The 72,089-nt window shown below is 35.2% G+C and overlaps 3 protein-coding genes across 5 annotated transcripts; all 3 read left to right on the top strand.

Annotated features, from left to right (window-relative positions):
- The first annotated feature begins 34,391 nt into the window (after positions 1 to 34,391).
- LOC112294990 (phosphopantetheine adenylyltransferase) lies at positions 34,392 to 36,770 on the top strand. 2 transcript variants are annotated; one of them, XM_024546035.3, is made up of 7 exons: positions 34,392 to 34,530; positions 34,899 to 35,041; positions 35,166 to 35,237; positions 35,645 to 35,704; positions 35,902 to 35,996; positions 36,110 to 36,179; positions 36,381 to 36,770. In XM_024546035.3, the coding sequence occupies exons 2-7, from the start codon at positions 34,943 to 34,945 to the stop codon at positions 36,477 to 36,479; spliced, it is 495 nt and encodes a 164-aa protein (XP_024401803.1). In that variant the 5' UTR covers positions 34,392 to 34,530; positions 34,899 to 34,942; the 3' UTR covers positions 36,480 to 36,770. The 2 variants fall into 2 exon arrangements, with proteins under 2 accessions (XP_024401803.1, XP_090100429.1); XM_090244303.1 differs by having other exon boundaries at positions 34,467 to 34,647.
- An 18,986-nt stretch (positions 36,771 to 55,756) lies between these two features.
- On the top strand, positions 55,757 to 57,922 carry LOC112295649 (uroporphyrinogen decarboxylase 1, chloroplastic). Of its 2 annotated transcripts, none has more exons than XM_024547495.3 (5): positions 55,757 to 55,996; positions 56,177 to 56,559; positions 56,706 to 56,990; positions 57,172 to 57,407; positions 57,620 to 57,922. In XM_024547495.3, the coding sequence occupies exons 1-5, from the start codon at positions 55,819 to 55,821 to the stop codon at positions 57,771 to 57,773; spliced, it is 1,236 nt and encodes a 411-aa protein (XP_024403263.1). In that variant the 5' UTR covers positions 55,757 to 55,818; the 3' UTR covers positions 57,774 to 57,922. The 2 variants fall into 2 exon arrangements, with proteins under 2 accessions (XP_024403263.1, XP_024403264.1); XM_024547496.3 differs by having other exon boundaries at positions 55,757 to 56,019.
- Positions 57,923 to 60,505: 2,583 nt separating this feature from the next.
- On the top strand, positions 60,506 to 65,047 carry LOC149987479 (ubiquitin receptor RAD23b-like). The gene is made up of 11 exons (XM_090244302.1): positions 60,506 to 60,773; positions 61,711 to 61,872; positions 62,123 to 62,179; positions 62,355 to 62,491; positions 62,913 to 63,090; positions 63,354 to 63,506; positions 63,726 to 63,794; positions 63,925 to 63,972; positions 64,146 to 64,261; positions 64,451 to 64,529; positions 64,687 to 65,047. Exons 1-11 carry the CDS (start codon positions 60,708 to 60,710, stop codon positions 64,804 to 64,806), a joined length of 1,185 nt encoding a protein of 394 aa, XP_090100428.1. The 5' UTR covers positions 60,506 to 60,707; the 3' UTR covers positions 64,807 to 65,047.
- Positions 65,048 to 72,089: the final 7,042 nt, after the last annotated feature.

Genomic DNA, 72,089 nt, shown 5'->3' with positions numbered 1-72,089 from the left:
AAAAACATCTTCTAATATTGGAGGTGAAGATTGCGTGTCCAACTATTAAATTTCTACTTATTTGAGCTTTAGTTTGTTTTTCTGACCAACAGATATAAGGTTTTTTACAGTTAAAGATAGGTTGGGTTGCTTAGATCTAGTGGAACAATGCATCTACATTATAGACATACCGTTCAACTTAGCGTAATTTTTAATCTACCCAATTTTTCAATAATTTAAATGTTTGACTCTTCTATTTGCAATTCACTTAAGTACCTTGCGACAAGGAAGGGAAACAAAATAGAAATAGCTAAAGGAGGAATTTTGGCTTAAGTATCACCCCAAGTAAGTCTATTTTTGACTTTAATTTCTATACAAAAACTACTGTTGTATAGGAGTGACCTTACGCAATCTTAGTTGTAAAAAAGAATTTTATACTAGAATGGCAAGGAGCTTAAGCTCTCCTTTTTTCTTACTTTTTCACAATAAGACAATTAAGGAATTACCTACCATAATAGTTAACAATAAAGGTTATGTTACAAAAATAATTCTTTGCAAAAAAATCACACCACATGGAAGAGGAACTCACCTAAGTGCATCTCTAGCTAATCTATCACTTGTTAACGAACTTGTGAGTGTAAATTTTACCCTTCTATCCAAATTACAAGATGGCCTCAATTAAGAATTGCTTGTAATAGGTAGTGTGAAGTAGAAGATGAAATGAACAAGAAAAAAAGAAAAAAACAACACAAACAAGTGAAAGAAATGTATACAAGCAAATACACACTCTAAAACTTAGTCACAGTCTGTTCATTGTATTTTCGCCTAATAAAAAATAAAAATAAAAAATAAAAATATATTTTTAAATAGGTAATTTTTTTATCTTTCTAATGGTATAAAAAACATATAAATCCGAATTACTATGAATAAGTTATGAAGGTTTGAAACAACAAGTAAATAAACAAAAAGTTAAGTAAAAATATTTTACCTCAAGGATAATTTGCTTATAGATCAAGGGTTCGAGCCTCACCAAGGCTCACATGTAGTCTATGTTGGGTTTCTAAAGAGGCCTTGAGGCCTTAGTCTTATCTTCCTACCTATACCCAAGGTGCTACAACCCATATGGGACTTATACACCTTCCCTCCTATAAGGACTAAACTAGCTGCTGGTCTTCTTATTTTCTACTAGTAAAACTCATTTTTTTGTATTTTTGACTTCTCTATGATGTTTAAAAACACCTTACTAGCTTGGAAACTTGATATGGCCTTCAAATCTTACTCCCTTTCTTCATAATGGCTTCCAAAGTGGTAAAACTCATTTTTATCAAGATCTTAAACATTGCTCTAAAAATTCCTAAAAAAATATAAATAAATTCTAAATAAATTCTAAAAAATCCTATAATATTTTTATAATGCTAATATCCATATAAGGCTATATTTTCCAATCTTGGTTATTTTTTATATTAATAAAAATCAATTCAAATCTACTATAAATCTTATTTTTTTTATACCAATAACTAAAATGACATGAGGTTCTTTCTCATGCTTCTTCTAACTACTAACACTTATAAGTAGTATATATAGATAGAAGACCAAACCCTAAAATCTTGTCTTAATAAATAATTCTTATTATTCAATAATGAATAAAAATACTAAACCAATATAGATAATTACCTCCAAGACTTACTAAGACTCCATTTCTACCACTAACATTCTAATTTTCTATTTTTCTAAGAATTTCTATACTACTTACTATATATTATGATTTAAATCATTCTAAATGCATATTTATATTCTAAAATAATAAGTAAGTCAATTTGATGATTCATAGAACTTTCAAAATACGTGACTCCTTTCCTAGTCAATCTCGAACTAAACGTTCTAAATAAGGCTTAAAGGCTTAAAGATAATAGATTAAAGGTTCTATCTACCTTCTCCCATCCACACCTATAAGAGAGATTGGAGACTTACCTTTTTCACGTTGTTGGGGTAGAGAGAGTTTGCCTCAAGAAAGCGCTGGGCTTCTAGCTGCCACTAAATACTCAATCAACTCTAAGATATAAAAATACCAAGTTTATACATATAATATTTTCTTTTTTTAGGAAATTATATCAAAACACAAGCCTAAGTACCAAGAAAACACCCAAATGTATGATAAAGATCTTAAAACCTTTTATATCCTTTTGAGAGATGTTTTCCAAACTTCAACAGCTCATATCTCACGATCGGACCGTCCAAAGAACTCGAAATTTTATATGAAGTACTGATATGCTTTCAAAAACTTTCACAAAAAAATTCAATTGAAAATTCGTTACGAAACTTGAGATATCGCCAAAACCCTAACATTAGCTTTAAACCCTAGCTTACTTACACCTGCATGCTAATTTCTTCATATCTCACAAAATCAGTACTTAAATACCATGAAACTTTAATCTATAGCTTCTTAACTTAATAATTCACCCAGAAACTCAAGATATGGCTCCAACTATTACTATCAACAAAATAACTCACTTACTGCCTTTGAATTACAAGTGCTGTCTTCAAATGTCTATAACTCCTTCATCTAGACTTGAAATTCATCAAAAAATATATGTAAAGTGTAGCCAAGAAAGTTTCCTCTCCAATTCTAATCGCCGATCTTTCATTGCTCTCCATAAGCATATGTTATGCTTCAAAGATAGACAGTAGGTACAAATTTGACACCTTAACTTTGAATACCTATATCTCCTTCACAAAAACTCGAGATTACACAAACTTTTCATCCAAATTATATCTAAAATCCTGAACTTTCTTACCCTAGCCTCAAAAGCTTGAATGAATTCGAAAGAGAAACTCTAATTCTTAATAAGGCCTCGGACAGCTTCCTTGAAGCCCATTGGGCATGGCATTCGACCAATAGGAATGAAGTTTCCCATTCTTTGCCTTCATCCAACCATATGTGAGTCATCAGATTCACTCACTAGTTGTTTTAGGACAAAAGAATGCATGTAGAGTGCCAAAATTACAATTATTAGGTAAAGATGTGCTTAAAAGATCTTAAAGAAAGAAGAATAGTATTAGTAGAGAAAAAATGGAGTCGTAGTAAGTCTTGCAAGTAATTATTTTAGTTTATTTAGTATTTTTACTTAATATTGAAAAGTAAGGATTAGTTACTAAAATCAATATTTATATTTATCTTAAATATTTATGTATTATTTATACAAAAACTATAAATTTTAGTTAGTAGTTAAAAGGAGCATGAGAAAGAACTTCATGTCTTTTTAGTTATTTATATAGAAAGTAGAATTTATATTAGATTTAAATTGATTCTATTACTATAAAAAATCAATAATATAAGAAATTATATCCTTAAATTGCTATTAGCATTATAAAAACATTATAGGAATTTTTAGAATTTATTTAGAAATTATTTAGAATTTTTAGTAGATTCAAATTGATTTTTATCACTATAAAAAATCATAAATATAGGAAATCATATCTTCAAATGGATATTAGAATTATAGAAATATTATAAGAATTTTTAGAATTTATTTAGAATTTTCTATGAATTTTTAGGATAATTTTTAAGATCTTATTAAAATTGAGTTTTACTACTTAGGGAGCCATTATGAAGAAATGGAGTAAGTTTTGAAGGCCACACAATGTTTCTAGGCTAATTGGATGTTTTTAAACACCATCGTGAAGTCAAAAATATAAAATATTGCACTTCTTTTACTTGTTTTGTGTTATTCTTCTTTAGTTTTTGTTGTTTGTTACTTCTACTTCACACCACCCATTATAAGCAACTCTTAATTGAGGCCATTTTGTAATTTAGGTTGAGGGGTGGAATTTTACACCCACACCATACCTTGCTTTCATTCCATGTAATAAGCCTCCTATTAGTTAAGATTTTCTTCTTTAGGCCCCAACCTTCTCTTAAGCTTTATACTAAATATCTAAATCCTACATAATATAAACACTATAATCAAAATAGATAAATCCCTAAATAAATTTCTTTGTATCAATTCTCTTTAAATTTATTTATTAACCGCTTTAATCTACATCAAGCCTTACAAACATATTATATGTTTTAATTAATTTTTACATACTATAAGTAATTATAATATGATATCCACTTCCTCCAAACTTGCACATCCTTCGGTATGTGCCACATGTTACTCCTCTTCATCCTCTTGAGATTTCTTTGAATTATTCATAGGTTCTTCTTCTTTTTCATCTTCTTTGTCCAAATATTGACGTAAGAATTCTTGAAGATCTTCTATTTGAAACAATCCATCTCTTTTCTTGAAAGTCTTCACCTTCTTCTCTACTATTGGAATCCGTATGATAGCTCTATCTAACTCACGTAAAGTATATGTGGTATTATCATGGACTGTAACCACTACATATGGTCCAAACCATTTTTTTACAAATTTCTTTGTAGTACTATGCTGATGCTCAAGGCTGCTATCATAAACTAAAACCTAATCTCCAATCTCTATAGGCTTAGGCCTCAACCTATGAGGCTTATCAAATCTTTTTTTATTTTATAATCTTGCTTTCTTTAACCTCTCAGCTATAATTTGTAGGTTTTCAGGTAATCTACCCAATTGTTAGATTTGAAGCTCCAATAATCTTTCTCTATTTATATCATCTTCCCATGATAAAAACATCCATGTAGGATAGGTTTTTTAAGGTGGCATCATAGATTTTTGTCCTAATATAAACTCTATGGGTATATAACCAATGCTAATATTGTTAGTTGTTCTATCAGTCCATAAAGCAAATGGAAGCAGTTTAGGCCATTGAATTGACTTATCCTTATATGCCTTAACCAATGCATAAATGATAGGAGGATGACCCTTCTTACTCTTTCCATTGGCTTCAGGATTATAAGAAGTAGTCAACTTCAATTGAACTCCGTACTTATTGAAAAATTCTCTTGCTTCAATGGCATTCAATTCTCTTCTATCAGCTCTCATCCTCTCAATGCTATCATATCTACTAAAGATGTCTTCCAATATAAATGTGCATATTGTCTTTATAGTCTTGGTTCTCAAAGCCCTCCCTTCAATATAATTTGATAGCTCTTCTCTTCCCAAAATCAAATATTTCATACCTCAAAGTCCTAATGGCATAGCTACCAAATCAATCATCCATTGAAAATGTAATAAAGATGAATAAGTAGGATGTAATCCATCTCTTTATCTAACTTTAGATTATAGTTGATATTTTGTACAGGAGCTCACAAAGTCATCTACATCCTTGTATAAATCCTTCCACCAATACCTTTTCTTGATCTTGGTATATGTAGCCCAAATTCCTTTGTGCCCTATCCAAAGTATATCATGATATTTTCTTAAAACCTTAAACTTAGTTTCAAGATCTCTTACTATCTTCAATGGGATTTTAACACCTCATTTTGGCCTCTTCTATAAGAATCCATTTCTAAGCAAATAACCATAGGATTGATGTCTAATATCTTTGAAGGTTTTATCCATCCATCCTTCTTGTTTCTTCATTGTACTTAAATAAATTCTAATATCCTTCAATCTGCCTTCATACAAACCTTCATAGAATTTTTGAATCTTATCACCAAAATCCATTCCACTAGTAGCAAATGAATTTCCATAACTCTTCTCTTCTTGATCTTCACCTCTTTCGGGTGTCATCATTTCCTCTTCAAAGGTATATCTAGCTCTAGACAACATATCCGCTACTAAGTTTTTTTTACCAATAACATATACTAAAACAAGATTCAATGTTCTTATGTATGCTATCCATCTTAGCATGACAATGTCTTGAGTAGTACAATTAATTATCATTCCAAGTAATGGCAAACAATCTGTTTCCAAAACCATATTTGCTCCAATCAAGTAATTCCTCTCAACCTTTAAAGTGGTGAGTACTCTCCAAAGCTCTCTTTTAACTTGTGGATAAGCCCTTTGTCTCTTTGTAAGAATCCTAACTCCAAACCTTATAGCAAACCTTCTCCTTTCTACATCATCTTGTCCAATAGCCCATCTAATTGCTAGAGGGCTTGTATCCACTGTTGCAACCACTGGTCTTCTATATTGATAATCCACTTGTCTAAGCACAAGTGGTGAACTCAACATCTTTTTTAGGTTTTTTATAGCTATTTTTTGTTCTTCTTCCTAAACAAATCTCTTATCCTTCCATAATAACTTATATAGTGGCTGTGAGATATGGGCAAAGTGAAGCACCCAAATGTGATAGAATACACATGCTCCTAAAAACCTTCTCACTTTTGTAACATTTTTACAAGCTTTCATTCTAGATATAGCATCAATTTTATCAAGGTTTGATTTCCTACCATACCTGGCACACATGTGTCCCAATACTAGAATCTCATCAATTCCAAAGCTTAATTTCTCCAAAGATAACGTGAGATTAATTGATTCTAATTTCTCCAATATTCGAGCCACATCTTCAATATGTCTTTTAACAAACTTCCTACAATCTTCAACCTCCATAGTCTCATCCTTCTCTTCTTCTTGATCTCTTTTTATAGGTATATCATCAAAAAATGGTATGGTTTTTTTAGGAATAAATTCTTTCAATATTTGATTCATAGCATTTTACATATGAGCCACTGAGTTGGTTGCACCTTGAAGTAAGGTACACATCCTCATTAAACCCAAAGGAGTCTTCATGGTAGTTAAGTCCCTACTCTCTTTAGCCAATTGAAATTGGTCAGATCCAGAATATAAGTCTCCAGTAGAATAGATGGCATGTCTTACAAATTGTTCAACAACTTCATCTACTACAGGACCTGATCCCATATTCCGAATAGTTACTCTATTTGCAAGTTACATATCTTGAATAAACCTTAATGCCCCTAACTTCTTGGATACTATGAATCATCTATTAGAATAGGAAACAATTGAAGGTTCTAAAATATCCATCTTCACCTTTTCTTTTAGTAGTTATATCAACTTTGGAAGTAAAGCTCTGGATATATGTATAGGCTTTAAATTCCATGGAACTTGTGGCATAGTAAAGATTACCATAGGTACTACAATATTAGGATCCACATATCTAATTTTATCAGGAGTTAAGAAAAATGCCTTACCGTGTCTAATAAGTATTTTTTGAAATATAATTTTTTCCATCGATGTCAAGAAATCACCCCATCCAATCTTCAATTTAGTCAAATTGATGTCCAATTCCACGTCCTTCTCTTAAACTTGGCTCCTTAATTGTTTGGTTGATATGTTCTATAGTATCAACTAGTAATTGCGTAGCTATAGGCTTTACCTTTCTTGCTACAACTTTATATTTAGTTTGTACTCTAGCCTCATGTTTCAATCTATAGCTTATAGCAAGTCTACCAATTACTACTATCTTTTCTAATTCTTCATAAGTCTCTCTTGAATATATTTCTACTATAGCATTCCATCTATGCTTATAGCTAAATTCTCTAGAATCTTTATCAAATCATCTTCCAAACCTATTTCTTCTATTACTCCAACTATGGCATCATTACTTGAAACTAAATCCACTCTTTTTAAGTTTTTCTCTTGTTTCTTCACCCTTCTTCTATATACAAAATCTAAATCTTTAATCTTTCGAGTATTCACAAATCCATTACTAATCAAGTTTAAAAATTCAAAACTCATATTATCTACAATGAGGTTTGCAGATGACTTATTTACATCCATGTGTCTCCATTCTACAAGGGTGCTTTCTAAAAATCTACAAAGTTTTTTCCTGGCTCTAAAAGCATCCTTCTTAATTTTTTTTTATGCCTCTTATGAATAGGTTTCACAGTAATAAATTGAAAATTTTTTCTTCCATCCCAACTATGAATCCTAGCATAATGTGAACCATCATCCAAGTCTCTAGTCTCCATTCTAGAAATTGTAATATAAGATTGACCAAATATTATCAGATATATAGCAGAGTTTTGTACAAAGCAATTTTGCTCCACTTCCACATCTCCAATTCTAGTTCTTATAGTTGGACAAGCTTTCTATAAATCACCTTGTAGATTGTTTGTGGCTCTAATTATCCAACCATGTTTGGTATCAACTGGCCACTTATTTTTCTCATATATTTGCCTCGACATGATATTGATTTCTGATCCATGATCAACTAAGGCCAAAATTAGATCTTTAGAGTCCCCCAACCTCACATATGTCTCCGTAGTAGTTTTAGCCTAATAAAAAACTGAATAGCTACTACTTCCCATTCCATCATTATCACATTTAGAACAAGTATTCACACATGCTTCTTGTGCATTCTTCTTTATCTCAGTAATTTTCATAGATGCACATTTCATTTGATACTCTTTTATAGCTTCTTCATATTTATTTAAAGCCTCATTTTCCATATCAACCTTAATTTCAGCTTCTTGCATTGCAAATTGAGTAAATACCTGTCCTATTTCTTCTTCTTCATCCATAGTTACCTGAGTATCCAATGCCTCTACCATAATAGCTTTAGCTATCATTTGCCTCTTCCTCTTTATCACATTCATGATCAACTCATAGAAATTCTTTTTAGCTATACCAAGAGCCTCTCTCAAAGTAAATTCAATTTTTGCATCTAAGCTCTTTTCTTCTCAAATAGTCTTTATATCTGTAGATGTTTCAATGTCAGATTGAAGCTTATAAGCAAGATTTTTATCTTTAGATTTGCTTGCATCATCTTTCTCCTTCTCTTTGCTCTTCTCCTACCACTCTTTTGATAATGGTGCACCACCTGGATGAGTGGAAGAAGGCATTTTCTTCAATTTTTGTTCCTTAAAAGCTTCTTTGTTTCTTAAAGACGTCCTCTTGTTTTCAGACTCAATAACATCTTCCTCATGAATAGCTCTATCTCTTTTTTTTCAACCATGGCATCATATAAATCATCATCATGTTTGTCTCCATATAAATATGCTTTAATACTAATAGCATTAATTGGATCATTCCACCCAGTCATTTTTTTGATAGCTTCAGCTCCCCTGATCATGACTTCTATAGTTGGTAGAAAACTAGCCTTAAGTACTTTTTGTTCAACTGTAACAGAGTAAGTATAGAATATGTAAATAAACTTTGTAGTAAGTCTCTTATTGGTTATTCATGTCCTTGAGAATTAGATTGATGGTTAGGCAGTTTAGTTAGTAACAGTAGCTAGTTAGTGGAATAAATGGTTAAGAATTCAAAAGGTCATTACCTTTGGAATCCATTGGCCGACGGATCATCTTTTTAGTAGGATAAAATAGGTTGAGGAAAGAGAGGTCGAGGCCAGAATGTGAGAGTCGTAAGCCAAGAGCCAGACTGTGAGAGTCGTAAGCCGATAGTAAGACTGTGAGAGTCGTAAGCCGGGATAAGTTTGGTGCTACTTCTTTGTTTTTTTTTCTTTTATTATTTGCTTATAAAGAATTGTGATTAAAAAAAATATTATTGAATTGATAGTCGTAGAATGGATTATGTGTTAAATCAAGGCAGAAGTAGTAAGCCTTGGTATTTTGTAGTTTGATAATTGATTTCACATAGCCAAAGTATAGTCAATTGTGACACTAACAGACCCAATTCATATAATCAGTCTTTCCCCATGTTCGAACCTACCTCTATTAGTTCAATTGCTTTGGTATATTGAAGCTTGAACACAACGAGAACGATATTTTGGTGCCGTTGTTGGAGAAATGATAATAATATAAAATATTAGAAATTGATTGTATGGGAGATAGAATTATATGTTGAATGAGAACGTGAAAAGAATCAATTTTAAGATTACAAATATGTGAGTTATAATTCAAGGCAGTATTATTTTTATAAAGAAGAATGAAAGATTATGAGTGATAATTACAAAGGAGAGGATTATCAAAGAATTAATCGATAAGCAAAAAAAAGACAAGAGTAATTATGCATAAGAAATATCCTACGGGAATGATAAAAAAGAATTACATGTCCAAGAAAAATCAAAGGAAGAAAAATTTAGATTCAAATAGTAAGGAGACTAATGATAACATCAATGGCCATGGGAGTACCAAAAGTACCAATTGCAGTACAAATGGGAGCAGTAGAAGATCGAACTACAAATGTGGCACCATTACCTACTTTTAGTGGTTGCCCGGGCTCTGATCTAGATCACCATATATCTCAATTTTTGACAGCTTGCATAGCTAATAATGGTAGAATTGAAGATATTTGATTGACATGGTTGCCAGTAACTTTAAAAGATATAGCTTTTGAATAGTATATTCAGCAACCACTGGGTAGATTTTTTAATTGGGAGGCCTTGAGGAATACCTTCCTAATCTATTTTAGACCAATTGGATTTGAAGATCGACTTCGAGAAAGTTTTATAAATAGTAGGATGTTTGCTGTAGAATCCATAGAGTCCTATTATGGCCAGATCATGGATATACTTTGTAAATGGTCAAATAATCAAATGCCAAATGTGTTTATATTGTCGATATTAATCAATGGTTTACATCCACCAGAATTAAAAATGTCTGTAAAAGAGGCTCTACCAGCTATGGTAGACGCATCATTGGCACGAGCAAAGGTGTAGAAAGAATGTCATTATGACCAATTGTTAATAGTAGGGGCCACGATGATTCCAAGTTTAGGAAACCAACAAATACAACCAGAAAATATGTTGATGGATAATTATTCACAAATGGCTGCCTCCAATGTGAAGAATGTTATGTTGTAACAACCAATTAATGCTACACCACTCCAAGCAATAGTGCCAATAACAATGACACCTTATTTTACATTGCCAACTTATCAACCTATCACAAATGTGACTGTTAAAGATCCAAATGAAGCCTTGTTATTAAATTTAATAAAGAAGATGGAAGAATTGGCTGTAAATTTGGCTAAAAATAAGAAAAACTAATATAAGCCTTCTAATACGAGACCTAATATATGGTGTAATAATTATAAGGAACAAGGTCATTTTGATATGAAATGTCTATCACCCAAACAAACAAGTATTCAATATATATTTTGCGGAAGAAAGCACCCTACCCAAAACTGCTGGCATTTACAAAGACAACAATAATTCAGTAATCAGACCATGATTCCATCGACTCAGTAAGAAGTCAATCAAGTTCAAATGGGAAATATGTATGGATAGAATGGAAATCGATCTAATCAAAAAAATTGAACATTTAATAATTTTCAAAGTTCCAATTTTAATCAAAGGTCTACATCAAACCCCCAAAACTACAGGAAGGAGCAGTAAAGGTAACAACAATATGCTCCACCTATGTCATTGAACCAAGTATCCTCCGTACAAACGGGACAACCAAGATTGTTTTTTAACCCTACATGGAACAAGCCTAATAGGTATGTACCGGTGGAGACATTCAATATACTGAATGGAGGTGCAAGAAGACGACTTTGTTGTTTTTGTTGTAGATAGATTGATCATTATGCAAGTGAATGTCCCAATCCCAGAGCTAGTGATGATTATGCGCCAGTATGTATGAATTGTAAATAGTTGGGATATACTTATCAGCAATGTAATGCTCCGTTTAATTTCAATAATTGAGATCAGTAGACCCAAAGCCAAAGAACAAATGGAGGAGATAAATCAAGGTCCTCAATATTCACAAATTCATCAGATTGAAGTAGTCCAAGCTGTCCATACAAGAAGGCAGCAAAAGGGGAAAGGACCAATTCAAGATTTGGGTGATCCTAAAGCAAAGGGTCAATTTGATCCAATTATAGAAACATCCAATCAAGGTCCTGATATGGGTCCCTTACTCAGTATAAGACCTAAATTGATTATACATCCTAATGAAGTACCGATTACGAAGGCTTCTGTTCTGTGTCAAGCTGTTCCGTTCTCTACATAATTTCGAAAAATGTCCTTTCCATTGAAAGATCCTCTCAGAGGTGTGAATTCCAAGGAATCAATATCAGCCCAATTGGGAGAACAATCTTATCCGTTGAAAGAACCGATTTTATAAGCTTCATCAAATTCAATTCTAGTAGCTTTACCAATTTTTAATATAGAAAAAAACTAATTTATCTGCGTCGATGTCTAGGACTAGGAAGAAAAAACAGACATTGAGAATTACCACTAATATAGAATCATATGATATTCTAAAAGATTTGGGTACCATACAACCTACAATCTCTATGAAGCAACTATTGGCGATAGCGCCTGAGTGCCAAACTATCTTGAATTCTTCATTATTTTGTTGCAGATCTCGAAATAAAGAAATCCGAGAAGTAAGTTTGAATCCCGATCTAGGTGCACCAACAATTGATGTCTCAATTGATGGAGTGTTATTATCAGGAGTGCAAGTAGACGGAGGATCTAGTATAAAACTTATAAATGCTGCTACAATGGAGGATTTGGATTTGGATCACTTATTGCCTACTACAATGGTTTTGAGAATAGCTGACTCCAGTCGAGTTAAACCTATAGATATTTTATGAAGTATTGATACAGTAATTGTAGGAATTACCTACAAAATTGATTATATTGTTTTCCGATTGCGAAGTTCTATATTGTCATAGCCAATTTTAAGGTGCCAATTTTAAGTTGGAAACTGCCCCAAGAAGCAAAATCAACGTATTATCAAGACTAGAGGCACGTTTGTTCAGAAAAACGAGGATGCCCAGCCACTATAAGAACCGTGTGGTTGGACAGTGAAATATCACAATAACAACTAGGTTCCTTTCTTTCCGCTCAACTTGCCCTTTGTTTTATAATCCCTTTACTTATTAGCCCTCTGAAACTCAAAACCTTAGCATTCTTAGATTCAGGAGCATCTGCTTGTTTCTTAAACGAAGAATTTATAAAGCGTCATAAGATCCCTTTAGTACAAAAATCCAAACCTGTTCACGTTGAGGTCATAGATGGACGACCTTTATTGTCTAGTAGTATCACCCATGAATCAAAACCTATAGAAGTGACGTTTAAAGGCCATAGTAGTCATATTATTTTTAATATAATTAGAACCCCATCAAATCTTATTATTCTTGATCTTTCCTGGTTGGAAAAGCATAATCCATCCATAGATTGGAGGTTGCGGAAGATGACCTTTTCCACAAAATCACCCAAAAACAAGCCTAGTAGAAAACCCCGAATAGAAAAATCCTTATTCATTGAAGCAAGAGCGTTTATAAGATCATCCAAGGAAGGCACACCATTTATCATTTATGTGGCTCCAACTACCGAGGAGAAGATCTCGACAGCAAGTAGACCTGAGTAATATAAGGATTTTAAAGACGTGTTTCAAAAGAAAAATGCCGACATGCTATCGGAACACCAACCATATAATTGTGCCATAGACTTGTAGGAAGGAGCACAACCGCCTTTTGGCCCAATCTACAATCCATCGCAGACGGAGTTAGCAGAGTCGTGGAAATACATCGACGAGAATCTAGCAAAGAACTTCATCCGTCATTCAAAATCGTCACCTGGACCACCCATCTTATTTGTGAAGAAGAAAGATGGCTCGTTGCGGATGTGCGTGGACTATCGAGGGCTCAACAAGGTAATAAAGAAGAATCGTTATTCGTTACCCTTGATTTCTGGTCTCTTAAAACAACTTAGACGTGCAAAGATCTTTACAAAAATTGATCTAAAGGGAGCTTACAACCTCGTACGAATCAAGGAAGGAGATGAGTGGAAGACAACGTTCCGTACAAGGTATGGCCATTTTGAATATAATGTCATGCCCTTTGGTCTTACCAATGCTCCAGCGATCTTTCAACATATGATGAATGACATTTTCCAAGAGCACCTTGACGATTTTGTTGTCATCTATTTAGATGATATTCTGATATTCTCCAAAAACGAAGAAGAGCATGAAAAGCACGTTCGTTTGGTCTTAGAGAAACTACGCAAGCGAGGATTATATGGCAAGTTGGAGAAGTGTTTATTTCACCAAATAGAGATGGAGTTTTTGGAGTTTATTGCCACTACGGAAGGCTTAAAGATGGATCCCAAGAAAGTGGAAGCAATCGTGTCCTGGGAGGTTCCAAAGACGGTTAGAGACGTACAATATTTTCTTAGTTTTGCTAACTTCTATCGGATCTTCATCAAGAATTACTCTCAAGTTGCTGCTCCTCTCAGTCGATTGACATGCAAGGATAAGCTGGAATGGGAACCTCTAGCAGAAAAGGCGTTTCAAGACTTGAAGATCGTATTTACTACGGCTCCAATCTTGGTACATCCAGACTTTACAAAGGCCTTTTATTTAGAAACAGATGCTTCGGATTTTGCTTTGAGAGCTGTACTTTCACAAATAGGAGAAGACAAGAAGCTCCATCCGGTTGCATTCTATTCTCGAAAGTTCTCTGCTGCTGAAATCAATTATGAGATCTATGATAAAGAACTTCTTGCTATAGTGGATTCTTTCTAAGAATGGCATCATTTTCTTAAAGGAGCTGCACACCCAGTGACCATATACACAGATCACAAGAATTTGGAGTATTTCATGTCGGCTTGAATTTTAAATCGACGTCAAGCTCGGTGGAGTATGTCGCTATCTAGGTTCGATTTTGTTATCACTTATCGACCTGAAAAGCAGCAAGGACTATCTGGTGCCTTATCGAGGAGATGGTATCTTGTACCAAAGGCTGGAGAAGCAGCGTTTAATCAATAATGTACGACGTTGTTGAAGCCAGAGCAACTTCGGCTTTATGCTATTATTATGCCAATTGATGCTGACTTCCTGAATCAGGTATGTGCCGTGACCATAGAAGATTCAATTGCCATTGATATCAAGCAGGGTACCAATGACCATAAGTTCAAGGTGGAGGAAGATCTTTTATACTTTGAAGAGCGATTGTATATCCCAAAAGGACCAGCACGACTCCGAGTTCTTCAATCTCGCCACGATTTTCCAACTGCGAGATATTTTGGATTCAACAAGACCTTGGAGCTTATTTCTAGAGATTTTTAGTGGCCTCAAATGTGAAAGGATGTGAAAGATTTTGTCCTCTCCTGTGACATCTTTTCAAGATCCAAGAATCCTCGACATCGCCCTTATGGACTCCTATAGCCATTGCCAATTCTACGTCGACCATGGTCTTCAGTTTCCATGGACTTCATCACGGACTTGCCATCATCGAACTCATTTGACAGCATCTTTGTCGTGGTAGATCAGCTTACAAAGATGGCACACTTTGTCCCTTGCAAGAAGACATTGTCTAGTGAAGTCACTGCAAGGCTCTTTCTCGATAATGTGTATCGATATTATAGACTACCAGATGATATCGTATCAGATCGAGGAACCCAGTTCGTATCAAAGTTTTGGAGATCTCTCTTTGAGATACTGAAGGTGGATATTAAGCTTTCTTCGGCTTTTCATCCTCAAATTGACGGCCAAACGAAACGGGTGAACCAAGTCTTGGAACAATATTTACGATGCAACATTAACTATTAGCAAGACGATTGGACCACATATCTGTCGCTAGCCAAGTTTGCATATAACGACATCCTCCATGCGTCGACTCAATACACACCATTCTTTTTCAACTATGGGTATCATCTAAAGCTTGATTTATTGAGTTCGTCAACAAATAACAATCCAATAGCTGAAGGATTTGCGAAATAACTATCAGAGCTTCAAAATACATTGAAGCTTCAATTACAATCCGCTCAAGAATCCTACAAGGCATCTGCAGATAGATTTTGGAATCAAGCACCTACTTTCAAAATTGGAGATAAAGCATGGCTTCTTCGACGAAATATCAAGGCCAAGCGACCATGTGATAAGTTGGACTATCGAAGATTGGGACCATTTATCATCCAGAAGCAAATCAATCCAATGGCATACCCTCTGGAATTACCGGTTTTTATGAAGGTACATCCAGTCTTTCATGTTTCTCTGTTGGAGCCTTATCGAGAGTCGTCTTTTCTTGGAAGAGTGCAATGTCCGCTACCTAGTATTGAGATCGAGAACCATGAGGAATACGAGGTTGAAAAGGTGTTGGATTCACGACGAAGGTGGGACAAGTTGGAGTATCTTGTTCATTGGTGCGGCTACGACATTAATGAGCAAACGTGGGAGCCAGCTGAAAATCTCACCAATGCATTGCAAAAGATACAGGAGTTTCATCAACAACATCCTCATAAACATAAGCCAGTTCGACGATAGCTTCCTTGTAAAGCTTGCTCACTCAAGAATATAAGAAAAGGAGAGAGCACCACCAAAATTTGCAGTTGATGTAGTTATTTTCTCCAAGATAAAGTAGAATTTTTTCAGTAGCCATAGTTTGGTCTTCTGATATGGATAGCCAAGAGATAGATACTATGCCAGTCAGTTTATCTCAACCGACTAGCTCATGAAGGCGACCCCGAGATGAAAAACCGCCTACACAATGATGACGACAGAGGATACTGAATAACCGATCATTAGTGATTATATTTGACTTCGAGCCTGCTTACAATGGTCAGCCAGAAGGCGTATTTACAGGACAATTTCACAATGAGGATACAGAAGTTCATACTTGGTCTGAAGTCAAAGGAGTGGGCCACTACCATTGGCTTTAAGGGCCAATGAATCACTTACCTTGTGAACAACAGTTAGAGTTCATAGCAGATATTATGCGACAGATCTTCATTTTCTTGCGTTGGTATTGATTAACAACAACATAGCTTCTCAGAGACCTTGAAGCTAAAGGAGGGGGTGATGTTAGGGACATAGTCCTTAGAACCTTCTAGAGACAAGTTTCTAGAACCTTCTAGAAGCAAGTCTTTGGAATCTTCTAAAAGCCTCTTAGTTAGTAGAAGATGTTAGGGACATAGTCCTTAGAACCTTCTAAAGACAAGTTTCTAGAACCTTCTAGAAGCAAGTCTCTAGAACCTTCTAGAAGCTTCTTAGTTAGTAGAAGATGTTAGGGACATAGTCCTTAGAACCTTCTAGAGACAAGTTTCTAGAACCTTCTAGAAGTAAGTCTCTGGAACCTTCTAGAAGCTTCTTAGTTAGTTGAAGATGTTAGGGACATAGTCCTTAGAACCTTCTAGAGACGAGTTTCTAGAACCTTCTAGAAACAAGTCTCTGGAACCTTCTAGAAGCTTCTTAGTTAGTAGAAGATGTTAGGGACATAGTCCTTAGAACTTTCTAGAGACAAGTTTCTAGAATCTTCTAGAGACAAGTTTCTAGAATCTTCTAGAGACAAGTTTCTAGAATCTTCTAGAAACAAGTCTCTAGAACCTTCTAGAAGCTTCTTAGTTGATAGAAGTTGCTTGAGAAGCTCCTAAATAGGAGTATATATTGGAATCGAGGCTGAAGAGTTCTTCAGTCTTGACAACACATCTCTTGGAGCTCTAGCTCACCTCTCTGGTGTTGTTCTTATATTCATCTGATTAATCTAGTTAATGTTCTTCAATTACAATCCGCTCAAGAATCCTACAAGGCATCTGCAGATAGATTTCGGAATCAAGCACCTACTTTCAAAATTGGAGATAAAGCATGGCTTCTTCGACGGAATATCAAGACCAAGCGACCATGTGATAAGTTGGACTATCGAAGATTGGGACCATTTATCATCCAGAAGCAAATCAATCCAATGGCATACCCTCTGGAATTACCGGTTTTTATGAAGGTACATCCAGTCTTTCATGTTTCTCTGTTGGAGCCTTATCGAGAGTCGTCTTTTCTTGGAAGAGTGCAATGTCCGCTACCTAGTATTGAGATCGAGAACCATGAGGAATACGAGGTTGAAAAGGTGTTGGATTCACGACGAAGGTGGGACAAGTTGGAGTATCTTGTTCATTGGTGCGGCTACGACATTAATGAGCAAACGTGGGAGCCAGCTGAAAATCTCACCAATGCATTGCAAAAGATACAGGAGTTTCATCAACAACATCCTCATAAACATAAGCCAGTTCGACGATAGCTTCCTTGTAAAGCTTGCTCACTCAAGAATATAAGAAAAGGAGAGAGCACCACCAAAATTTGCAGTTGATGTAGTTATTTTCTCCAAGATAAAGTAGAATTTTTTCAGTAGCCATAGTTTGGTCTTCTGATATGGATAGCCAAGAGATAGATACTATGCCAGTCAGTTTATCTCAACCGACTAGCTCATGAAGGCGACCCCGAGATGAAAAACCGCCTACACAATGATGACGACAGAGGATACTGAATAACCGATCATTAGTGATTATATTTGACTTCGAGCCTGCTTACAATGGTCAGCCAGAAGGCGTATTTACAGGACAATTTCACAATGAGGATACAGAAGTTCATACTTGGTCTGAAGTCAAAGGAGTGGGCCACTACCATTGGCTTTAAGGGCCAATGAATCACTTACCTTGTGAACAACAATTAGAGTTCATAGCAGATATTATGCGACAGATCTTCATTTTCTTGCGTTGGTATTGATTAACAACAACATAGCTTCTCAGAGACCTTGAAGCTAAAGGAGGGGGTGATGTTAGGGACATAGTCCTTAGAACCTTCTAGAGACAAGTTTCTAGAACCTTCTAGAAGCAAGTCTTTGGAATCTTCTAAAAGCCTCTTAGTTAGTAGAAGATGTTAGGGACATAGTCCTTAGAACCTTCTAAAGACAAGTTTCTAGAACCTTCTAGAAGCAAGTCTCTAGAACCTTCTAGAAGCTTCTTAGTTAGTAGAAGATGTTAGGGACATAGTCCTTAGAACCTTCTAGAGACAAGTTTCTAGAACCTTCTAGAAGTAAGTCTCTGGAACCTTCTAGAAGCTTCTTAGTTAGTTGAAGATGTTAGGGACATAGTCCTTAGAACCTTCTAGAGACGAGTTTCTAGAACCTTCTAGAAACAAGTCTCTGGAACCTTCTAGAAGCTTCTTAGTTAGTAGAAGATGTTAGGGACATAGTCCTTAGAACTTTCTAGAGACAAGTTTCTAGAATCTTCTAGAGACAAGTTTCTAGAATCTTCTAGAGACAAGTTTCTAGAATCTTCTAGAAACAAGTCTCTAGAACCTTCTAGAAGCTTCTTAGTTGATAGAAGTTGCTTGAGAAGCTCCTAAATAGGAGTATATATTGGAATCGAGGCTGAAGAGTTCTTCAGTCTTGACAACACATCTCTTGGAGCTCTAGCTCACCTCTCTGGTGTTGTTCTTATATTCATCTGATTAATCTAGTTAATGTTCTTCAATTACAATCCGCTCAAGAATCCTACAAGGCATCTGCAGATAGATTTCGGAATCAAGCACCTACTTTCAAAATTGGAGATAAAGCATGGCTTCTTCGACGGAATATCAAGACCAAGCGACCATGTGATAAGTTGGACTATCGAAGATTGGGACCATTTATCATCCAGAAGCAAATCAATCCAATGGCATACCCTCTGGAATTACCGGTTTTTATGAAGGTACATCCAGTCTTTCATGTTTCTCTGTTGGAGCCTTATCGAGAGTCGTCTTTTCTTGGAAGAGTGCAATGTCCGCTACCTAGTATTGAGATCGAGAACCATGAGGAATACGAGGTTGAAAAGGTGTTGGATTCACGACGAAGGTGGGACAAGTTGGAGTATCTTGTTCATTGGTGCGGCTACGACATTAATGAGCAAACGTGGGAGCCAGCTGAAAATCTCACCAATGCATTGCAAAAGATACAGGAGTTTCATCAACAACATCCTCATAAACATAAGCCAGTTCGACGATAGCTTCCTTGTAAAGCTTGCTCACTCAAGAATATAAGAAAAGGAGAGAGCACCACCAAAATTTGCAGTTGATGTAGTTATTTTCTCCAAGATAAAGTAGAATTTTTTCAGTAGCCATAGTTTGGTCTTCTGATATGGATAGCCAAGAGATAGATACTATGCCAGTCAGTTTATCTCAACCGACTAGCTCATGAAGGCGACCCCGAGATGAAAAACCGCCTACACAATGATGACGACAGAGGATACTGAATAACCGATCATTAGTGATTATATTTGACTTCGAGCCTGCTTACAATGGTCAGCCAGAAGGCGTATTTACAGGACAATTTCACAATGAGGATACAGAAGTTCATACTTGGTCTGAAGTCAAAGGAGTGGGCCACTACCATTGGCTTTAAGGGCCAATGAATCACTTACCTTGTGAACAACAATTAGAGTTCATAGCAGATATTATGCGACAGATCTTCATTTTCTTGCGTTGGTATTGATTAACAACAACATAGCTTCTCAGAGACCTTGAAGCTAAAGGAGGGGGTGATGTTAGGGACATAGTCCTTAGAACCTTCTAGAGACAAGTTTCTAGAACCTTCTAGAAGCAAGTCTTTGGAATCTTCTAAAAGCCTCTTAGTTAGTAGAAGATGTTAGGGACATAGTCCTTAGAACCTTCTAAAGACAAGTTTCTAGAACCTTCTAGAAGCAAGTCTCTAGAACCTTCTAGAAGCTTCTTAGTTAGTAGAAGATGTTAGGGACATAGTCCTTAGAACCTTCTAGAGACAAGTTTCTAGAACCTTCTAGAAGTAAGTCTCTGGAACCTTCTAGAAGCTTCTTAGTTAGTTGAAGATGTTAGGGACATAGTCCTTAGAACCTTCTAGAGACGAGTTTCTAGAACCTTCTAGAAACAAGTCTCTGGAACCTTCTAGAAGCTTCTTAGTTAGTAGAAGATGTTAGGGACATAGTCCTTAGAACTTTCTAGAGACAAGTTTCTAGAATCTTCTAGAGACAAGTTTCTAGAATCTTCTAGAGACAAGTTTCTAGAATCTTCTAGAAACAAGTCTCTAGAACCTTCTAGAAGCTTCTTAGTTGATAGAAGTTGCTTGAGAAGCTCCTAAATAGGAGTATATATTGGAATCGAGGCTGAAGAGTTCTTCAGTCTTGACAACACATCTCTTGGAGCTCTAGCTCACCTCTCTGGTGTTGTTCTTATATTCATCTGATTAATCTAGTTAATGTTCTTCAATTACAATCCGCTCAAGAATCCTACAAGGCATCTGCAGATAGATTTCGGAATCAAGCACCTACTTTCAAAATTGGAGATAAAGCATGGCTTCTTCGACGGAATATCAAGACCAAGCGACCATGTGATAAGTTGGACTATCGAAGATTGGGACCATTTATCATCCAGAAGCAAATCAATCCAATGGCATACCCTCTGGAATTACCGGTTTTTATGAAGGTACATCCAGTCTTTCATGTTTCTCTGTTGGAGCCTTATCGAGAGTCGTCTTTTCTTGGAAGAGTGCAATGTCCGCTACCTAGTATTGAGATCGAGAACCATGAGGAATACGAGGTTGAAAAGGTGTTGGATTCACGACGAAGGTGGGACAAGTTGGAGTATCTTGTTCATTGGTGCGGCTACGACATTAATGAGCAAACGTGGGAGCCAGCTGAAAATCTCACCAATGCATTGCAAAAGATACAGGAGTTTCATCAACAACATCCTCATAAACATAAGCCAGTTCGACGATAGCTTCCTTGTAAAGCTTGCTCACTCAAGAATATAAGAAAAGGAGAGAGCACCACCAAAATTTGCAGTTGATGTAGTTATTTTCTCCAAGATAAAGTAGAATTTTTTCAGTAGCCATAGTTTGGTCTTCTGATATGGATAGCCAAGAGATAGATACTATGCCAGTCAGTTTATCTCAACCGACTAGCTCATGAAGGCGACCCCGAGATGAAAAACCGCCTACACAATGATGACGACAGAGGATACCGAATAACCGATCATTAGTGATTATATTTGACTTCGAGCCTGCTTACAATGGTCAGCCAGAAGGCGTATTTACAGGACAATTTCACAATGAGGATACAGAAGTTCATACTTGGTCTGAAGTCAAAGGAGTGGGCCACTACCATTGGCTTTAAGGGCCAATGAATCACTTACCTTGTGAACAACAGTTGGAGTTCATAGCAGATATTATGCGACAGATCTTCATTTTCTTGCGTTGGTATTGATTAACAACAACATAGCTTCTCAGAGACCTTGAAGCTAAAGGAGGGGGTGATGTTAGGGACATAGTCCTTAGAACCTTCTAGAGACAAGTTTCTAGAACCTTCTAGAAGCAAGTCTTTGGAATCTTCTAAAAGCCTCTTAGTTAGTAGAAGATGTTAGGGACATAGTCCTTAGAACCTTCTAAAGACAAGTTTCTAGAACCTTCTAGAAGCAAGTCTCTGGAACCTTCTAGAAGCTTCTTAGTTAGTAGAAGATTTTAGGGACATAGTCCTTAGAACCTTCTAGAGACAAGTTTCTAGAACCTTCTAGAAGTAAGTCTCTGGAACCTTCTAGAAGCTTCTTAGTTAGTTGAAGATGTTAGGGACATAGTCCTTAGAACCTTCTAGAGACGAGTTTCTAGAACCTTCTAGAAACAAGTCTCTGGAACCTTCTAGAAGCTTCTTAGTTAGTAGAAGATGTTAGGGACATAGTCCTTAGAACTTTCTAGAGACAATTTTCTAGAATCTTCTAGAAACAAGTCTCTAGAACCTTCTAGAAGCTTCTTAGTTAATAGAAGTTGCTTGAGAAGCTCCTAAATAGGAGTATATATTGGAATCAAGGTTGAAGAGTTCTTCAGTCTCGACAACACATCTCTTGGAGCTCTACCTCACCTCTCTGGTGTTGTTCTTATATTCATCTGATTAATCTAGTTCTTGCTAGTTCTTCTTGAACTTCTTGTTAGATCTCGAGTCTATATTTCTGTGTCCGTGACAATTCCTCATAGAGCAAGAAAAGACTCAACAACCTCAAGAGAGCTTATGCTTATATTGTAGAGAAGCTAAATATGCTACTCAATATTGTCCAAAGAAACAATGTTGTCATGTTGAGATATTGCTTATATCAAATTACAAAATCTAGAATTTATGCATATTGTGAAAAAAGACAATTTGGTAGCAGATATGTTATCTCGAGCAATATATAAAAGAAAAGATGAGATGATTGAAGATATTGATGATGTTGGAACAAAATTCTATTTAATATCAAATCTTAATAAGGAAGACAAAATATTTTTTGAAGAGCTTTATGAAAGAGAATTATTAGAAATTGGTCTTTATTTGAATACCTTGACTAAACTAGAGAATTGGTCAATAAAAAAATTTAATCAAAGAAGAAAAAAGGCTTATGGATTTTTGCTTCAAGAAGAATTCTTATGGGAGAGACCAAAGAAAAGAATTGGAATGCCAAGACGAGTAGTAGGTACCAAAGAAGATTAACAAAGACTACTCAAGGAATTTCATAAGAGTCTATGGGCTGTACATAGAAGAATTTGGGCTACTTTTGCTAAATTAAAGGAACAATATTGGTGGAAGAATATATATCAAGACGTAACTTTGTTTGTAGAATCTTGTATAACTTGTCAGATGTATTCAAATATATGACATTGAGATGGGTTACATCTGATATATCCTTTGGCTATTTATTTTAAATGGATTGTAGATTTGGTTATTATGCCAATAGGACTATGGCAAATGAGATATTTAGTTTTGGCTCGTGAAGATTTATCAAACCAAGTAGAAAGTATGACACTAAGAACAAAGTCCACAGAGGAAATTTATAGTTTTTTATTCCAGGATGTTATTTGTCGCTATGGATGTGTGAAAAAGATTAGTGCAAATTGTCGAGAATTGGATGCATATGAAGCTTGTGAATTTTTTAAGAGATGTGGGATTAAATTATCATTGATTACCGCTTGTAATGCAGAGGGGAATGCAAAGAGTGAACGTGGACATCCACCAATTGTAAAAGCCTTAGTTAAAGCTTGCAATAGAAGAGTGAAAGAATGGCCTCAACTTCTATCTTATGTATTATGGATTGATCGAATAACACATAGTTCAGTGACTAGATATATGCCAGTAGAACTTATGATAGGTCAAAAATCAATTATGCCAATTGGAGAACATGTGCCAACTTGGAGTATGCTACCATGAGAAGATGGATTGACAAGAGAGGAATTGTTAGCTATTAGAATTCGGTAACTTGAACAAAGATCAGAAGATGTTGAATTAGCATTAGAAAGATTACAAAAGGCAAGGTTAGGAAATAAGACTTGATTTAATAAGTAATATCAGTTGAAGCCTAGAGCGATTGAAGAAGGTAATTGGATATTTATTTATGATAATAGTCTGGATAACCAACATAGTGTTTTGTAAAAGTTTTCAAAACATTAGTTTGGACCATATGTGGTAGTAACAGTTCATGATAATACCACATATTTATTAAGGGAGTTAGATGGTACGAGGTTGAAGATACTTATTATTGAGAAGTGAGTAAAGATTTTTAAAAGACGAGATAGAGAAATCAATATGGAGGATCATGTTGAAGATATCAATATTTTTAAAGAAGACAATTGTTTTGAAGAAGATAATGAAAATAGAAATGAAATATTTTATGAAGAAAATAGAGAGATGGTGTGACACTAATTATGGCATATGGTTCATTTGGTGCATGCCGAAGGATGCACAAGTTAAGACAGGATACATGTTGTATTGTGACACAATTATATGATAAAAATATGACTAAAAATAATTTTTTAATTAATATTCTATTATATTAGTTCAATAAGAATTCAAAATATTTTAATAAGGCTTTTATAAAAGCCTCTTAGCCTATTTTCTTGTCTTAATAGCAAGTAGATAAAAGTTAGTTAGTATTTTTACCTTCTAAGATATAGAAACTCTTTTATTGCTTTAGAAAGGCCATAAATTATTAAAATCGGAGTAGAAGACGTAAATAGTTAGTATGGTTGATACTAAGATCAAGTTGAGGGTAGGATTGGGCTAAAAAATCCATGAGATAAATTAGATTGATACCCGGGGATCAATTGTTTGTGAGATAGGATCGAAATCAGACTTGTGGTCACTAAAATGACAACTTAGGAAAAATTATGGATTTATTTGAAGATTGGAGGTTAGGATTTGAAAGCTAGATTGAAGCTCTTTCCAAAGTCATAAGGATTGTTTTTTTAGGATTTTTAAAGACTTAACAATTATTATTCAAAGTCAAGATTTATATTGGTGATTTGGATTTTATATAATATAATTAAGGCTAGTAATTTTGGCTTATTCATGCAATTGGTCTCACATCTATAGTTTAAAATTAGATACTATTTGGATTATTAGGTGTGCTAAATGTACACAAAACTTTGTGATAATCTTACAATGTGGTTTAAAGACATCTAGTTTTTAGCACAAGAAGATTTCGGAAGTTGGCAGTTTGGAGTTGGTTAAGGTTTCTGTGATATCTGAAGATCTACTAGTTGGATTAAGGTGAAATTTGGCATGGTTTTGAAAGACTTAAAGATCAAGCTGCATACCAATTTTGAATTAAAGTTAATAGTTAGAGAAGGAGAAATCACTGCAGGGATTTTTGCTTCACTTTTCAAATTGACAGCTAAGTAATATTAGTGCAATTTTTGGAGGTTTTTCTCACAATCTGTAATTTGAATTGGGTTGAATATCCTTGAGCATATTGAAGATTTATATTGACAATTGCATGCAAAATTTTACATTAAGTGAATAGTGAGATTAGATGTTATAGCTTGTTAAAGCTCATTGATTAGGATTGGGGCTTATAAGAAAAATCTAAATTGCTTAAATATGAAAGTAACAAAATAATTGAGATTTGTATATGATTAAGGCTACTAAGAAGAGTACTTTTTAGCTTTTTTGAATTGAAATTTAGATTATATTCTTTTCATATGGATGAAATCTATTAGGATTTTTTACATATTTGTGAAACACAACCTCATCGTCCATAGCTAGGTGCCCAGTGCATTCTTAAACAAGACAATATGTAATATGACAATGCAACTACAAAATAAAAATTATGGTTGCCAAAGAAGATAATGTGTCAAAAAATGAGTTTTTCTAGCTACAATAGGGATCATGCAGCTAAAATCTTGTATAACTTCTAATAAATGTCATATTCTCTCTTAAATTTCCTCAGCTTATTTTACAATAGAAGTTTATTTAAGACCAAAAATCACAAAGTCTTAGCTTTGTTAGATTCAAGAATCTTAGCCTATTTTATAGACAAAGTTTTTTTCAAAAAAAAAGAGATATCATTAGTCAAAAAAACTAAACCTATACATGTATAAGTCATAGATGGTCATTTTTTATCTTTTAGAGACATTATATATGAGACTATTCCTTTAGATATAGCAATTAAAGCTCATAATAGCATAATTATATTTAACATAATAAGTTTTGTGTTTAATTTGGTAATTTTAGAATTATCTTTGTTGAAAAAGTATAATCCTCAAAAAGATTGGATTTCTTGTAACCTTAATTTTTTTAATAGTTTAATCTAAAATTCCATTAATCAAGAAGAAATATATAGGTCTAATACATCCATGCCTTTATTGGTAGATGCGAGAGCTTTTATGCATGTAGTAAAAGAAGGATTATCTTTTATTTTATATACCACGTCCATTTTTTATGGCAAAAAGATGTCAAGTAGTATTCCTAGTCAATATCAAGATTTTTAGGATGTTTTTGAAAAAAAAACATAGATATTCTTCTAGAGCATTGACCTTATGATTGTTCCATCAATCTTCATGAAAGAACTCAACTATCTTTTAGACCAATCTATAGCCTATTATAAAATGAGTTGATTGCACCTAAGGAATACATTGAAAAGAATTTGGCTAAGAATTTCATATGTCATTTTAAAACTCAAGTTGAAGCTCTTATCTTATTTGTGAAGAAAACAAATGGATCTCTATGGATGTATGTGGATTATTGAGGATTCAGCAAGATCACTATTAAGAATAGGTATCCTGTATCTTTGATTTTAAGACTTCTTGATCAACTCAATCAAGCAAAGATCTATATAAAAATAGATCTATAAAGAGTATATAATCTAATACACATTAAACAAAGAGATGAATAGAAAACTACATTTTGAACCTAGTATGGATATTTTGAATACAATGTCATGCCTTTTTGACTCACAAATGCACTAGCTACTTTTAAACATCTAATAAAAGTTGTATTTTGTAAGTTTTTTAATGATTTTATCATCTGTTATTTAGACAACATCTTAATCTACTCTAAAAATATAAAAGAATATAGAGTTTTTGTTCATTATATATTATAAAAACTCAGAGATGCAAGATTATATTTAAAGTTAGAAAAGTATGTAGTCCACAATACTCAAGTTGACTTTCTAGGATACATTATTTTCAATGAAAGGCTAATGATGGATTTGAAGAAAGTCTAGACTATCATTGATTAGAAGATTCGAAGAACAATAAGGGATGTACAATACTTTTTGGGCTTTGCCAATTATTATCAAATCTTCATCAAGAATTTTTTTCAAGTTACAATTCCACTTATACGTTTAACTTGTTAAGACAAACTTGAGTGGAGTAAAGAAATCAAAGTATTGTTTGATGTTTTAAAAAAAGAGTTTATTTCTATACCAAACTTATATTGTTTCAACTTTTTCAAGGTATTTTTTATGGAAACAAATGCATCAGATTTTGTCTTAGATGCAATATTATCACAAATGGAAATAGATGAAAAACTCCATCTAGTAGTTTTTTATTTTAGAAAATTTTCAGTAGCTGAGAATTATTATTTGATCCATGACAAAGAGCTCTTTATAATTGTGGATTCATTTCAAGAATGGCATTGTTATTTAGAAGGTACCTTGAACTTAGTCATCATATATATAGATTATAAGAATCTTGAGTATTTCATGTCAATACATATTTTAAATTATCACCAAGCTTGTTGGAGCATATCTTTATCAAGATTTGATTTCTAAATCACTTATTGACATAAAAAATAACAAGATTTGTTAGACATCCTTTTTAGATGTTCTTATCTTGCACCAAAAGAAGAAGATGCATCTTTTGATCAACAAAGAGTAATTTTCTTAAAATTGAAATATTTTTATCTTCAAGTAATAAAATCAACATTAATCGTTGATTCAATGTTTGTCAAATAAATTCAATCAAGTATATCCTTTGATCCTCTTATTTATATTATTAAGAATAATTCTTTTAAGTCTCATGATATTTTCAAGTTTGAATTCAAGAACAACCTATTCTATTTTGAGGGATGATTATACATTCCACAAGGTGGAGTATAATTATATGTTCTCCAAAGTCATCATGACTTTTCAGCAGTAAGACATTTTGGATACAATAAGACGTTGGAACTAATATCAAGATATTTTTTATGGCATCAAATATGGAACATAGTACAAGATTTTTTACAATCATGTGATATTTGTTCAAGATCCAAAACTCCTCGCCATCAACCTTATGGACTTCTTCAACCTTTATATATTCCAAAATAATTGTGGTCTTTCATTTCTATGGATTTTATTATAAATCTTCCACTTTCAAGTTCGTATGATTTTGTGTTTGTGGTAGTAGATTATTTTACCAAGATGGCTCATTTTGTACTATATACAAAATTTATCATAGTGAAAAAATGGCTAAACTTTTTCTTAATAACATCTATCACTATCATGGATTACCTACAGTTATTATATTGGATAAAAAAAAAACTTAATTTATATCAAGACTTTGAAGAATCTTTTTCAAGTTATTAAAGGTGGATATAAAGCTCTCTTTGGCTTTTCATTTGCAAACTAATGGACAAACAAAATAGATGAATTAAGTTTTAGAGTAGTACTTGAGATGTACCATGAACTATCATTGAGATAATTGAACAACTCTTTTACCATTGGCAGAGTTTGCTTACAATAATTTGGTATATTTTTCCACTCAAGAAACACCTTTCTTTGACAACTATGGTTATTATTTACCACTTGATACTTTTGACTTTTCAAAAATTGATAATCTTGTAGCAGAAGATTTGACAAATTGTTTGTCAAAGCTACATGCAATAATGAGGGAGCAATTAAAGGGAGCTCAAGAATAATATAAAATTAATGCAGATGCCTATTGTAAGAAACAAATACAATTCAATATAAGTGACAAGGCATGGATATTTTGTCACAATATCAAGAATACTTATCTTTGTGACAAATTGGACTATTGTACGCTTACACCTTTTTCTATTAATAAATAAGTCAATTATATTGCTTATCAATTATATCTATCAGAATCTATGAAGATTCATCCCATAGATCACATTGTCATAACAAGAGTATGCTTTGAATAGATGGAGGGTCCCTCTTTGCATTCAAGTTGGGTCCAATATACATAAAATCTTCTTAAATTCTCTTTTGAATATTTACAAAAGTATGTTTGTAATAAATCAACAAACTTGAAGCTTGAAAATTCATAACTCAAGATCTAGCTATTCAAATAAGCTTAAAATTAAGGAGAACACATTTTATACCTTTGATCATTATGACACAAATTCTTGGCTACAAATTTTTTACAAATTTTTTGATATCACCAAAACCTTAGAAGGTAATTTTCAAAGTCAAAACCAAACCTGAAACTTGGAAATTCATATCCCAAGATCCAGCTATTTAAATAAATTCAAAATTTGGAAATACAAAAATTACATTTTTTATCATCATTATATAAATTTTTAGTTGCAAATTTGTTACCAATCATCTGATATCACCAAAATCTTAGTAACTACCTTCGAAAGTCAAAACCAAACTAGAAACTTGAAAATTCATATCCCAAGATTCAGTTGTTCAAATAAGCTCAAAATTTGGGAGTACAAAATTTATACCTTTAAACATCATTATACAAATTTTTAGCTGCAAATTTATTACCGATCGTCTATTATCACCAAAATTGTAGCAAATACCTTTGAAAGTCAAAATCCTAGACACCTGAAAACAAATTTTATCATTTCTCTCAAACCAAAGTTTCAATTGATATGAGATTTCAGAAATAGGCTCTTTATATCATAAGTAACATGTACACAAAAAATAAGCTTCAAATTCATCTTGAAGCTCAATTTCTAGCTTAAAATCAAAACCCTCTAATTCTCTAATTTCTTCAAAATCCTAATTTTAATTTGTTGGTTTTATCAACCATATCTCATTCAATCTAGACTCAATTGTATTCATATTTGAATGTAAAATTTTCAATATGAAGTCTAATTTCTAATACAATTCTCCAATTTCTTGCTAGTATCTTAAAACTTCTAATATGCATAGAAAAGTGACAATAGGTATCAAATTAGTAGTATAAGTTTAAACAAGCATAACTCTCTCATTTGAGTTCTAATTCATGTGTTTTTTCTACCTAAATTCATTTCAAGAGGCTCTTCTTTCTGAATAATTCTTCTCTACTTGCCAAAAAAGAGCTCTTCCTTACTTTCGAGCTTACCAAAGAAGTCACAACCAAGGTCTTCAAAGTCTAAGTCAAAAACTAATAGTTTAAAGTTAAACAAACATAAAATCTAATCCTCCACATCAGCACTATTAGTAGTAGCCAACTAATGCTATTCAAACTCCTATTTATCTTTAATAAAACCCAAATACAACCTCAAAGTCAAAATTCTTTTTACATCTACAAATATAACTTTGAATCTACTAAAATCAAAGATTAGAAAGAAAGTTAAAAGAATAAAAGAAGTTTTCAAGGCTAAACCAAAAATAAATTTAAGATTAAAGATAAATTAAAATTTAGCCAAAATTTCAAAAAAAGAAAAAAGAAAAAAGTGGTAAAATTTCTCTAAAACTATAAAAAAAATTAGATTGGTAAGCAGAAAAAGAAGTTAATAAAAGTTCAAAGAAAAGTAAGTCAAGAAAGATTTCTATACATGAATGTATTTACATCATGACAACGTGTCTTCTCTTGAGCCATATAAGACAATGAATATCTTGAGAAAAAGAAAAATCCCACCTTCTTCTATAAAAGTAGATAATAATCAAGAATTCAAGGTGGAAGAAGTCTTAGATTCTATGCAGCACCAAAATAGGTTAACATATCTTATTCATTGGTGTAGATATGATATTTTTGAATACACATAGAAGTCAACAAAGAATCTAGTAAATACAACAAAGAAAGTTGAAGCTTTTCATTGATGATCTCCATCAAAATCAAGATGAAGAATAGCAAATTCTTGCTATAAAAGAAACAAGATCAAAAGAAGATAACATTCTACCTTCTATTCTTCTTTGTAGCTTTTGTATATTTGTGACACTAAAGACATAGAGAACTAACAACCTACAGATTCAAATTAAGAGCTTTTATTTATGAACTTATTAGATGAGATATTGCGATTATCGTAACCTTCAAGACAATGAAATTGACATGAAGATCCTCAAGAATAACATGTATTTCCTCAAATAGATGGCAAAATATATTGTATTTGGTATCACAACTTTGAAAGAGACTCCGAATGTTTGGTCATTAGAGGTAGGAATAATTCTTGATAGTATTCCAAATGTTTTATTTGAAGGAAGTTACAAAGGCCTTAACAATGATCAAATAATATGGTGGTCTTCTTATCTTAGTATGGGACACTATTGATGGCTGAAAAGACCTATCAACCATCTTCAAAAGGAATAAAGATCAGAGTATGTGATAAATACAATTCGCCAAATCTTAGATTTCCTCAATATATGAAGATTGCTCCTCATAGAACTTGTTTCTAAAAAAGGAGATAATGTCAAGGATATACATAGATATGCTAGTAAATACCTATATGACTAAGTAGAAGTAGGTAAAAATAGATAAAAATATATTAATTTCATAATATCTTTTAGAATAGCTTCTTAGAAGCTTCATAGATGCTGCTTTGACTTTAAATATGTTTGTAGTTGATTGATAGGTTAAAAATTTGGTCAACAAGTTAACCACTTGTTGATAGCTTACGGAACAAGCTAATTATGTGGCGCTCATATAAGAAACTTGTCTTACAAATTAAGATATGTATCTTATAAAGTCAATATGTTTTGAAAGTCCTATAGAACATAGCCACGTAGCTCCTAATTAAGAGTGTATATGGAGGCAAGAGTAAAGCTTTCTTCACTCTTGTCAATGCCTTTCTAGTCCTTACTCTTATTCAAAAACTTTCTAGTCTTCTTATCTTTAGCAATAGCCATTCTAGTTCAATACTATATCATCTTTGAGTGACTTCTTAGTTCTTTTCAATGATACAAGAATATATAGAGGATTTTTTTTCTTCAAGATTCATATCCTTGACAAACAAAAACAAAGAGCCTCATTTTCAAGTGGAGTTGCAACATGTTATTATAGTAGAGAGAGTTTGCCTCAAGAAAGTAATGGGCCTTTGATTCCTACTAATCACTTAAACAAATTACAAGTTTATAAATTATAAATATTATTTATAGCTTATCTTTAAAAAGATAATTTCATCAAATACACAAGTCTAGAATATACAATAGTATCAAAGATGTGACTAAATATGGAGATCTTTTTTGTATATGTATCACTGAATAACTTCTATTCTAATCGTCCAATTGGATTTAAAATTCTTCATAAGTTAATTTATATCTTTAACTATCTTTATACAAAAAATCAACTATAAATTTATTATAAGTCTCTAGATATTGCCTAATTGCTAGAAAGAACTAAACATGTAAATTTTTTGGCATCTACACACTAATTCTATCATATCTCAAATATTCAATATTTAAATATTATAAATTTTTTATATAAAACTTCTTAACATAGTCATCTATACTTATGGAAATTTTTAACTTAAAATTCGTCCAAAAATTTAAAATATGGTCCAAATCAAAACCTCTATTAAAAATAATTTATTTACAAACCTTAGTTTTAAATATTAATTTCCAACAGCTCTCTTTCTTTTCTTTTAGATTAAATTATATCTATTTCTTTACATAAAATCTAGCTCTTCAAAGTCAATTTTTTAATTTCACTTTCCAATTCTTGAATGCTTTCTTACAATTCTCTACATGCTTAAAAGAATAATAATAGATACCAAATTCATACCTTAACTTCAAACAATCATATCTCTTTCATGAATATTTCAAATCACATATTTCTTCTATCCAAATTTTAATTCAAAAAACAAGCTTTTTAAATTCAACATCCAAACTTTGAATGAATCATCTTACCTTGAATAGTCGGCCTTGCCATGAATGGATTTCCCTAAAGTAATCCCAAACTCCATTGTGGTCTCAAATAATATCTCAAAGCCCATTAGATATGGCTTTCAACCAAAGAGAATGAAGTCCTCTATCATTCACTTTATCCTTCTACATAAGATGACCTAGAGTCAAAATATTATACTTTTGATATTAAAATCCATCTAAACTTTTTACAAATAAATTCTACAACTTCTATCTTTAATTACTAAACTTAAACTACAAACTTAAACAAATTAAATAAATATTTTATTTTATCTATTTTTATTTTAAGTTTTAGTTTAATTACATATCTCATAAAGCTGAATTTTGATTCTATTACTTCTGAAAATGTTGGAGAATAAGCCATTGTTCCACATTGTGTATTGTCCTATCGAATACAAGTACTAGATTTCGATAACTTATTCATATTTGACAACTTTCTTCATTGCTATAAGGCTTGACTTGTCAAAACATGATTATAGTAGTTGTTTTTAGCTAAATGGGCACTATGTTGTGTATGGTGGATTTAGCTTTCTTTAGCAATTGTATAGCCATGGAAAAAAGGAGAACCACAAAGGCTTCATTTTTTGTGTAGGTTACCATGCCCTGCCAATGTTGCTTAGTGTCTAAGTAGGTTTTATAGAAAGTTTATAAGATATGTATCCAAACTCCAAAATATATATATATATATATCATATAAAATCCACATGCAAATGTCACCACAAGTTGTCCTAAACTTGCATTGCATACCACATTGCATTTAATGGAACATTGCTAATGTAAACAACAATGTACACAGCAATTTGGTATGTACATCAACAAATATACATTTTATGCATTAACAAAAATTGGTGGCATTAGCAAAAATTGTAAGAACATATAATAGATGACATATTTTGGTAGCAATAATAAAACTGTAATGGCATTGGCAAAAATATATATATATATATATATATGTATAAGCAGTTTGATCCAGTATTCTGAAATGTGAAATCATCCAGGGGTCGAGCTATGGAGAATTGAGCTTCACTAGAGTTAAAAGTAACAATGTTTATATATGTAAGTTGTGTATATATATATATATATATATATATATCAATATATACATAAACAACCTGTGCGTGTGTGTATGCAGAGCTTTGTACAAATGGAACGTACTGGTAACTGTGATTCTTCGGAGCTCTTATGCATTTGTGAGTCAGTGTATCCAGCTCTTTGTGAACAGTTTGTATCATCCAAGTGACAAGCGAATCGGAGAGCTTTCGATGCTGGATTCTCCATCGCAAACGCACACACTATATTGTTACGGATGAGTGTACTGTTGTCACTGTAATGAAACATGTATCTCGTTTGTGTCCTAAGTGTTGATACGTGGTTCAGTGTCACTTGATAACCAGCAATCTCCCTCCGCGACATCGTTCAGCATTTCTCTCATCAATTATTTCATTCGATTTCAACCTACTGATTTGCTTTACATTCTTCGTCGTCTGCTTTTGGGATTTTTTTAATAGGTCGTAAATTTTTGTTAAATTTTGACCTTACGGGCTTGAAGAGCGTTGGGGTCCATGGACTGAACTTTAGTTGGCTAGGAATTGGGTACGGCGAGCCTCCTCGGCGAAGGCTATTGGAGTTTGAATGTGAGGGATGAGTTTTGTGAGTTGCTGGTTGGCGTCGTAGGCAATTGGTGTTTAATCGGCGAGCTTGAGGAGGATCGACGAGCATTCTAGGAGGTGAGGACCTCGGCTGGGCGTGGTGTTTCCTGGAATTGCAATAGGTTTGGAGCTGGAGTGACAGCGTGCGCTTTGGGGGGGGGGGGGGGGGGGGGCTTGTGGAATATGTTTTGGAGGGTAAGAGCAGAGCGTGGTGTGGTTGTGCTCAGTCGGAAGGGCTGAAATTTAATGAGGAGCACGAATTTAAAATGGGGGATCAGTTCTTCGTGCCCTTTTTGGGGGGTTTTGTTTGCAATCCGTCATTGAGGCAGAAACCTAGCGATGAGGGAAACAAGAGTTAAGGTTTCTGCAAGTTCTAGAAATGGGTTGTCATATACAACGGTCTTTCCAAACTCAGTTCTGGGTTTCTGTTTTGGTGATTGTGGTAGGGTCTTCATAGGCCCGACGACATTGTAGAGGAGCGTCTGGGGCGATGGCCACCATGAATGTAATTCAACCGAACAAGTACTCCGCTGTCGTGCTTGGAGGCACCTTCGATCGTCTCCATCCTGGTCACCATGTCCTATTGAAGGTGTAATTTCTTTCCACCAGCGTCCGTTTTTAAGTGAAAAGTAACTTCGCACATTTTCCCTCGCATCTTTGCTTGATCAATTTACTTGTGGGTGTGCGATCTAAGAGTGAAATTCTGCTTTCAGGCTGCGGCAGAACTGGCGAGAGAGAGAGTTGTAGTGGGCATTAGCACAGGGCAAATGCTTTCAAATAAAGAGGTCAAGTTCTATGCCTCTCATGTGTTTTCTTGGGGTGTTATATGGCATGAATGTTTTTTTTGTTTTTGAGAATTTAACGCAGGAAACCTCGAAAGTTGTATGTGGTGCCGCTTGATTCTGATTACTCTACATTTGTTTATTTAATTGTTGTATCTTTATAGATCCTAGCACTGAAAGTTGTGTAAGAGTGACAGTCTGGGTTCTAGTTTTCTTCGTCTAAATGCAGTGCTAGGCCTGCCAAAAGATTCCTTAGAAGAAGGGGCTTAAAAGGTTCACGATTCATAGAATGAACACAAAGAACGGGGGATTAAAGAAAAATTGATGGTCATACTTTCAGGTTTATGAAAGTTAAAAGATGAATTGCGATTGAAAGCCCTAACTTCTTGTATTGATGTATGTTACTTCAGTATGCACATCTGATTCAACCCCTGGACGTCCGTAGGCAAGCAGTGGAAGTCTTTATTAAGGTGGCATGTCGTTAAGTCCTTCCTATTTGACATCTTCGCAGACGTGACAGTCTCAGCATTGTCGAGTACTGTTTGTTGCTGATGGATATGGCCATTTAAGGTGCAGATTTTTTTTAATATCTGTGAAGGGTAGGACTTCATGTAAAATGTGCTGATTGATTCCGTTCTAAAAGCGAAGCGATTTTTGTGCAAGGAAGTCAGTAAAGCCAGAGCTGAAGGTGCAAACTGAACCTATTACAGACCCTTATGGACCCTCAATCGTCGACCCAGAATTGGAAGCCATTGTTGTAAGGTTAGCGCAGTTTCGTTTCATGATAATCATTGATGCATAGAGCATTTGAGTTATTTCTATATCAGCATGGGGTCTCTAATATGTTTTTCGGTGGGTGACATATGCTACCTTAGTAAAGAGACGATAAAAGGAGGAGAATCCGTGAACAAGAAAAGGGCTGAAAGAGGTCTCTCTCAACTCCAGGTATTGATTTGTGTTGGGAATAACGTGCTTCAGTTAGACCTTTCCGTTCCACCTCTGTATTTGAGCAACAGTTGGAGTTAGCAACTCTCTTCCACTGCCTAGTTTTCTCATTTGTTCCTAGTCCTCGATTGAAAATTGGTGATTTGGACCGTTTGGTCCTTGTCTAATCAGCCATTGATACTTAATATTTTTATGGTGTAGGTGGAGGTTGTTGACTTGCTATTCGAGGATGGCAATACAGAGAAGATAAGCTCCGCGATCCTGAGAGAGCGTGAGGTGAAGCAAACCAAAGTAGGTTGAGCTCAATGTCTACTTGTAAGAATCATCTGATAAACAGCTGCAATATTGTGATTTAGCTTTCTTTCATATTTGAAGCAGCTAGATCTAATGTCTCATGCCTTTAATGTAATAGTTGAGCAGTACCTTGGACCTCAAGTAGTGAGAGCTACATATCATATTGGCTCTGTAGTACTCACTGCAGGGTTGTAGAAGAGTTTGGTCGGGTCTTTCGTAATTGATGGTTGTCACACATATCTAATTTGTGCACTCCTTTGAAGAATTTCCATGATAAACATAAAAATGATTCACGTACAGGAATCCCAAGAATTGCTTTCATTATTTGGGGTTTGGATGTTTCGTTTTCTAAAGACTAGAGGATTGATGAAGGTAAGATGCAACAAAATCTTGAGAATGCAACCTTTCTAATTCGTTGATTCTGGTGGTATCTAGCATATTGTAAATATGGGGTGCTTGGAGTTTGTGGTATCAGTTTCAGTTTTTAATGATACCTGATAATATTAGGAAAAATTGAATCAAATACTTTACATTAGAATTCAAAAAAGTTAAATCTGTTTTGGTCATGGTCTAATTTAACATGTGTTATATTTTCCCAATTCATTAATTTATTCCAGGGTCATTATACGTATAGTGATTACTAAGAAAACCAAAATAAAAGTAAATAAGATGTCATTCATTTGCAAAATACATATTTATAGATCACTTATAGTAATAGTATGTATATATATATATATATATATATATATATATATATTGGTTTCTTTTATGGGTGGCAGTTTCCAATACAACCTTTGAAAATATTTTAAATTTTGAAAATGTTAAGATTTGAAATATTGTCCATATTTTTAATTTTAATATTTTAGTATTAAAATTAATAAATATTATATTATAGCCAAAATAATGAAACCTTTCAATTTTATAAGTTTGAGCTTATTAAATTGATAAAGATTGTACAAATAAATATTTACAGTCTTTCAAAAAATAGAATCAATATGTATGAATATATATATATATATATATATATTGATTTAGTTTTTTTTAGTCAATATGTAGAACTTTGAATCTAAAATAAGATAATATTAAATGGAATATTTACCTACACCAATGTTGTCGTGTGGTAGCATGATTATATGGTGAAAAATAAAAATATGGATGTTATTATAAAAGAGCTTGATAGAAAGATATAATAGAAAAATGAAAGGAAGATAGTAAAATTTTTAGTTTTAATGCAATCTTTTATAGAAGAAACTTCTATTTACTTTGTAGGGATATAAATGCCTCAAATCAAAGTAAATGACGTAAGTAATTAATATAGACATGTGTAGCAGAGAATTAATAATAGATTTAAGTAAAAATTATCTCAAATTATCAAGAATTTATATCAAAAGAAGACCAATTATAAGCCACAGTCAAAATCAAATCCTTAGGCACAAAACTGTGCACTTATAGCAACTTTAAGGTTCTTTTGTGGGATTTGAAAGCAAACTTAAAAAGAGATTTTTAGAAGTTAGTTTCATATTATTTGGATAGACATTGAGGTTTTGAGAACTTTTCAAAGTGAGATATTTATTATGCAGGTTTGGATTTCAAGAAAAAAAAAAAAAAAAAATGTAATTTTAAGAATTGTCCAAATTTTGTAGCATTTTTACAAGTAAACATTTGTTAGTTTGTCATTGTGCTTGTATTAGAATGTGTATGAGAAGTTTGATATGAATTGAGCAGTTAAATTGAAGGTTGTGAGAGTTTTTGTGGATTATGGTCTTAGATAATTGAAACTTAGGATCAATAAGGATTTTTGTGATCTTCTAATATTTGCCAATTTGATTGAAGCAAAAATTGGTGAAAAAAATTTAGACTTAATTATGTACACATCAACCAAGTTTTGGAACAATTGAAGAATTTAGGAAGGAGAAATTTTTGTTGAAAGATCAACCTTCAAGTTAGAGAAGGAAGGCATCCAATAACCAAGTGATTTTGAGAGCTTTTTGTGCAATTGATAAGTCCAATTCTTCTAAAATTTTGTGTGCTTGATAATTGCTTATTGATTGAAGCCTAGATGAAATTTTAGATAAGATCAATGGTTCAATTAGTATTTATTGAGGTTTCAAACAATTATAGTAATTAATTAAGATTTATTTAGGATTTTCTTAGAATTTGATTAGGATTTTTTTTAAGATTTAGGATTTAATTAGGATTTATTTAGGATTTAAATATTGATTAGGATTTTATTATGATTACATTAGGATTTGATCTAGGATTTAGTTAAGATTTAGGATTTTATAAGGATTTCATTAGGATTTGATCTAGGATTTGGTAAAGATTCATTAGGTGTTTAATTAGAATTTTAATTAGGATTAAATTAAGATTTAATTAGAACATATTTAGGATATATGTAGAATTTATTTAAAGTTTTTATTTTTAGTATTTTTTAAAGATTATTGTTTTTTTTAATTTTTTAATTTTATATTTCTTTAGGATTTCTTTATTATTTTTTTTGAAATTAATTTATAACTTCTTTATATTTTATTTGTAACTTCTTTTAAATTTATTTTAAGTTGATTAAAGTTTGATTAGTATTATTAAAGATTACTTAAAGTTTATTTAAAATTCTATTAGACTTGCTAAGATTGATATTGCATTTCTACTTACCTTCCACAACTAGGTACCTAGTACATTCTCAAGTAAGAATACACACAATTGTTAGGGACATAGTCCTTAGACCTTTCTAGAGACAAGTTTCTAGAACCTTCGAGAAAGAAGTCTCTAGAAACTTCCAGAAGATTCTTTGAATATTCTCTTAGAATATTCTTCAAAGATTCTCTAAAGATTCTTTGAAGATTCCCTAAAGATTCCTTTAGAAGACTCTAGAAGATTCTTAGAATATTCTAGTAGATTCTAGGAAGTTACTTGAGAAACTTCCTAGCTCTTGGGTAGTTGCTCGTGAAGCTTCATAGTTCTTGGGAAGCTTCTTGATGCGCTTCCTTAGAACCATAGGCCAGTAGTATATATAGGAGTCGAGGCTGAAGAGTTCTTCAGTCTCGACAACACATCTCTTGAAGCTCTAGCTCAATTCTCTTGGCGTTGCTCTTGTACTCATCTGATAATCTAGTTCTTGTCATTTCTTCTTGAACTTCTTGTTTAGATTTCTTGTTTGTATTTTTGGTCCGTGACAGTTTGTCGAGACTACCTTTATCTTAATATCAGAGCTGAATCCTTCTTGTTTGAGAGCGGATTATCCCTCTTCTTGAAGGTATTCTAGCGCTTTAGGGGTTGCGGATTACCTTCCTCTAAATTGATATTTTCTCAATCACAATATCAGAGCTTAGTTCTTTGAGGCAGAGAGTGGACTACCCCTTTCCTTGGAGATACTTGAGCGTTCTAAGGGTTGCGGATTACCCTCTCTTAGACTGATATTAATTCCTTCTTTTTGTTTAGCATAGCTAGTAAAAAAGACTGTTAACATCGATTTCAGAGCTTTGCCTTCTTGATAGAGTGCGGATTACCCCTCTTCTCGAAAGCATTGAGGCATTTTTAGAGGTTGTGGATTACCCTCCTCTAAAACTGAAATCGTTTAGTGTTTTTTTTCTTTTCTCCGAGTAGGTTTTAGTGACAGGTAGTGCTACAATTTTCTCCAAGAGACTTAGCAATTTCTTCTTCTCTCAAAATTTTAATCCATCTATTCTCTAAATATGGAAGTAGACCAGGTCATAGACAGTGCATCTCCACAAATAGACAATAGAGTGGCAACTCTTGTAGATCTTCAAGCTCTTATGAATAGTGTACGAAAGGAAATTGTATTTCTTCACAATCCAAGTAAAGAACCTCAAATTGATCTAGTGACCGAAGAAGCTAGACGCGAAATTCATAGCCTACAACAAGAGATTATTCGACTAAGAGAAGCAAGACATGTGTCACATACGACCCCTATGGATACTTCAAGGATTAGTACAAAAGAACCAAAAGCGAGTATACTAGACAAGTTTGACGAAACAAGAGCCAACTTCCGAGGTTTTGTGCAACAAGTACGGCTTTACCTACGCCTATACCCTTCTCGTTATCCGAATGGATTTACCCAGGTTGCTTTCATAGGTACTCTTCTATCAGGAAATGCTCGCTCTTGGTTTGCTCCACTATTGGAGAAGGATTCTCCAATATTGTACGACCTAGAGGCTTTCATAGAGAGACTTACTGATGCGTTTGGAGATAGCGATCGAGAAAGAGTGGCTGAAAGAAAGATACAAAATTTGTGACAAGGATCACATTTTGCTGCAATCTATGCTGCAGAATTTCAACAGCTTACATGTGATCTTGATTGGAATGATAAGGCGTTCATGACACGATTTCGATATGGACTGAGAGACGATGTCAAGAACTTATTGATCACCATGCCTAAGGCGGATACTTTAGAAGAACTTATATCTCAGGCAATTATTTGTGACAACCACCTCTTTGAATTACGACAAGAAAGACGATCAGGCTGGAGAAATGATGGAGCATTTGCTACATTTTCAAAAGGTCCAGAGAATCACTCCACAGATCTTGAACCCATGCAAATTGATGCGGTACGTTTCAAACCCCTCACAGTTGAGGAAAGGAAGCGACGGTTTGAACAAAACTTGTGTTTATATTGCGGAGAAGCGGGCCATAAAGCTGTAGATTGTCGGAAGAAACAGAAGCCTCAAACAACAAGACTTAGGAGTACAAGCATGCAGGAAAACAAGGACGCCCAACCACAATAGGGACCGTGCGGCTGGACATCTCAACATCCAAAATTAATCAAGGTCCCTTTCTCTGAGCTCAACCTTCAGATTGTTTTATGGTACCTTTACATCTGGGTATTCAAGAACTACAAGTCGATGCTTTATTAGACTCGGGTGCATCCGCTTGCTTTATAGATGAAGAGTTTGCCAAGCTTTACAATATTTTTCTTGTAAAGAAACTTAAGCCTGTCCATGTAGAAGTCATAGACGGACGACCATTGTCTTCGGGCAATGTTATCCATGAAACTAAACCATTGAAGGTACGTCTTGAAAACCATGAGAGCAATATTGTGTTTAATGTTATCAAGACCCCTTCATGTCCTATCATTTTGGGACTATCTTGGCTTGATAGATATAATCCATTGATAGATTGGAAGTTGCGGAAAGTGACATTTCCAACAAACTCCTTGAAGGTGGAATCTGCCAAGACAATGTCTAGAAATAAATCCTTGTTTATAGGTGCAAGGGCTTTCATAAAGGAAGCCAAGCAAAATACACCTCTTATCATCTTCGCAACTCCGACTCGAGAAGATGCAACTCCGACTTTGGTTATTCCAAAGCAGTATGAAGAATTCAAAGATGTCTTTGAAAAGAAGAATGTTGATGTGCTGCCAGAGCATCGACCCTATGACTGTGCCATTGAATTGCAAGAAGGAGCACAACCACCTTTTGGACCAATCTACAATTTGTCGCAGACGGAGTTGACTGAGTTGCGGAAGTACATTGACGAGAATTTAGCCAAAAACTTCATCCGTCATTCGAAGTCGCCAGCTGGGGCACCAATCTTATTTGTGAAGAAGAAGGATGGCTCACTACGGATGTGCGTGGACTATCGAGGTCTCAACAAGGTGACAAAAAAGAATTGCTACCCACTGCCTTTGATCTCTGGTCTTCTAGAACAACTTGGGCGTGCAAGGATCTTTACAAAGATTGACTTAAGGGGAGCTTACAACCTTGTGCGAATTAAGGAAGGAGATGAATGGAAGACAGCGTTCCGAACAAGGTATGGCCATTTTGAATACAATGTCATGCCATTTGGTCTTACTAATGCTCCAGCGGTCTTTCAACACATGATGAATGACATCTTTCGAGAGCATCTAGACGATTTTGTTGTCATCTATCTAGATGATATTTTGATATTTTCTAAGAACGAGGAAGAACATGAGAAGTACGTTCGTCTGGTACTCAAAAAACTATGGGAACGAGGACTCTATGCCAAATTAGAGAAGTGCTTATTTCACCAAACTGAGATGGAGTTCTTGGGATTCATCGCGACTACGGAAGGCTTGAAGATGGATCCAAAGAAGGTGGAAGCAATCATGTCTTGGGAAGTTCCAAAGACGGTTAGGGACGTACAATGTTTTCTTGGATTTGCTAACTACTATCGGATCTTCATCAAGAATTATTCTCAAGTTGCTGCCCCCCTCACTCGGTTAACATGTAAGGACAAGCTCGAATGGGGACTTATCGCAGAAAAAGCATTTCAAGATTTGAAGATGGTATTTACTACAGCTCCAATCTTGATACATCCGAACTTTACAAAGGCCTTTTATTTGGAGACAGATGCTTCGGATTTTGCTTTGAGAGCTGTACTTTCACAGATGGGCGTAGATGAAAAGCTCCATCCAGTTGCGTTCTATTCTCAAAAATTCTCTGCTGCTGAGATCAACTATGAGATCCACGATAAGGAACTCCTTGCTATAGTAGATTCTTTCCAAGAGTGGCGCCACTTTCTCGAAAGAACTGCACATCCAGTGACCGTATATACGAATCACAAGAATTTGGAGTATTTTATGTCGGCTCGGGTTTTGAATCGGCGTCAAGCTCGGTGGAGTATGTCGCTATCCAGGTTCGACTTTGTTATTACTTATCGACCTGGGAAGCAACAAGGGTTGTCCGATGCATTATCAAGGAGATCATATCTCCCGCCAAAGGCTGGAGATGCAGCATTTGATCAACAGTGCACGACATTATTGAAGCCAGAGAAATTTTGGCTCAACGCAGCTATTGTACCAATTGATGCTGACTTCCTCGACCAGCTACGGGCCGCAACCATTGAAGATTCTCTAGCCCTTGATATCAAGCAACATGCTAGTGATGATAAATTCAAGATGGAAGGAGATCTAGTATATTTCGAAGAGCGGTTGTATATCCCAAAAGGGCCAACACGACTCCGAGTTCTTCAATCTCGTCATGACTTTCTAGCTGCGGGACATTTTGGATTCAATAAGACCTTGGAACTTATTTCCCGCGATTTCTGGTGGCCTCAAATGTGGAAGGATGTAAAAGATTTTGTTGTATCTTGTGACATTTGTTCAAGATCCAAAAACCCTCGACATCGGCCTTATGAACTTCTACAGCCATTGCCTATTCCGCGCCGACCATGGTCTTCGGTTTCCATGGACTTTATTACGGATCTACCACCATCGAATCCATTTGACAGCATTTTTGTTGTCGTAGACCGGCTTACAAAGATGGCATATTTTGTCCCTTGCAAGAAGACATCGTCAAGCGAAGATACAGCAAGACTCTTTCTTGATAATGTGTATCGATATCATGGTCTACCAGATGATATCGTATCGGATCGAGGAACCCAGTTTGTGTCAAAGTTTTGGAAATCTCTTTTTGAAATATTGAAGGTGTATATCAAGCTTTCTTCGGCATTTCATCCTCAAACGGACGGCCAAACAGAACGGGTGAATGAAGTTTTAGAGCAATATTTACGTTGCACCATCAACTATCAACAAGATGATTGGGTCGCATATCTACCGCTAGCCGAGTTCGCATATAACAACACCCTTCATGCGTCAACTCAACAAACGCCATTCTTTTTCAATTATGGATACCATCCGAAGCTTGACTTATGGAGTTCGTCAACGATTAACAATCCGGCAGCTGAAGGATTGGTGAAGGAGCTTTCGCAGCTTCAAACTACATTGAAGCTTCAATTGCAAACTGCCCAAGAATCTTACAAGGCGTCCGCGGACAAATTTCGGAATCAGGCACCTAAATTCATGATTGGAGACAAAGTTTGGCTGCTTCGATGAAATATTAAGACCAAGCGGCCATGTGACAAATTGGACTATCGGAGATTGGGACCATTTGTTATCCAGAAGCAGATCAATCCTGTAGCGTATCGTCTGGAGTTACCAGCTACTATGAAGGTACATCCTGTCTTTCATATTTCTTTGTTGGAGCCTTATCGAGAATCGTCTTTTCCTGGAAGAGTATAATGTCCACCACCTAGCATAGAAATAGAGAACCACGAAGAATACAAGGTGGAAAAGGTCCTGGATTCACGGCAAAGACGGGGTAAATTAGAATACTTTGTGCATTGGAGCGGTTACGATATTAATGAACGAACATGGAAGCCGGCCAAAAATCTCGCGAATGCGCCGCAAAAGGTACAGGAGTTTCATCGACGATATCTTGAGAAATCCAAGCCGGTTCGACGATAGCTTCTTACTGAAGCTTGCTCATCCAGAAAACAGAAAAGAGGAGAGAGCACCACCAAAATCCATAGTTGATGTAGTCATTCTCTCCAAGATAGCGTAGAACTTTGTTAGTAGCCCAAGTTTGTTCTTTTAGCCTTTGAATATGGATAGCCAAGATACTACACTTGTCATGTCATCTCAAGCAACTAGCTCATGAAGACGACCGCGAGATGAAGAACCGCTTGCACCACGACGACGTCGAAGGATTTCGAGCAACAGATTGCTGGTGATTGTATTTGAGGTCGAGCTTGCCTACGATGGTCAGCCAAAAGGAGTGTTTGCAGGACAATTTCACAATGAAGACATGGAAGTTCATGCTTTGTCAGAAGTTGAAGGCGTGGGCCACTACCGTTGGCTTCAAGGACCATTGAATCACTTGCCTCGTGAACAACAATTGGAGTTCATAGCAGAGGTTATGCGACAGATCTTCATTTTCTTGCGTTGGTATTAACTGACGATAACATTGCTTCTCGGAGACCTCGAAGCTAAAGGAGGAGGTGATGTTAGGCACATAGTCCTTAGACCTTTCTAGAGACAAGTTTCTAGAACCTTCTAGAAAGGAGTCTCTAGAAACTTCCAGAAGATTCCTTGAATATTTTCTTAGAATATTCTTTAAAGATTCCCTAAAGATTCTTTGAAGATTCCCTAAAGATTCCCTTAGAAAGCTTTAGAAGATTCTTAAAATATTCTAGTAGATTCTAGGAAGTTACTTGAGAAACTTCCTAGCTCTTGGGTAGTTGCTCGTGAAGCTTCATAGTTCTTGGGAAGCTTCTTGATGCGCTTCCTTAGAACCATAGGCCAGTAGTATATATAGGAGTCGAGGCTGAAGAGTTCTTCAGTCTCGACAACACATCTCTTGAAGCTCTAGCTCAATTCTCTTGGCGTTGCTCTTGTACTCATCTGATAATCTAGTTCTTGCCATTTCTTCTTGAACTTCTTGTTTAGATTTCTTGTTTGTATTTTTGGTCCGTGACAGCAATACAACAACATGTGTTACTTAGCATGCATCTAGTCTATATTCATTTTTTGCAATCATGTTAATTTTTTATAATTCTTTATACTTTGAGGTTTTGTAGGATTGCTATGCATATTATATGATTCATGATATCCAACATTGTTACTTAGCAGTAGTGAGATAATTGCACATGTCAATTTTATTAGAATAATAATTCTTCTTCTCAGCAAAGTTTTGCATGATTTTTTTAACATGCCTTAAGAATAGCGTGATATAAAAGGCCAAATAATCAATATCTAAAAGTAAAGTAAAATTACAATTATTAAGCTTTAGAAGCATTATTTGATAGAAATATTTTGCTTCTAAATACTAAATATATTAAAGTATTTGTTGCAATTATACATATTGATTAGAATGTCAATCTTGAAATTTTTTTCTTTAATGATTTTGGTAGTTTTAGAATTTATGTTTTTTTACAATATTTATGCTAATAGTAATATTACTATTATTATGGTTTATTTGAGATTATTACCTATTTTAAAAATTAATAGTAAATTATTTTATTTTATTTTAATTTCTATCAACATAAATTGTAATTTTTAATGTTATTTTACTAATAAGAATAACAATGCCAAAGCTCTCAATAAAGCAAAGCTCATTATTTAAAACAAAGAATCATCACAAAATTTGTATTGGATTAAAACAAAACATTTCTATCAACTATTGCAATAGATTATAATTTATTGAATATGTTTTGTACATTTTTTTATTGTATTTTCATACAATATATAAAAAATAGATAAGAATCATAAAATACATTACTTCTTAGTTTGTATTTTTTTATTTAAAATTAGATACTAATAATATTTATTAGATACTAAAAATAATTAATTAATTAAATTTTAGATTAAAATAAAAGATAATGATAATAATTTTAGAATATAAAAAAAATATAAGTATGTGAATCTTATTAGTAAGAAGTGTCATAGTTATTAAAAAAACCAAGTTTGTAGAAGACAATTAGGATTTAAAATAATTAATTGTTAAAGCATCTATATAATATAAAATTTAGTGGATATATTTTTAATATATGCATAAATATATTTACAAATTTTTATAAAAAAAGAAGTTATAGTTTTTAAGAAATAGAGATTTAAAGAAAGAAAAGATGTCAGGCAACAAGTTATAAAGAAAAGAATTCAGGCTTTAATCATCAAGTGGCAGCTTGAGGCTTATGGAGATAGATGGATGATAAGGTGCTTGAGTGGTTCCTAAGAGGTCCTAGGTTTGAATCTCCATGATAGCATATGAAGAAATGGAAAGAAAAATATTCTTCACAAAGTCTTCAATTTATTAATTGAGGATATCTAGAAGGTTGATTCCATAATACTTACATTAAAGGATTATGTTGGATAACAAGGGCACTTGTTGCCTATGGACAAAAGCAAGGAATCTCCTTTAGTAGTAGCATGATATGTAATGCCTATGCCTTCTATATATTCATTTTTTTAATAGATAGGTATATAGTTTTTCTTAAAATAGAAGAAGCCATAAGTTGGTGGTGGCTAATGTATAATGGCATCAATCTTCTAGAATCCACAATCCAATTTTTTATTCTTTTAAATAAACAAACTTTGAATAAAATAAAATTTAGAGTATAAAAATTGAAAGTAGGATTTAAGATCTAGGAGTAGGATTTAAAGTTTAGGATTTAGAAATAGGATAGGATTTAGGATTTTGAAAGGGTAGCAATCTTCTTTGAAGAGAGATATAAGTGCTCTAAAAGAAGGTTTTTTTCTCTTCTGATTGATTTATAAAAATTTAATGCATGAATTTGTTGACAATATGAAGAACAAAAGAATTTATGAAGAATCTGTATTTTATTTGAGTGTTTTGTATATTTTTAAAAGTTTTATAAGAAAATAAGGTAATTAATAGCAACAAAAAATCTTGTTCTTTTTTAAGGCAAACTCTTTCTTTACAACAAGGTGAATGATTTTTTGGATTGATATTCTATAGAAAAAAGACCAATGGTCAAGTTGATATTTGTAATATAGATACAAAAATTGATTTTGCTTAAGAATCTTAATTTATGGATGTTTTAATGCACTAATTTATCAAGTTTTTTTTTAAAATTAATTAATTTTCATTGTATGTCTAGTTATATGGATAGCAAAAATATTTTGATATTTACAAACATGATTGTAAATAAGAACAACATACTCATTGCGTGTTACATCTCAACATAGAAATATAACTTTTTGTTAATAGATAGTATTACAATCAAAGATGACTAAGTGTCACGGACATACATATAATTACCTATATGAATAGATAAAAGTATGTAAAAGTAGGTTAATTGTGTAATATCTTCTAGAGAAGCTTCTTAGAAGCTTCATAGATGCTGCTTTGACTTTATAGGAGTCTATAGTTGACTTTTAGGTTAGAAACTTGGTCAACAAGTTAGCCATGTGCCACGCATGTTGGAAGCTTAAAGAACAAGCTAACTACGTGGTCCATCCATAGAAAACTTGCCTTGCAAGCAAAGGCATGTGGCCTAGAAAGTCAACATATATTGGAGGTCTTATAGAACATCGCCACGTGGCTTCTAGTTAGATAGTATATATAGAGGCAAGAGTGAAGCCCTCTTCACTCTTGTCAACTCCTTTCTTGCTTCTAGTCTAGTTTCAAGGGTCTCTAGTTTTCTTGTATTTTGGCAATAGCCATTCCAGTTTCTTTCTTAATATACATATTTCTATTTTGTCCTATTTCTTTTTGAGAAAAGTCTCACTTACTCTTTAGCTTTCATCGAGTTCTTGTCCCTGACAGATTGACAAGAGTACACTTACAATATCAGAGCTTTGTCTTTTCTTGATTAAGAGTGGATTATCCCTTTTTCTTGATAAGACATAAGCGCATTAGAAGTTGCGGATTACCCTCTTTTAAACTGATATTGTTCTTAGTATTTTCTTTGTTATCAATTCCTCTCTTCTATTTGTTTTGAGCGTTGTTAGACATCTTCTCTTTTCTAAGTGCTACTATGGCAGAGCTTGTTGAAATGAAGAGTGCAATGGCACAGATGCAAGAACAATTGAGGGAGTTAATGCTTGCGATGCATCAACTCAATTTACCACCACAAGGAGCAACAAGAATGGTAGGAAGTGAAGATATAGAGATGATTGGGGCTGCTTCAACATCTGCACCAAACCATGTCCCTTCTCCCAGAATGGAACACCCTTCGAGTGTTAGAGAACCGAGAGTTGCCTTGCCCGAGAAGTTTGATGGTACCAGATCCAAGTTTCGAGGATTCATCAATCAGGTCCAACTAGTGATTGAACTTCAACCCCAGAGCTATCCAACTCCAGGGTCACAAGTAAGATTCATTGGTACACTCCTTTCAGATTCAGCATTGTCATGGTTTTCATCTTTTCTTGAACGACGAGATCCAATATTGGATAATCTGGAGGCTTTTTTGGCGGAGTTTCGATCCATGTTTGGAGAACATGATGCAATTCGTGTTGCAACCAACAAGATCCGTATTTTGCGACAAGGCAATCGATCAGTAACATTATATGCTTCGCAATTTCGACAACTTGCAACTGATATCAAGTGGGATGATGCCGCACTTGTGAGTCAATTTCTCTACGGATTACAATATGAGGTAAAGAAATTGATGCTTAATTTACCTGATCCTCAAACATTGAGTCAAGCAATTGACTTTGCTGTGAAGTGCGACAATCGACTTTTTGAATTTCGATCCGAGAGTCGCACAAGTGGGCCTCAACGTTACTACAATTCAATGGCAACACCGACGTCTCCTCAACACATACCTTCGGAAGTAGAGGATATGCAAATTGATGCGGTACGTTTCAAACCTCTTACTGAGCAAGAAAAGTCTCGTCGTCGACAAGAAGGATTGTGCTTATATTGTGGAGAACCTAAGCACACTGCTCAACATTGTCCAAAGAAGCGACGTAACTACAAAATGAGGAGTATGGCTGTCAAAGAAGACAGTATGTCGGAAAACGAGTACGTCCAGCTACAATAGGGACCGTGCGGCTGGAATCTTGTACAACTTCTAATAAAGGTCCTATCCTCTCCTCAAAACCATCTCCTTGTTTTATAATAGATGTGCGTTTAGGACCTAATAATTACAAAGCCTCTGCCTTGGTAGATTCAGGAGCCTCATCTTGTTTTTTAGATGAAGAATTTGCTAGATGTCATAGAATATCATTAATACAAAAAACTAAACCTGTACACGTAGAAGTCATAGATGGTCGTCCGTTGTCTTCTGGAGATGTAACTCACGAAACACTTCCTGTAGATGTAGTAATAAATGGTCATAGTAGTTGCGTAATTTTTAATATAATTAGATCTCCCTCTAATCCAGTAATTTTAGGCTTATCATGGTTAGAAAAGTATAATCCTCGAATAGATTGGATTTCTCGTAAACTTGATTTTCCTCAGAGCATTAGTAACAGTTCTATTAACCAAGTAAAAAACCATGAGTCTAGTATAGTAAAACTCACACCTATAGGTGCAAAAGCATTTATACACGCAGCAAAAGAAGGATCAACTTTTGCTATTTATGCTGCACCTATTTCTGAAAGCGTAAAGACTTCAAGTGGCATTCCAAGTCAATATCAGGATTATCAAGACGTTTTTGAGAAAAAAAATGCAGATATTCTTCCTGAGCATCGCCCATACGATTGTTCAATCGATCTCAAGGAAGGAACTCAGCCACCATTTGGACCAATTTACAGTTTATCGCAAGATGATTTGGCTGAACTCAAGACATATATTGATGAGAATTTAGCGAAGAATTTCATACGCCATTCAAAATCTCCAGCAGGAGCTCCAATTTTATTCGTAAAGAAAAAAGATGGATCTTTACGAATGTGTGTTGACTATCGAGGACTCAACAAGATCACAATCAAGAACAGGTATCCATTACCTTTGATATCAGGACTCCTTGACCAGTTAAATCAAGCTAAGATCTATACAAAAATAGATCTAAGAGGAGCATATAATCTAGTACGGATCAAAGAAGGAGATGAATGGAAGACTGCGTTTCGAACCAGGTACGGGCATTTTGAATATAATGTCATGCCTTTTGGACTCACGAATGCACCAGCTGCTTTTCAACATCTCATGAATGATGTATTTCGTGAATTCTTAGACAATTTTGTCATCTGCTACCTAGACGATATCCTGATTTATTCTAAGAATGTTGAAGAACATGAAATACATGTTCGTCAAGTATTACAAAAACTCAGAGATGCAGGATTGTACGCCAAGATAGAAAAGTGTGTATTTCACACTACTCAAGTTGACTTTTTAGGATACATCATTTCAAATCATGGTCTTATGATGGATTCTAAGAAAGTCCAAACAATCATGGATTGGAAGATTCCAAAGACTGTGAGAGATGTCCAATGTTTCTTGGGATTTGCCAATTACTATCGGATCTTCATCAAAGACTTCTCACGAGTTGCAGCTCCACTTACACGCTTGACTAGTAAAGATAAATTCCAATGGAATCAAGAAGCGGAAGCAGCATTTGAAGCCTTGAAGACATCGTTTGTCTCTGCACCAGTCTTATATCGTGTTGATTTTTCCAAGGCATTTTTTATGGAAACAGACGCATCGGATTTTGCCTTGGGTGCAGTTTTATCACAAATGGGAACAGATGACAAACTTCATCCGATAGCTTTTCATTCAAGAAAATTCTCAGCAGCCGAGATCAATTATGAGATCCACGATAAAGAACTTCTTGCAATCGTGGATTCCTTTCAAGAATGGCGTCATTATCTAGAAGGTGCTTCTAGTCCAGTCACTGTGTATACAGATCACAAGAACCTCGAGTATTTCATGTCAGCACGCGTGTTGAATCGTCGTCAAGCTCGTTGGAGTATGTCTTTGTCAAGATTCGACTTCATTATCACTTATCGGCCAGGAAAACAACAAGGTTTGTCCGATGCCCTGTCTAGACGTTCTTATTTTGCACCAAAAGAAGGAGATGCAGCTTTTGAGCAACAAAGAACGGTCCTCTTGAAACCGGAGCAATTTCATCTCCGAGCAGTGAAATCAAGACTGACTGTTGATTCAACTTTTCTCAAGCAAATCCAGTCCAGTATGTCCTCAGACCCTCTTGTTCATGATATCAAGAATAATTCTTCCAAGTCTCATGATTCTTCTAAGTTCGAGTTCAAGAATAATCTATTATATTTTGAAGGACGCCTATATGTTCCAGAAGGAAAAGCACGTTTGCGTGTTCTTCAAGCACGTCATGACTTTCCAGCAGCAGGGCACTTTGGATATAATAAGACTTTGGAACTCATATCAAGAGATTTTTGGTGGCCACAAATGTGGAAGTCAGTCAAAGACTTTGTACAATCATGTGATATTTGTTCAAGATCAAAAATTCCTCGACATCGACCTTACGGACTTCTTCAGCCATTACATATACCAGAACAACCATGGTCTTCTGTTTCTATGGATTTCATCACAGATCTTCCAAACTCAAGATCTTATGATTCTATATTTGTGATAGTAGATCGTTTCACCAAGATGGCACATTTTATGCCATGTACAAAATCTATCACAGGTGAAGAAACAGCTAAGCTTTTCATTGATAATATCTATTGCTATCATGGATTACCTAAAGATATCATATCGGATAGGGGAACTCAATTTGTGTCGAGATTCTGGAGGACTCTTTTCAAGATTTTAAAAGTGGACATAAAGCTATCTTCAGCTTTCCATCCTCAAACTGATGGACAAACAGAGCGCGTAAACCAAGTCTTGGAACAGTATTTAAGGTGTACCATCAACTACCAACAAGATGATTGGACAACCCTTCTGCCATTGGCAGAGTTTGCTTATAATAATACGGTACATTCTTCCACGCAACAAACACCTTTCTTTGCCAATTATGGCTATCATCCACGACTTGATACTTTTGATTTTTCAAAAGTTGATAATCCTGCAGCAGAAGATATGGCAAATCGGTTGTCAGAGTTACATGCAATAATGAAGGTGCAGTTGAAGAAAGCTCAAGAACGACAAAAGATAAATGCAGATGTATATCGTAAAGAGCAACCACAACTCAACGTGGGTGATAAGGTATGGCTACTTCGTCGCAATATCAAGACCACTCGACCTTGTGACAAATTGGACTATCGTAGGCTTGGCCCCTTTTCTGTTTCTGAACAGATCAACCCAGTTGCATATCGGTTACATCTACCGGAGTCAATGAAGATCCATCCTGTATTCCACGTGTCTCTTCTTGAACCATATAAGACAGTGGATATACAAGGAAGAAGACAAATGCCACCGCCTCCTATAGAAGTAGATAATAATGAAGAATTTGAGGTGGAAGAGATATTAGACTCAAGGCGGCGCCGAAATAAGCTGGAATATCTTGTTCATTGGTGCGGATATGATATTAGTGAGCGCACATGGGAGCCATTCAGGAATCTAGCAAATGCATCAGCTAAAGTCAAAGTTTTTCATCAACGACATCCATCAAAACCAAGATGAAAACCTCTCTTATAAAAGAGACAAGATTGAGGCAAGATAACATTCAATTTCCTATCCTTGTTTGTAACTTCTTTGCATTTTGTGACGCTAATTAGATGGAGAGCCAACAACCAGCGGATTCAACTCAAGAACCTTCGTTTGCTGACTTACCGGATGAGACATTGCGATTGTCACAACCTTCAAGACGACGCAACCGAAATGAAGACCCTCAAGAACGACATGTTCTTCCTCGAATAGATGGTGAGATACAACGCATTTGGTATCACGACCTTGGAAGAGATTCTCGATGTTTGGTGATATTATTGGAGATAGGAACGACTCCTGATGGTGTTTCAAATGTATTATTTGAAGGAAGTTATGAAGGCCTCAACAGTGATCAAATAACAGGGTGGTCTTCTCGCCCTGGAATAGGACACTATCGATGGCTAAGAGGACCCATCAACTATCTTCGAAGAGAACAAAGATCAGAGTATGTAGCAAATACAATTTGCCGCATATTAGATTTTCTCAATATATAATCACCGCTCCTCATGGAACTCGTCCCTAGAAGGGGGAGTAATGTCACGGACATACATATAATTACCTATATGAATAGATAAAAGTATGTAAAAGTAGGTTAATTGTGTAATATCTTCTAGAGAAGCTTCTTAGAAGCTTCATAGATGCTGCTTTGACTTTATAGGAGTCTATAGTTGACTTTTAGGTTAGAAACTTGGTCAACAAGTTAGCCATGTGCCACGCATGTTGGAAGCTTAAAGAACAAGCTAACTACGTGGTCCGTCCATAGAAAACTTGCCTTGCAAGCAAAGGCATGTGGCCTAGAAAGTCAACATATATTGGAGGTCTTATAGAACATCGCCACGTGGCTTCTAGTTAGATAGTATATATAGAGGCAAGAGTGAAGCCCTCTTCACTCTTGTCAACTCCTTTCTTGCTTCTAGTCTAGTTTCAAGGGTCTCTAGTTTTCTTGTATTTTGGCAATAGCCATTCCAGTTTCTTTCTTAATATACATATTTCTATTTTGTCCTATTTCTTTTTGAGAAAAGTCTCACTTACTCTTTAGCTTTCATCGAGTTCTTGTCCCTGACACTAAGCAATGGCTTATGTATTAGAGTTCATCAACACCCTTAATTCAATTGTTATGCCTATTTATAAGTTGATATTAAGTAAAGGTGTATGTGTATCTAATTGTACAATGTGGATGTATTAGTTGGCCTTTGTAATACTAAGCCAATAGTAATTGTTCATGTTGAATACAATTTGCTAGTTTCATAGATTTTTGGTAGTGTAATTATAAGCAAGAGAGCTAATATTTGTTAAATAATTACATCTTCTCTAAAGAAAAAATATCCATTTATGCTCATACAACAAAAATTCTTGCTTCAATTAATCTTTGTCATCACAATCAATTATGTTTAAAGACAAACAATAGCAACAATTGGTTTATACCTTTCTAAACTTATTTTTACCTATGATTAATAATATATTATTCTTTTGTGGACTACAAGCATTAGAAATATCTTCATTTATTGCTAAAATATAACATCCATGATTAATATTATATACAAAGAGATGTTTTACTAACAAGCAATTGTTTTGAGTATAAGATGATTTTTGACCGATGAGTTTTTTGGTGAAATTTGTATATTTATTAAAATAAAATTTACACTAATTATTAATATATATAAGTTCTTATTATCATTTATTAATTTTATATTTAAAAAATATATATTTCATTTTATTGAAAGTAATTATAAGCTTGTATGAAATATGAATGATTTTAAATAATTAAAAATCTATACCTAAGTTCTAAAGAAAATTATTCATTATTTTTAAATAAATATATTTTTGAAATTAATTTATTTAATATAAATTTATTTCATCAATGATAAAAATATAACCATATAAAAAATTTCTAACATTGACATTAAAATCAAATGTTCCACAATATATATCTTTAATTGGTTGTAAATATAGATAAAGAGAGAAGAGACGATCCTAATAAATAAATTACACATGTATTTATTGAAAATTAAATTCTTATGATATCCCATAATAGATAACTAATTAATGATTCTATTTAGATTATTGCAAAAACATGTTATTTAATGTAGACTTCAACTTCTCTTCCAATCTCCATTATCTGGTAAATGTGTTTCTTTCTTTTTTTGTATATATATATATATATATATATACATATTCTTTATATGTTAAAATTATCACATCGAAATATTCAGAGCTTAAATTAGAAAAGTAAAAGTAGTAGGGGTGTAAAGGTGGCAATGGAATACGATTTGCGACGAACACGACAACTAACGACGACGATTGACGGTGACCGACGAAGTTGGACGAAAAACAAATGACGAAGACTAACGACGAAGAACTTGAAAACATTGACGAGGATACGGCAGTGGGAATGGATAGGAAGGCCCCGGGGAAGAGCCAATCTGCGCACCTCGCAATCCCCTCCGCTCCCCCGCCCCGCCACAATTCCTCCCCATCCTTCGCAATTCTCGTGCCTCATGTCTCTGTGCAGCTGCAATTTGTCGACCTTCTGCGCTTGAATCCTCGCACTACCGCCGCAGGCCACTATGGCCCACTCTCTGCGCCAGTTTGGTGTGCTCGGGAGCTCCAGCCTTGCCTTGCCTGGCAGCAGCGGCAGTGAGATTGCCGGGGAGAGATTGAAAGCCCCGCGGGCGTCAGTGCACCTTGTGCCAACCCGGCGCGAAGCATTGCATTGTGTGGCTGAGTCGGTGGAGAGACATGTGGGTGGGTGTCTGTGCCTTAATTTGGTACATTCGTAACATATGCTCTTTTTTTGTTTCAATTTGCTCGCCATTGTACTGTCGGAATGTGAGTGATACCAATTTGTGGGTGGTCGCTGTGATAGTCTGTGTCGGATTGAGGTGGGTTTTTTCGTGGCGAATGATGGTTTAGATTAATTTGCAGAGCCTTTGCTGGTGAGGGCGGCTAGGCGGGAGAAAGTAGAGCGTGCCCCAGCATGGATGATGAGGCAGGCGGGCCGGTACATGGCTGTGTATCGAAAGCTTGCGGAGAAGCATCCCTCGTTTCGAGAGAGGTCTGAGAATGTGGATTTGATAGTGGAGATTTCCTTGCAGCCCTGGAAGGCGTTCCGACCTGATGGAGTTATAATATTTTCGGATATTCTGACACCTCTTCCGGCAATTGGTATCCCATTTGAGATTGACGAAGCGAAGGGGCCACTTCTTGAGACACCCATTGTGTCTGAGGAGGGGTTGGAAGCTCTTCACCCCATTGATCTCGACAAGGTCAACTTTGTAGGGGAGTCCCTCAGCATCTTGCGGGAAGAGGTATAGTCCCGTTGTCTACTGATTTTTCTACATTGAGGGCCATATTTAATTTCTTTCTATTTTCGCCAGAATAGGTGAAGGGTTTATTTTTCAAAGAAAAGAGAATTTACTCCTTTCTCATCTTGCTCTCATTCCTCCCTTCATAGGTGGGCGATGGAGCAGCAGTGTTAGGGTTTGTAGGCTCACCATGGACCTTGGCCACGTACATTGTGGAAGGGAAGACCACCCGCACTTACACAAAGATCAAGAGCATGACACATCAACAGCCAGAATTGCTCAAGTCTATTTTATCCCATTTGGCAAACGAGATTGCTGAGTACGTTATATTCCAAGTCAAAGCTGGTGCACAATGTATACAGATCTTTGACTCTTGGGGTGGGCAGCTTCCTCCTCACCAGTGGGATCAGTGGTCGAAGCCCTATATTCAGCAGGTGTAAATTCATTGGCATCTTGTATTCATATTTTATTCCTTTTTTCGTTTATCTTCTTAGAGTTCAAAGAACAGATAACGCATATTTTACCAATTCAAGGCTCGGATAAAGTGCATGTCGTTGCTAAAATTTTGAGCATTGTTCTCGGCCACCGCTCTGACCTTCTAGTCTTCTTTTCCAGCTTGTGGCCAAGGTGAGAGACGCTTGCCCGGGGGTACCATTGGTGATGTACATAAACGGGAACGGCGGCTTGCTCGAGAGGATGGCTACAGTTGATGTTGACGTTATAGGACTTGATTGGACTATAGATATGGCAGACGGGCGAAGACGACTCGGGGACTCGATAGCAGTGCAAGGCAATGTGGACCCAGCTGTTCTCTTTGCCCCATTACCTGCAATTACTGAAGCGATTGAAAGGTTCCTTATGTTTATTTTCGTATTTTCTTTTATACTTGCACGTGTGATTGCTTTTGGTATCTCAATTTTTTCAAGTAATAAGTGTCACCAATTCAAACTTATAGAAGGTATCACGCCTGTCATTTGGAGATCCTCCTCTGTGTTCAAAAGTGTTGCATCCATTTACATATTGATACCCATGGTTTCTAATCAGTGCAATTTTTTGTCCGCAGTGTGGTGAGCAAGGCGGGAACTAATGGTCATATTCTTAACCTAGGTCACGGTGTCCTTGTGGGCACTCCTGAGGAAGGCGTGGCTCATTTTTTTGACACTGCCCGTAGTCTCTCCTATGAATCTGCTGTACTTGCGACTTCAAGCTTGTCGTAGTGTTAGTGAGGTTAAGGCTGAGTGCAGTGGTGATTGGAGCGATGCGACTAGGTTAGTGCAAACTCAGGCCTAAACTCTACTAGTTGTTGAATTTTCATCTTCTTTGAGGAATTACCTCCATTAATCACTAAAAAATTAACCTTCACAAACACCTGTACATATAATGTTAATTAATTCAAAGTTCTCAAATCTTTAAACAAACATTTTAAAAGATTTGTTTTGCCGAATTAAGAAAATTTAGGAAATTTTATATACTTTTAATTATTCTTTATTTATTAATAAAAAATCATTCAAGTAAAAATTTTCATCTGCAGATGGAATTTCACCCACAATTTAAGTTCATCCAATTTTAACTCTCATCCAAAATATTCTTCATCTACTCTTAAACCTAATTCCATCCAATCACAGTTTTCATCCAAATTCAATTTTCATTCAATTTCAATTGTTCGTTAAATCAAAGACCTTATTGTGAAAACAAAATGCTGTTGCTTCTTTTAGCTACTAGCTCTAGCATCAATTCAACGAACTATTCGAAGAAGATCAAATCTTCTATTTATGAAGTTTTTAATAATTGTGAATGTCACACCTTGAGCATATTGTAGAATCCACCAAATTGTGGATCTTGGTTTTTGAGATTCAATCCACTTTGTCTTCTGCTCTACAGTTTAATGTTCTTCATCAATTCTGTTATAAGGAGATAGTTGCCACTAAGCAGCAACTTATTTATCTATTACTTTTTATAACACATTTTTATAAAATATTTTCATAAAAACTTCTATTCAAAATACAACACTCTATAAAATCACATGATTTGTCTAATTATACTAGGTAAATATGTTTTTGTAGCTCGAGTAACTTAAGCATTGGATGCAATCAGATCAGATAATTTGTGCAATGATGTCACACCATTATAAAGGACATGAACCAAATAATGTTGGAAGTAAAACTAGAGCACATGAGACTTATCCAAGTCTAAATTCATAGTAAAATGTCTAACACATAAAAATTGATTGATGAAAATCTCAAATCAATTCAACTCTTTACTTAATAATAGAATTTTTAAAATTATGTTTTGACTATAAAATTCAATATGATTTATTTATGCTAATGGAAAAGAGAAGTAAAAGACTTGTTAATGATGAAGAATTATCTTGAAATGCTTACTAAAAAAGACCAACCAAAAGATCAATTATAACATATTAATTCCACATTCACATAGACAATTAGTACCACCTCCCAACAAATGTACCATTTATATGAGGATAAAATTCATCTTTCAATCTAAATTAGAAGATAGTATAAATTAAAATTTATTTGTAATTATTGGTATAAAGTGAAACAAGAAAATAAAAAGAAGACAAAAAGAAAAAAATACAAAATAAGTGAAAGCAATTTAATTAAGTAATCATTTATTTCAAAATTAAGTCACAATCTAATAATTAGATTTTTATCAATTAAAAAATAAAATAAAAAATTATATTTTTAGATAGATAATCTTATTATCTTTTTAATTACATAAAAAATATATAAATTTTATTTATTATATTTAATGTGACAAGTAAATAATCAAAAAATTAAGTGAAAATATTTTTCTTAAGAATAACTTACTTATAGATTAAGAGTTAAAGCCTCATCAAGGCTAACATGTAGTGTCTACAGTTGTTGTAGGGGCACCTCAAGGCCTTAGTCTTATTTTCCTACCTATATCCAAGGTGCTACAATTCATATGGGACTTATGCATCTCATTTTTTAAAAAGACTACACTAGCTTTTGGTTTTGATATTTTTTTATTAATAATACTATTCTTTTTTGTAATTTTGACTTTTTCATGGTATTTATAAACACCAATTAAATTAAACTTGTGTATAGTCTTCAAATTTTGTTGCACTTTTTCATAATAGCTACCAAGGTGGTAAAACATAAGTTTATCAAAATCTTAAATTTATTTCTAATTTTTTTTAATTTTTTAAAAATAAATTTTAAATAAATTCCAAAAATTACTATAATATTTTTATAATACTAATATCAAATTAAAGCTATATTTTCCTACCTTGATAATTTCTTATAATAATAAAGTCAATTTGAATCAACTAAAAATCAACTATAAATATATATATATACATAAATTTAATGTTCTTATCCAAGTTATATTTGATTTATCTAAAAACCTTCATTGCATATACAGGGTCTCTCTCTCTCTCTCTATATATATAAATATATATAAATATATATACATAAAAATATTATTCTTTCAACAAATATCTAAAAATATCACACAATAAATAAATAATAAGGCCTGAAAGTAACAAATTACAAAAGCAAAACCAACAGACAAGTACAAGAACCAACCGGATTAAAAAGTTCACCAAGGAAAATGAATAGACCCTTTGTATACTATTAAATTCACGACCTTTAATAATCAAAACATGACTGCAAAGTAAGAGAGAGTATGTAAAAAAGATCGAAACAGCCTCCGAAGACACAACCAGCAAATATAGCCCAATGCTAAGGAAAGTGCAAAGAACAAGGGATCCAGTCTGGCTGAGACGACCAATGGAAGGCAGGCGCAACGAGAGCCGGGCAGCAAGAACTTGGGCAGCCACAATCCAGCCACCGCCAAGGGCTGGCCTGACGAGCCTCTGACCGGGTCGGAAACGGGCAGCGGCCCGAAGGAAGGAACGAGCTCGCCTTGTGTGCTGCTCGAGGAACTGTCTGAGAGAGACAGAGCTAGGGCTTGGAGGAAGAGGGCAGGATCAACACCGTCGCTGGGAATTGCACGTCGTGCTGTTCTTGTTGTTGTCGTTGGTGGTGGTGGTGTCAAAGGAAGAGGAGGAGGACGACGAGGAGCAGCAGCAGCTAGAAGTTCTTTAGCAGCGTTCGCCGGTTGTGGGGTGCGTGGACGTTTGAGCTTCGGAGCTCTTGGATCGGTGCACGATGAAGATCTCCGTGAAGACCCTCAAGGGGAACCACTTTGATCTGCAAGTCGCGGAGGATGAGCTGGTAAATACTCCTTCGCGGTGCCCGGTGCGCTGCTGCGTGCGGTTTTTAGGGTGGGGTGTGGAATCGTGGGAGCTAGTCGGGGGGGGTGGCTTGTTTTTGTTGCGTCGTGGATGTGGGAGTCAGTGGGTGCGGTGGTCGGTGGTCGATGGTCGGGTTGGTTGGGTGCGTGGGATCGAGCGGAGCTTGAGTTGGGTGTTCTGGCGCATTTTATGTGTTTGTATGGTATTTTGGGTGTTGTGGCGCGTCCGATGGTGCCGCTGGGGTGGCACGTGGTGTTGGTATGTGGAGCTGAGTGTGCGAGGTGCTGGGGTGGCACGTGATGAGGCATTTGATTGGTGAATTGATCGTCGCGGTGTGGCGGTAGCATTGAGGTGAGGCAATTTGGGGTCGGGCGATGGTTAGCGGCATCCTCTCTGGTTGGCGAATTCTTTGGTAGATCGCAGGGGGTGTATCGGAGTGGATGCTGGTGTTGGATCGTGCATGGTTGTGGGCATTTGCGTGGTCCGACGGCGGTGCGTGGGTCCAATTTCTGGAGAGCAGGGGGGCAGGAACGTGTTGTGTTGATGTCGGTGCCGGATTGTGGGAGCGTGTGCGATGGGTGACGTCAGATAGTTGTGGGTCGCGCGCGATGTGAAGTGCGCGCAAGCATGGAAGACGTGGAGGGGTTGGTTGTGGCGATGAGGAATCTGCGCGTGGTATTTGAATGGTTATATTGGGCAGTGATGTACACTCCGGCAGGTGGGCCCGACTTGTGGGCTGTCGTCAAAGGTTGAGCAGCAGGACCTAGCGTCGGTGGAGGTCCGATGGAGTTGTGGTAGTGTGTCTGGGCCGTGCAACCACGCAGGTTGGTTGCGGAGGTGGGGAAGTGGGCATGTGTGTGGGGGCGGTCGCGATTGCGATGGCATGCAAAGTGGTTGACAGCGTGTGTTGTGCGCAGGTTAGTTCCGTGAAAAGGAAGATAGAGGGGTCCCAAGGGAAGGACGCTTTTCCATGCGCGCAGCAGCTGCTGATTCACCAGGGGAAGGTGCTGAAGGATGAGACGACCATGGCGGATAACAAGGTGGCAGAGAATGGTTTCCTGGTGGTGATGTTGACGAAGGTAGGGGTTGGGTGCCGGCGCGGGCTATGTGTGGGGTGGATGTGCAAGTTTGGCCGTGGCGTTGACAATGCGGAGTGGGGTGGGGGCGTTGCCAGGTGCTTGGGAGCACAGCTGCGTGTGTGGTCACACTGGCGGGGTTGGGGTGGGTTGCGTTGGTTGGGTGGAGGGTGTGATGGGTTAGGGATGGTGCGGTGCATGTGTGTTCGGTTCACTGAAGCGACAGTGCGTGTGTGTGTGTGTATGGGGGCAGACGAAAGCAGCACCGGCATCGGGTGGTGCGCCCGCGTCGTCGTCGGGGTCCGCGCAGGTACTGACCAGTCGGGGCGGGGCGTGGTGAGAGGTGGTATTGATAGTGGAATGCAGGGCGTTGTAGGTGTGGGGAAGGGTGTAGGCAGCAGCAGTCGGAAGCGGGTGTTTGGTACGTGAAGAGGAATGTGGATGTGGATAGGTGTGGGTGAGTTAGCTGAAGTTGTGGTGTTCAGGCTCCTGCAGGGCCGGCGACAAGCCCTGCACCGATGGTCGCGCCAGCGCCACCTGCTGCACCAGCTCCAGCTCCAGCTCCGGTTCCTGCTCCAGCTCCAGCAACGGTCTCGGCAGCACCAGCCGCAGGAGCTCCAGCGTGAGTATTCGACCTGGAAAGATGGTGGGGGGAGGGGCGAAGAGGGTGGCACAGAGGGGGGGGGGTGCTGGAATGGGGTAGTAGCAGTAGGTTTTGGTTCGGAAGCAACGTGACGGGTTGTAGGTGTGTCGTGGGTAGCGTGATGTCGGAGGGCAGTCGTTGGAGTGGGCAACAGTGAAGGGATGGCGGTGTCGGTGAGGGGTGCACATGAGGGCGATGGGAGGTGTGGTTGATGAGGCGGGGACGGGCTGACGAGGAGCTGGCGTGGGCGGGTTGTGGGGGTGTGGTTGCATAGTTGTCAGGAGTGGGGCTGACGGAGTATGTTGGATACAGTAGGATGGGTAGTTGACGAGGATGTGCAGAGGCTTGTTATGTATCGGAGGCAGGGTGTGATGATTTAGTGTGGATCACGGGTGCGCAGGGGCACGGGAGATGGATACGGTCAGGCCGCATCGAATCTTGTTGCTGGGTCGGCTCTGGAGTCGACGGTGCAGCAAATTATAGACATGGGCGGAGGCACGTGGGATCGTGACACCGTGCTACGTGCACTGCGGGCTGCGTTCAACAACCCGGAGAGAGCTGTGGAGTACCTTTACTCAGTAAGTATGCGGTGGTTGTGAGAGCGTGGTGACTTGGAACACGAGACAAGGTCGCCGATGGTCAGCAGTTGGGGAGTGGGTTGTGAGGATGCGCGGGAGGGGTTGGAGCAGTTCGTGTTGGTGGAATGGTGGTTCGGGGGGTGGTGGGGATTGTGAGTTGAGCGTGGGAGTGTGATGGTGAGTGGTCATGCAAGAAGTGCGGCGTAGAGGCGGCGAGCGGGGTTCTGATGGGTGGCGGGATGGGTGGTGTGGGTGGTGCGCAGGGAATACCTGAAGCTGCGGAAGTGGCAGCTCCCGTAGCCCGTGGTCCTGCTGCGGCGGGAGCAGGCGTGGCGGCGGTGCCGACAGCCGGTGCTGCCGCAGCTCCAGCTGCTTCGCAAGGACCGAATGCGGCGCCTCTGGATCTGTTCCCTCAGGTATGGCAGTGAGATGGGCAGACGTCTGTTGCACAGGGGGTGCGGCGGATAGGTGGGTAGTGGAGGTTGGGTTGTGGGTTGCAGTGCAGTAACGATGGGGGAGAAAAGTAGGCATAGGGGGAAGAGGTGCAGGGGTGGTCGTTGGCAGCTGAGACGATGCAGAAGAGGACGCGGGAGTGTGGGTGGAAATGAAGGGGAATGGGCGGTGGTGTTGTGCAGGGGATGCCGGGCGTGGTCGGAGGAGGCGCTGGATTAGGGGCTTTGGACTTTTTGCGGAACAACCCACAGGTAGTTTGTCGTGAAGCATGAGCTTGGGGGCGGAGGAGGCTTTGATTTGGTGTGGTATGTGAGGGTTGTGCGAGAGAAGGGGTGAGAGGAACGTGTTGCTGAGGTGGCTTTGTTTTTGGAATGACGGCAGTTTCAAGCATTGAGAACGATGGTGCAAGCGAACCCGCAGATTTTGCAGGTAAGATGACAACCGAGGCGCAGATGCGTTGACTTTGGCATGCGGTGGAGAGGGGTAGGGTAGGGTAGGGTGGGGTTGGGAGCGGGATGCGTGGGTGGAGGTGAGGTCGGCGTTGGTGAGCGGAGGCGAGAGGGTAGATTGTTCTGACGTGGTGTGGTGATGCATGACGATAGCCGATGCTGCAAGAGTTGGGGAAGCAGAATCCGGCGCTTCTGCGGCTGATCAACGAGAATCAGGCGGAGTTTTTGCGGCTGATCAACGAGGCCGGCGCGGAAGGCGCGGAAGGAGGGTATGTGCAGTGTGGTTGAGAGTCGGATTGATTGGGATGGGCGAGGTGCGGGAGGTGTTGATGCGTGAGGTTGGGCGTGGGTGTGAGTGAGGGAGGGTGTTGTAGCGGCGTTGGTGGGTGGGGGCGGTAGCGGTAGGAAGCCATGGAATGTGTGGGTGACGGAGGGAGGTGCGTGGGTGGGAATTGCAGGGATGCTTTGGGGCAGCTGGCAGGAGGATACCCGCAGTCCGTTAACGTGACCCCAGAGGAGAGAGAAGCCATCGAACGGGTGAGTGTGGTGACGTGGGGGGGGGGGGATGGGAGTTGTGGGGTTGTGGCGAGGTTAGTGGTGGGAGGGTGTGGGGAAGGCGGTGGACAAGGAGGGGCAGAGGAGGCAAGCGTGGGTGACTGACCGTGTGTGTGTGTGTGTGGGGGGGGGGGGGCAGTTGGAAGGGATGGGGTTCAGCCGGGCACTGGTGATCGAGGCGTTTCTGGCGTGCGATAAGAACGAGCAATTAGCGGCGAACTACCTTTTAGAGAATGCAAATGAGTATGACGATTTGTAACCATAGGATGTGATGGAATCGGGACTGTACATTTCGATCTGTGTTTACAGGATTACTTCTCGTCATTTGGTCGTGTGGATTGTAAAAGTAGAGGCGGTGGGGTGTGGGCGCTTGAAATAATACCAGGCCCTAGGGGATGATGTTGAGATGGCCGTGGTTTTGGGAGGGTGGGAAACCAGCTGCCAGTGTTCATGTGTAACAGCGTCGTTTGTGGAAATTATCTAGATGGATGCAATCACAACCCGTCGTGCATGTGAGCAACAGCAGACGTCCTGGGAGCGAGTATTGTGTGGTGGGTTCGCGTGGACCCAGTGCGTGTGTGGTGGTGAATGTGGAATGCACGTGTGTGGAATGAGCAGCTGAGAAGCCGCAGCGGTGTGTTTGTATGGCGAGGCCGATGATGTGGGGCGGAGGGTAGAGTGTGTTGGGATGTCGCGTGATGGAGGTGGGTTGTGGAGAAACGTGCGTGGACGTGTATGCATGGATCGGGCTAGGTTTTGTGGTGGATGGTGTGGGGAGACTGTGAGGCGTCCCGGTCGGTGGGGAGGGATCGTTGGATGTCTGTATGTTGGGAGTGATGAGACGGTGGTGAGAGAGATGGCGCATGTAGGAACAGAAGCAAGCGAATGGAGTAGTGGGGGTGGGTTTGGAAGGTATCGATTTCGGGGAGAATTTGGGCACATTGTGAAGCTTTCATCCAGAAAAATAAGATTTGATGATGAAACTGCAGAACTGTAGAGTTACCCGCTTGTACTGTCTGAGTAAGTTTTTCACTCGGAGTTTTGAGCACTGATCTTGTAAATCATTCTCTTATTGCATCAAATAATTGATTTAGATTGTTCCTTATTCTTTGTCAGAAATACTAATACTTAAGATACGCACACGTTGAATTACATTTTCTCAAGTTTTAAACACAAAATTTGTGGAATATAAGGTTGGATTACACAGCGTCCTAGTGTAAATCTAAGTGTACTCTTTGCACTTTGTCTCTTTGTTATCTAAAATTAACTGCCAATGTCCTTATCTTTCATACTTATCATATTTTGATGTGGATATCACTATATGAATAGTAGTTAATTATCCCTAATGTCAATAAATTTGTACCCAATGAGGTAGTTTGAAATTAATTCAAGCACATGTCAGTGGTAAAACAATAGTTTTAATTTCGAAATACAATTTACGAAATAGCGATTCCTTGATAATTCCCAAATTAGAGTCTCAATGCAAACGCATATAGACATTTTAAGTACATTGTGTTCAATTAAAACGAATGAAATTTGCATCGAACGTCACTGATAATAAAATAGAGTTATAGATATTGGTACTGTTGGACATTCCGAAATTTGTCAGCTTTGGATACCTTAAAAAAACTAATATTAAGAAAGTCTTAACTTACTTTTATATTGAAAAAAGAAATCACGTAGTATTCCACTTCTCAGTGTAGGTTGCCTTAAATGTCTTTGTGCAAAGGATGAAAGCGAATGTATAACAGTATTGTATGGTAAACTAAGTATTTCATATGCTATATTTATTGTCGAAAGATACCTAGCAAATGTAGAAACAGAACTTTCAAATATTACTCAGATAATCAAAAGGTTTTATTAAATTTTTTTTCACATTTAATGTAAAGCAAAGTAGATTTTTAGTATTATTTCTTGTATTTTCTTTACTTAATACAAATTCAAGATACATTTAGCTTCTTTTTTGTTTGTTTGTTTTTGTTGTTTAATTTAGTTTTTTTTATATTCTTTTTTTTTCACCTAAAATCTATTTCACATTTAGCTAAAATAGTATTTTTACAAATGAATACATAGTCTATTCATTAAACACTTTAAAAATACTACAAATTGTCAATAGCTACAATATTGATTATATTATATATATTTTTTGTATATTTGATATTTTAGTAGTTTATTCATGTACCTATTATACATAGTTTGTTGATTAGACCTCTTGTTAACAAATTCGCTTAATTACACTAACTTTGAACAAAATTGAGTATTATTTAGTTTTTTTCAATTATTATTCTTTCTTATATTAATATTTTATTAAAATCACTCATCAATTTATTCTTATTTTATCTATTATTAATTGCTTGTTTATTCTACTACACTTACATTTCTTGACTTTCTACCAATTATAAAATTTGTTACTAACGCTTTTGGAGTATTTTGTATGTATGATGTACATTTCTTTCTACCATTGATGTTTTTGATTTTGGTTTTTTAACTATTAAAGAATTTTTTGACATAAATAGTAAATCTCATTGTAGAATCTTGTTATAGGCATAGCAATAGTACTTTTACAAATGAAATTGTTAATACATGAGATTTTTCTAAAAGAATATTTAAAAACTCAAAAAGATTTCTAATAGTTAGAAATCTTTTATTATGTTCATTAAATGTTGCATTTATAGTTTTTATTTCTTCCTTCCAAATAATAATCAAAACTAACAAATTTACAAGTCAAATGAGAGGAGGAAAATCCACAACCTTTAATACCAAATGAAAATTTCCACAAAGAGAGATAGTTTACTCTCTTTAAGATAAAAGAATCAATGTTAGAAAGAAAAAATGTAAATTTTAAAGTAGAAAGTCAACAACTTTTAAAAAGACAATAATATTTCTTAAAAAGTGGATTAATCTAAGTAGATTCTAAACCTAATGAAGATTAAGAAATAACTAGTTTGTTATACCTAACAAAATTATAGACCTAAAGAAGGTTGAAAAATGGGAGAGAAAATATAAAAAATTATTTTTCTTTAATTGAGTGTGCAAGTACAATGGTAAATCAAAAGAAGGATATAAGCATGGGCATAGCCTTGATTGATTTGAGTTGGAAAAAATAGATCTAGTCTAAAAAGCATAATGTAAAAATTTAAGGCCTTGTTATTTTATAATTTAATAAGTATGAATTTATAATTAATATACAATTAATACTAATATATAATTATATTTTTTTACAATCTTACTCATATCAGAATCTAATAAACAAGCAAAAATTATAAATTTGTGACAAAAGAAATAAATGTACACATAATACATGCAACTTTTGCGAAGTAAGTAAAAAAGGAATTGGCCTTGTAAAAGTTGCCATGGATGGAATAATTTCAAACATTTTTTCACATTAAGAGAAATATGAGAAACTAAAAAACAAAGAGTTGAGAAGTTATTGTGAATTTATGCCACACTTTTCAATAGTAGAAGTTGAACTTGGAACATGTATTTGTTATTGTAGAGATAAGTGCATTAATATCAAATTAGCTCTCATTTATAAAAAAAGTGAGAAACTTGGAAATTTAAGCAAAATAATAGATGAAGACAAATCAAAAAAAATTAAATACTTAAATCTCTTATTTTAAGGATCTAAATATTTTGTTTTTTATTTTTATTTTTATTTTTATTTTTTTTTGTTTTTTGTTTGTTTGTTTATTTATTTATTTATTTTGCTCTTGCACATAGAAAGCAAAAGTGCAAATATAATAGCAGCAATACCGTGTTTTCCTAAGTGCAAATAATTAATTGAGTGATATAATTAATAGAATATTTTGAACATGGATGAATTAAGCCTATTCTACAATAAATAACAAAATGATAAAATAACAAGTCAATATTTTAAGATACAAAGAAAAAAAAACAAACAAAAAAAAAAAAAATATCAATTGCATTTACAACCAATGGTTTGGAAATTAAGTAGCTTAAATTATTTATTAATAAGAGGGTCCAAAAGCTACCTACATTTGAAAAGAAAATAAGTGAACAACTTCGATCTTATTATTGCTTAGACAAAAATGCTTCAATGATGTTAATCTTATTTATTAAATGATTCCAATAACTCAATTGTAAAATGGACTCTTAACATATAAAATTTATTCTTTTCCTTGATAATTGTGCTTCTAATAATTTGAATATTGTTAAAATGCCAAATGATTCTCACCACTTCTTTCCTTCTAACACCACATCTATTCTCCAACCAATAGAGGTTGGTATTTTTGTCACATTCAAATAACTATTTTGTTGTATTCAAATCTAATTTTCTCTTGATAAATTTAAATATAGAATAATTAAGCCTTAAAAAGACAATGTATTGTAAGCCATGCATTGGACAAGTTTACATGGGATAAAATATCCTAAGAAACAATAAATTATTTTTAAAAATATATAAAGCCATTGAATAGTGCAACCAAATAAGAAGAAAATGGCAAAATAGATAAGGATGTGAAAAGTATAGAAGACAACAATAAACAAATAATAAGAAATTAAACATCAAAAAGTTGTTAATAGAATTGCTCTTTAACTTGCTATTCTAAAATAATGATATATATCAAAATTTTGATGATCTTGGTAAAATCAACTCTACCAAGTTTAATTATGATTCAAATATTATAAAGCTAAAATTGTGTAGAAAGTGCCTTGCTATGTTGCATGCAATAATCCAAGAACTTAAAAATTTTAATGTAAATAAAAACATCACCTTCTAAATATGCAAAGACTTGCATAGAATACATGATCAAATCTATGGAGAGAAAAATAAATCATTAAAAATTATAATTGTTGAATAGTATTTATGCAAAATATAGGAAATATTATGATACTTTTATAACAAGCAAAATATATATTACGATGAATTAAGTTTAACTTGTGCAAAATGGTGCATATTAAAATTAATCCTACATTAGCTTAAAATGGAAGAAGAAATGTACACATAAATATAGGATTTGTCTTATTTTTTTCTTAATATTAGATTTATTTTTTCATGTAAAATACAATTATCTTTAAATTTTAAGTGTTATGTAATCTTAACTATAATAAAATGTGATATGAGAGTTGTAACCTATGGCTTGAGCTTTAGTGCAAAAGTAATTTTGACTGCTGATTATAATCATTTTATTCTATGATAGTATTGGCCATCATATTAAAAGATTAATTCCTAAAATTTGTTGAATTTTTCTAGCAACAATTGATTGGTTTGGCTGCAAAAAAAGAATTTATATCTCCAATGTTTATATAAAGTGGCCATTGAATATTATTTGAAGAATGCAATCCATCAGCATACCTTGACTTAAGCATACAAAATCACAATTTCATACATATTATAGTAGGAATTATATACACCATTGGCATTACAATTGATACCAATGATATAAAAATTTAATAAAGACTTTTAAGTAGCCACATAATAATTGAACTTCTACTCCAATAGACCATCAATTTGTGCAAATATCCCATGGATTATAAGACATGAACTATATTTGCAAATAGAAAGTTCTATGTCATTTAAAACACTACATATCTCAAAACAAAGTAATGTAAGCTGAAAATAAAAAAATGAAAATAAAAGAATTGTAGTAAGTTTAACTTCATTGTAGAAATGATATCTTAATATATGTGAGGATTGTGTTTTTAATATTAGAGTGATGTTCATAATTAATACAATTCAAAGAATAAGAAAAGAGAGCAATTAACAATACAAAGTAATAGGCAACAAACAATTCAATACAACACCAATTAATAGCTATAAATCAAGGTTCAAAACCTATTAGATAAAGCCTAATTTAGATTAAATACCTCTAATAAAATTTTGATTTGTTAACGATTAAAATTATTGTGTTAAAAAATATCTAAATCTAAACTAAAGATGTAGTTTTCAATAGAATCTTATGACTAATTTGCAATCAAATCCTAAATAAGAAAATGAAACGTTCTTATTACATTTGATGGATGGGGTAGTGCAGAGATTTAACAATATGAAAATGACATAATTTTTCAATCACTAAATTAATAGATCAAATTCAATCTAACTCTAAAGAAACTCCCTAAAAGAAAAATCTATTGAAGCTAGAGCAATTAGACCGCCATTAAGCCATAGCACAATAATATCAATAATAAGATTGTTCTTTGACTTTAAAAAGTACTAAAAAAGCTCCATTATATTAATATTGTTAATAGTTATATATCTATTGGAAAAATATTCAATGTAGTCATAAGAACATGGTCTCTAATCACAATTGCAAATATAAGGTTTTAAAGCGGAGAAACAACTATACTTTCAATCCAATCCTAATCAAATATCTTAGGTGACAAATAAGTCTAAAGAAGGTATAATATAGTAATCTATATATATCCGAATAATATAATAAATTTTAATAATTAGCTATTAAAGGTAGTAATAATAGATTTATTAATATGTTATTATATTATACTATAGCTACTAGGTAAAAAATACATGAAAACTTGTAATTTAAAATTTCTTTATTAAAAATACTAAAAAATTACTTTAAAAATCATAGATAAAAGGTAGGAGGAAGTTGAAAAATAATATTTTTACTACCTTTTTTACTATAAATAATTCTATTCATTTTTTATGACCATAAAAAGAATTTTAAAAATATAAATTAAAAAATATATTATAAACATCTTTACGTAAGGATAAAGAGTAGTTTTAAGCAAAAAATACTTCAAAAATCCCTTAAAAATGATATCTAAAGAAGACCAGATATGAATCAAGATCAAAACAAGATCCCAAGGCACAAAATTGTGCACTTGTGGAAAAAACATGGTTCTTTTGTTTATTAAAGTCAAATTCTTATTTTGGAGAAGTTTGTAAGTTTGATAGCTAATTGAAAATTATATTTTGTACATATGTGAACATAATTATACTAGATGTGTATCACGAATTTGGACTTAATTGGATGATTTGATTTAAAGCTATTAAAAATTTAATAAATTAGGATATTATAAATTTGAGATTTGAGAACTAATAAGAATTTTTAATATTTGCAAAAATCTATCAATTGGATTTTAGTCTACTTAGAATTGATAAAGGTTTTTTAAAATTTGGTTAGAGTTTCTTTAAGGTTTTGTTGGAATTAAAATAGGATTTCTTTAAGATTGGTCAATATTTAGTTGGATTTTTTCCAAAGTTTGGTTAGAATTTGAATAAAGGTTTTTTAGAATTAGCTACCACTTAGTTAAAATTTAGTAAATATTTTTTTAGGATTTTTATAAAATTTAATTATGATTTGGTTAAATTTCTTAGAATTTGATCAAGTATTTTTTAAGTATTGATAGATTTGATTAAAAATTTTACAAAGATCTTTTTAGAATTATTAAGGATTTACTTTAAGGTGAATTTATGTTTAATTGAAGTTGGTATGATAGTTATGAATCAATAAATAAATACCACATTTAATCTTAAAATGTATTAAGTAGGGATCATAATTTATGATCTTGTAAGAAGTTTAAGTGAGGATTAAATAAAATAGTATTAAAAATATTGAGTTA

This window comes from Physcomitrium patens, chromosome 18 (assembly GCF_059467195.1).
Source record: "Physcomitrium patens ecotype Gransden chromosome 18, ASM5946719v1, whole genome shotgun sequence".
Lineage (NCBI taxonomy): Eukaryota > Viridiplantae > Streptophyta > Bryopsida > Funariales > Funariaceae > Physcomitrium > Physcomitrium patens.
The sequence above is the reverse complement of the archived record's forward strand: the minus strand, read 5'-3'. Positions and strand labels throughout refer to the sequence as shown.

Coding starts and splice junctions, on each gene's coding strand:
- LOC112294990 (XM_024546035.3), top strand. CDS start 34,943: ATGGCCACCATGAATGTAATTCAACCGAACAAGTACTCCGCTGTCGTG. Junction 35,705..35,901: donor CAGTGGAAGTCTTTATTAAG/GTGGCATGTCGT, acceptor TGTGCAAGGAAG/TCAGTAAAGCCAGAGCTGAA. Junction 35,997..36,109: donor TTGGAAGCCATTGTTGTAAG/GTTAGCGCAGTT, acceptor ATGCTACCTTAG/TAAAGAGACGATAAAAGGAG.
- LOC112295649 (XM_024547495.3), top strand. CDS start 55,819: ATGGCCCACTCTCTGCGCCAGTTTGGTGTGCTCGGGAGCTCCAGCCTT. Junction 55,997..56,176: donor GTCGGTGGAGAGACATGTGG/GTGGGTGTCTGT, acceptor ATTAATTTGCAG/AGCCTTTGCTGGTGAGGGCG. Junction 57,408..57,619: donor ATTACTGAAGCGATTGAAAG/GTTCCTTATGTT, acceptor TTTTGTCCGCAG/TGTGGTGAGCAAGGCGGGAA.
- LOC149987479 (XM_090244302.1), top strand. CDS start 60,708: ATGAAGATCTCCGTGAAGACCCTCAAGGGGAACCACTTTGATCTGCAA. Junction 61,873..62,122: donor TGGTGGTGATGTTGACGAAG/GTAGGGGTTGGG, acceptor GTATGGGGGCAG/ACGAAAGCAGCACCGGCATC. Junction 63,507..63,725: donor CTCTGGATCTGTTCCCTCAG/GTATGGCAGTGA, acceptor GGTGTTGTGCAG/GGGATGCCGGGCGTGGTCGG.